Here is a 72089-nt window from a genome sequence, read left to right as displayed (position 1 = left end):
TACAATACTTTTATTCGATGCACCAACCACTTCTGAGTTCTGAATTCTGAATTTTTTGATTAGGCGTAATTGATCAGCTGGCCTGGCTATCATTCTTACAATTTAAATTAAAAAATAAAACCTGGCAAGTACTGAAGTACCAGCAAAACAATAAATGATGACTATAGATACCAGTGACAGAATGACAGTTGACCTGTCAAAAAAGGTTGATTTTGTGATCCAAGGAAGGTGCACGTATACATGCCTGGATGGTTGGATATTGTACATTGATTGTCATTGTTGTAATAACTGCGAATGATATCTATGCACGTGAGCCATCCGATTAAAATCAAGCTGCTTAGAGAATCGCATGTATCAGATAATGACATCTCCTAGAAATTGCCATCAGCCGATGTAGATTCTATGCTACAATAAATATTAGCTCTAATTCATGATTAAGTCATTGTAGAGTGTGGATACGGTACAATTAATGCATAGCGCTATGCTGATTCATATTATGAATTAATATTTTTATTTTCAAAATAAAAATAATTGTCTCAACCGTTCAATCTGATCTTCATAAAGATTTACTTGTAAATTGCAAAATAGTAAAAATAAATTTCAGAAATATAAAACTTAATCGAGAAATACATTTTTATATGGAGAACATATTGAATTGTTCAAATCAATTATCGTAACTTTAAAAATAAAACACATTGATCCGTACCATTCATGCTATGCATTGTACCGCCGCCCCACTCGTCATTGTAATTCTTATTATGTAATCTTCACTCTTCAGTATTACTTATACCCTGTAAATAAAACAGTGACAACTTTTGATTGGTGCTTGACTGCTTGGTGCACAGAAGCAGTAACAGCTAAGATCGGTGCTCGCCTATACTTGGTGCGCCTGGTGCATGTTAAACACCTAATCAACAGTTCAAAAGAAACTAGGTCAAAAGGTCAACACGGAAATAGACATGTCGGTAATAAACAGAGGACATGATTGTTTTTTTTTTTTAAAGTTTGGTAGTAGCTATCAAAATTGAATTAATAAATGTATTTATAACCACAGAGATTTACTATAAAATTACATTAGAATCTCAAAAAAAATTATCCCAGAAGACATAATTGTTAAGTACAACTATAGAGTGAGAAAAATGAAGGTTGGTCCATAAACAGCAAAAAATTATGAAAATTTTCATATTAATTAATCCCAGTAACTCAAGTAAAGTATTGTCAAAATTATAAAAAAAAATATATACACATAGACTGGGGCCTTTTTTTGGTGCAATTTTTAAAATGAATTTACAATCTCATTATTTCTATGTCAACAGTGAGTGTATGATATATATCGAGCATTCGAGCATGATGCTTTAATTTGGAATTTCAATTGTAATTTTCATTTTTCTTTAAAGGAGATGAGGACTGAACCTTATAAATAATATGCGCAACCAACAGGCTAGTTGTGCATATATAATCTGTATAACTTAATCAGTCTGCGAGATATTGATCTAATTAGATTTCAAACTTTTTGGGTTCAAAATTTAATGCTCGTTTGAGGAGTGAGCTGAGAGACTTCAATTCTCACATTATACTAAAAAAAAAAAAAAAAAATCTAAATTAAGGGTCAAGCCACTTAATTGGATTGTTAACAATTTTGTGGCGACAAGAAGGTAGGGGTGCAAACGGATCGGATAGTGGTAAAACCGTATTTGTTTTTAATTTTCAGATACGGATACGGATCGGATATTAGATGGATACTTACGGATACGGATCGGATAGCGGATATCCGTAGATATACACATAAATATTTTCATAATTTATAATAAACTATATGGTATATATCTACTATTCGAATACGGATATCCGTATCCGTATCCGCACGGATATTCGGATATCGGATATCCGTATCTAATTTTCAGATATGGATGCGGATACGATCGAATAATATCCAACCCGTTTACATCCCTACAAAAAGGTCACTCGTAATATCCCAAATAAAAAAACCTTCACTTTGTGGCCTAAATTTGTTATGGATTAATGATTATACTTTTATTATCAGTACAGTGATGAAATTTAATCCGCCTTAAAGAGACCCACACGGTTATTGAGGTTAAGCATTAATTAAGCCATGCCAGTAGCAACTAATGCGAACGAATAATTAAGTCATAACAACTTTTTTTTTTGTCTGTTTTTTTCTTTTCAATTTGGTAACTCTAAAACGTGAGAAATATTTAGGCACGTGAACTCAAGTTTCATTATATTATATTAAACAAAATGGAATGTCTTTTATTGTCATCCTTCAAACCGTGTTCCAATCTCTGTCTTTTTATGACCATATTAAACAAATGCCATTTATGTCCTTCTGTCTTTTCCTATTTAGCAATATTCTCTCATCACTCTTAATTTTTTTTTTCTGATACTTTTTTACCATATTTTGTGTCTCATTAATTATATATAAACACCATCACACTATGCTAGTATGAAAATCCCTCAATGAAGTCAAAACACATATAACAATGTAAATTTAAACAAATATGTATGATATTAGATATAAATACAATGAAACTAATTGGAAGCACCTAGATATATAAGTTTAATTAGATACATGAAATTAGATCATAACCATTACTTAATCTAGTGGCAAAGACAATGCTCTCTGTGTAAGAGGTCGCAGGTTCGAAATCCAAAAGGGACAATTTCTTGTGTACGCAATAATTAGTAATTAATCTTGGTTATGAATGTATTCTAAATTATTCTTACAATTTATAGAACCCATCAATATTTAAATTATACATTATGTTCATAATTTTTATTTTGAATCCTTGTAAATGACCTATTTTATCTGCATTTCGTAAAAATAATATTTTTTTTCTAAATTAGTAAATAGCTTTCTACTTTATGAATAGTGCAATTATCTTCCAAAACGAAATGAAAGCAGGGAACTTATCATTTTTTTTTTTTAAGGAAAATATGGGTCTGACCCGTATTTTAGCAGGGCACTTATCTTAGAGAACTATTTTCTTTTTTTTTTAAAAGAAAAAATCTGTGTGCTTTCATGTAAACTTAATTTGGTGTTACATTTAATTCAATGCACGTTCTAATTAGGTCAAATACTAAAGACAATTAAGGGGAGCAGGCTAGGTCTGAACCTAATTTAAAACTTTAAACATGTTCCCCTAAATTAAGCCAAAAAATAAATGGTTGGAATGTTCACCAGATCTAATATTGGTCCAACGTGCATTGGACCCGAAATTGTCCGAGAGATGGACATTTGGTGGTTAATTGGCACATGCGGTTTTTTTTTTTTTGGAAATGTTCCTTTTGTGCCCTTTCTGTTTTGCAATTCAGATCAGATAATCGTATCTGACAATATCAAGTTAGATTCGAACCGTTCAATGTAAATTTATGCGAAAAGTGAGTTTCTTATATTTTAAATTGGTTTGAATTTTTTATTGCTCGACTGAAACATGATTCTATTTCCTATAGTACTGCTCCAACGAGCACTTGTTAATATAAAATTCTTCAACCATCTGATCTCTCTGTTTGTGTATTAGTTTCATCTTAACTGTTATGTTAACATGGCAGGTCGGGATTGGGAATGATCTGAAAAGCATCAGACCAAATTCGGAGAGCTATCTGATTAGCATTTAGATTCGTGCTGACAACTCTAAGTTTGTGCAAATTAAATTTGTATAATATCGGACCGAATTTTGTTCAGATGCCCATCGGATTATTGGCCCACTCCTTAATTGGCATGCTTAGTTAATGTATAAGTATGATTAAGCGACTGTATATATACTCATAATTTGATAATATATATTTTTTTTATAAAGAAAAGCACAGCGTTGATGACATTCACAAATCATCTTAAGGAAAAAGTACATCTTGACAAGGAGATTAGCCGTGCTATATAGCTATAACTAGCTATGATTGGACTATGAGATTCTTTCCTCGCGTAATTCTAGGAAAAAGATTTTTCAAATCATAAATATAGCCTCGTTGTATAAATCGTTTTGATCGACCCCAATTGCACAGATTCATGTCAATTCTTCTTGATTTGTGACATTCTCATTTTATTTTGTTACTTGAATACAGCACCTAAAAACTAGATCTAAGTAGATTGTAGCCTAAGCCCAGCGAATTTGATTTGTCAATGACGTCAATTTATTTCGTCTGCTACTGATCTCGGCTTGCGTTATATATAGGCGTTTAAATATTACAAAACATCCGCACAATATATATCTCACATTGCTTACAAGTTACAATTGATAAGAATAAATATTTTTTCATTTAAAAAATTCCGAACTGGCTACCAACTTTAAGCGGAAACCGAGAAAGAGTTTTTTACTTGAATTTCCTTTTTCAAAAATTTGACACCGATATATATATATATATATATTTTTTTTTTGTTCACATGCAATTATAAGGAATATATGAATGCATGTGATTGTAAGTGATATCTAGATATTACATTAACGTCGCTACCTATCAACTATTGAACTACTGCAGCTGTAAAAATGACAAAAAGTAGTTTGGGTGCTTAAAAAGAATCCTATGACACATGTGGTCAGATATTTATGAATAAACTATCTAAAATGATCTTTTTAATGACAACAGAAATAATTTGGAATCTTATTAAAAGAACTGATATTGATCTTGAAATGCAAGCGATCTCAATTTTTCTTTTCTTTTGGATATTACACCAGTTGAATTTCCACCAAATTCTACCTCTCTGCCGGTAATCAACATTACTATTCAGTGTTCACTATTGTATTGCCGCGCTACTTTTACTAAAATGAATTTTCTATGAAGTTTACGGCTATTATTCACCCTTCACATTAAACCAAACACTTTATATTTTGGTCAATAAAGGTACGATTAAAATTTGATGCCATCATGCCTTTCCTCCTAGGATTTCTGTAATTCAAATTGTACTTTAATTCCAAAGATAATATTGTACACATTAATTATATTGGAATATTCTTTAGTAGAGCTTGCAATTCACTGCTTTACCCCATAAGCAGTTGGCTTTTTCTTTAGCTATAACGAGTGCGACAAATTTTAACATTTTAAAATGATTACATAAATAATTATCAATCCATCAAGAATTAACTTTCAAAATGAAGAATAAGGTATCGCTATCTAAACCTGAAATTATATGTGCATAATATATAATTTGGAGATTCTCTATAGACAGCAGATAAATTGAAAATGCTGTTTTGCTGTTCTGTATGGTATCTTATTAGTGTTGTTAGGGGTGGCAAAAAACCTTGTAGCTCGTGGCTCGATTGTGCATGATTTGTACCTAACTCGCTCGCTAACAACTCGTTAGTTGCTGGATCGAGCTGTTAATGAGTTATATTGTTATTATCTCGGCTTAAAATTAACGAGTTCAAGCTGGAACCTAGCTTGCTCGCTAGCTAGCTCGGCCATGCATTAATTTGTAAATTTGTATGAATTTGTGTGCATTTTCTACTGTCTAGCTCGGTCCATCTCGATTCAGCTCGATTCAAAAAGTTTTTAGAATTCATTTTCTTCTTAAAACAAAATCTAGGCAGACCCAGTGAGCCAGCTTGGGCTGGCTTGTCACGATTTCAAGCTGAGGTTTTAGCTCGGATGCCCTAGGTTCAACTTGTTGGATTTATTGCCAACCTCGTTGGATTTAATGCCAACATTGAGCATATATGTAATCTAATTATGAATTGTTTACTGTCATATATGATTGTCAATTAAAGTGATCAAATAAGGTAATAGATAATTAATATATTAATTAGGATGTGGTCCATAAATGTGTAGAATAATTTAGGCAAAGATCAAATTATTAATGGACTGATTTAGAAATTTACATTCATAAAAGTACATTTTCAGAGGTCAGAAATATGCATTTATGGAGGATTGTGCTGTTTGCATGGATATCGATGCATTCGCACAACTTTTGATGCACAACACAAAATACCTTTTTCAATTTGGCATATAACCATAAAGGTTATTATATATAAGGATTGGTCCCCAAAACACAAGCTAACCAAGAAAAGCACAGAAACTGAACATATGTTTTTCTCTTAAGAAAAATACAGTTTCTGTGTACCTTATCTTCTTTTTCCACCATCAAAGAATAGAGAAGAGAAATCCATTAGAAAATAAGGAGATGATTTCTCAAGAGCCACACCTTACTATCTTGGAAGACTTATTCCTCGAACAGATGACAAAAGACGAAAATGACTTATTGCTATTGAAGACTTGTCTCGTGCTCACGGAGACGGCTTGCTCTACTATGACTTTGGTTATTCCATGGCAAACGATATGGAATCAGGTATTATGTTCCGCACTTATAATTTATGTTTTGGGTCTCTTTGGCATATGATGGTCCTTAGGTTAAGGTGGGGAACTATTTCTCCTTTCCCGAAGTGTAAGCGTTTGACTCCTAAATGAGATGTAATTATTTGATCTCTAGATAAGACATAATTGTTTGGCCTTTATGATTCTCCAACACAGCTCGCTCGGCTATAGCTCAGTCTAGAATTAACAAACTGAGTTAGGACCTAGCTCGAACCAAATCAGCTCATTGCCACTCCATTTTCATCATTCTTGTGCTGTGTTACATCTATTTGTATATAGTTAGGTTTAGTGACAATATGTAAGGTAACAATCTCTTTATCACTCCTAAATATACGCATCTTTTCATATATCACTGCCACGTATAGCTTGATATATAGATCTAAGAATCTCATGTGCGCCTTGCCTACTGTCATGTATCTTGTTATGTAATAGCTATGTGTTCTTAAAAATCTTTTAAAGCAACTTTTAAAACACTTTGGACCCCCCCTCTCTCGCAATTACACGGGTCAGTGCCAAAAGTCACTATAAATGCACCACCATCTTAGCCCTATATCTCTGTGCTCTATCCTCCACCTCTCTTTCTCTCTCTATATATCTCACAACCCTGCCCCAACTTTCATTGTACATGCATGTGCATGCTATTTCTTGACATGCAACCCATGGATCCTAGGAGAGAATATGAAGGCAAAAGAATCCATGACCCACTTTTCTTGAAAGAATACCCCCAAACAAGTGAGAATCTCAGCATGTCAGTACCATCCACCGCTACAAGAAGTAGCCCGAAACGATGCATCACAGTGCCGGGACCTATTGTAGTAGGAGCGGGACCATCAGGTCTGGCAGTTGCTGCTTGCTTGAAAGAAAAGGGCATCCCTAGCTTAATTCTCGAGCGATCAGATTGTATAGCTTCTCTATGGCAACATAAAACATACGATAGGCTTAGTCTCCATCTCCCGAAGAAATTTTGTGAACTCCCTCTCATGCCTTTCCCATTTGACTTCCCGCCTTATCCATCAAAAAAGCAGTTTATTCTGTACCTTGAGGCCTATGCAAAACAATTTGGTATAAATCCTTTGTTTAACCGATCAGTATCTAGTGCAGAGTATGAGAAAACCATAGGTCTGTGGAGAGTGCATACGATTGGGCCTAAAAATGAGGAAGTAGAATATATATGCCGGTGGTTAATTGTTGCAACTGGGGAGAATGCAGAGATAGTGACACCGGAGATCGAGGGGTTGACGGGCTTTTCTGGGCCGGTGGTGCATACAAGTATGTATAAGAGCGGTCAATATTTCGGAGGAAAGAGAGTTCTTGTGGTTGGAAGTGGCAACTCTGGCATGGAGGTTTGTTTAGACTTGTGCAATCACAATGCGCACCCACATATTGTCGTCAGAGATACGGTGCGTCCTTCTTACAAATTAAGTTTCAGTTCATTATATATCATTTAATTTATATTATTTTACTAAATAAAAGTCATGCTCAATTTAGTGTTAGTGTTAGTGTCAGCGTTTTGAACTTAGGTGGTCTCTTTTGCTACTTTTGGATGGTAATGAAAGCCTATTGACCAGCCTTTAGTGGTCTACACCGAAAGTCAGGGATTAAAAGAGTGACTAGGGTTTTACATGCATTCCCATCCTGTGAACATATATTAAATAAGCACAAATTAATAATGTTCATTCAATGACCAAGCAACATTCACGCCTAGAAAGAAAGATTCTGTGGAGATGGATTGAGAAAGTACTGGTCTAAATAATTTATTAAATACAAATGAACTAAATTTGTTTATTCCTGCACCTAAGATTTTAGAGCAATTGCTTGGTTTATTTTAAACCAAATTCAGAGGCTCAAAATTCATTTTCCACTAAGTCTCTAAAATTAAAATATTGTTCCTATTAATGATATTTACACTGGTGATTTTATAGGGGACCGATTTAAATTTCTATTTTAATAGGTATAGGTTAAATCCCATTCCTCTGTTTTTCTCCCTTTCATAACCAACCATCATGTATTTTCCTTTACCAGAGTTGTAACATTAGTTACCTTAAAAAGCCAGTGCAAAATAATTCACAGTAGTTCTATGCTTTGAATTTGAAATATACACATCAACTGTGGGGCCCAAACACCACAATTGAAGCACAGTCTATCATGTCATTAATTAATGTACATGAAGTTCCATAAGAACCTTGCTTTGTGCTAAGATATTGTACCTTTTTGTCACTCTTATTCAAAGTTTAATGCAAAGCATGATTATAAAATCATGAGAGGATATAAGAGAATAATTAGGCTTTGTTCCAACAAAAGATAGAAGCTGCCGCCGCACAAAAGTAGTGGCCTGTATTAACATGCAAAAAGCAAATCTTAGTTGGAGCATTATTTTGGGCCTAATTTCTGTACCAGTTTCAAAGAACATCTCTCTACCAATCATCAGCCCACATGTATCCTTATTTCTTTCCTATTTAATTTTCAAGTGCTTTTACGTCCTAACCCTTTCCGATTTAGTAACAGCCGGTAGAGACACAGAAAAAAGGTTGTAAAAAGTTGATGGCCTGAAAGAATCAATAAATTCCCATTTGGTATTGGATAACATTTCAAATGTTTACTTTAGTAATTACATATTCCAGCATGAAAGTAAATATTTTTTTAGGAAAATATTATGAACCTGACAAATATCTTTTCCTCCATCATGCATATAATATCTAATGAATAAACAAAATGGAAGACATTTTGCTGATTGGTACCATCTTACATATGCCAGGTACACGTACTTCCTAGGGAAATGCTAGGTCAATCTACCTTTGGGCTCTCTATGTGGCTTCTAAAATGGTTCCCCGTTAGGTGGGTCGATCGCTTTTTATTACTTATCTCATGGTTCATGCTCGGCAACACAGCCCGATTCGGGCTCAAGAGACCAAACATCGGGCCCCTTGAGCTCAAATCAGTAACTGGAAAGACTCCTGTTCTTGATGTAGGCACGCTATCAAGGATCAAATCAGGGGACATCAAGGTAGACAGTCTATTACCTATGAAATAATATGATTCTAAGTTCTAACTACATATATCGTACTTAATTTGCTTAAGTTAATTCTGAAATTGAGATGTTTGTTCTTCATAGGTTAAATTGGCTGTGTCTAAATTTGCGGGGAAAAGAGTGGAGTTTGTAGACGGGCAATCAGAGGAGTTTGATGCAGTCATTCTAGCAACTGGGTATAAAAGTAATGTACCCCTCTGGTTAAAGGTATGATAATGAAAAAAAAATGTATCATCTTATTTTATTTTTGTAAGAGCTCAATTGGAAGCCTGGTAGATTTGTGTACTTAAATTATACTTGAGAGAATTGAGTATTGTAGCTGAGTGGCTAAGGTACCCATTTTGCAGTATGTTCAGTATAGTTGATCTCTATGCATAAGTATCATATAACAATTTTGCAACCTCTGTTCTCGAAAATCAAATTATGTTGATAAATTCAAAGCATGAGATCTTAGACTTAATGCCTCATTTTCTGATTTTAAATGAATTTTTCCTTTAACTTTGCAGGAAACAGAAATGTTCTCAGAAACTGACGGGTTACCAAGGAAACCGTTTCCAAATGGATGGAAAGGTGAAATGGGACTTTATGCTGTAGGATTCACACGGCGGGGACTGATGGGTGCCTCCATGGATGCCACAAGGATTGCACAAGATATAGAAATATTATGGAAGAGAGCAGAGAGATATCAATATAACTACTGAAGCATCTTGCTTTAACAACGCGGGAATGACATATATTTAACTATAGCTTGCATTAGGAGAAGATAATGGGAATATGACTTATGTAGATGGTTTTGTATTTTTGTCAATTTTTTATTTTATCTTTGGCTTTGACTAATTAACCAATGACGTAAAGGAGTTGTTTTTCTTTAGGTCTAGAGTTGTAATGTGTTATAATATGGTAATGTATTAGCTAGGATAGATGTGAATTATATATGACAACTGAGTCCCCACTGTATCAGTGATTTCTCTTTACTTTACCTCAATTTCATGACCAATATATCATGTCTCCTCAAAGATTTGTTTGAAAGATCTTAAAATATTAATTCCTTGTTTGTTTGGTGACCAGAGCAGAGTAGTACCAGCATTCCTTTGTTTCCCCATCATTCTGTAATTATTATGGTTACATATTTTTTTTTCTTTTGGAGGTCAGTTCCATAATCCATAGTTCTCTAAGAAATATTTCTCCCAATAGTGAAATTCTTCTATTATCACTTGTCCTAGTCGAAGTAGTTGGATGAGTTGAGGACCACATATCTAGAGATATTCTCTACTCATATCTCCTAGGCTCCTAGCCTTGGTTGTATCAGATGCAGTAACTTGGGTTTTAACACTGATTTTTCATTAAAACCAATATAAACATGGACTGTTTCTAGAAATCAGTTAAAATTATTTTTGTTTTCAATTTTATTGGCATTCCTGCTTGGTTAGTGCCTTTTGTTTCTCTGGAACTGGTACAGGCAGGAATGTTTCGTCATAAATAAGCTTGAAGTGCATGTTATTCATGCGAAATATCTTGGCTATTTCTTAATGAGCTTCTTCAGCGAACCCCTTTCCCCTTATGGTTTCATAATTTATTCTCAGCATTAATCAAAGTCAAATAAAATGATCATTTATCAGCCAGTCATTTTAAGTATTGATCGGATTATTCAGCAGCCCTGAGATCCTGGATCTCGATACAGAGAAGCGCAAGTACAAGTCACAATATGTAATCCAGCCACAAGTTTCATCATAAGAGAAGCATCACGTAAAATCGCATGATCTGATGTCATTAACTCATTATACCATACGGTAGCATGATGTGTCAAGCAGTACCAAGTTGTTGTGATATTTGCAGACTTGCAATCTTTCTCTCTTCACTATTTTCTACATCGGAGGAGAGATTCCTTGTGCTTTCAATACAATTGCTTCTCTTATATAGGAAACGATTTATTCACCTCTCCTATAGCTTTCAAAATCCTTGTGACTATTTGTGTGGTATTGTTCTTCAACATCTTGTTTATTTCCCGGAAATTTTCTAACTGTAATCTATAATATACATCATGTATGTACTTAGAGAAGGAAATTAGTCACCCCATTATCAATTCTATCACGTCATATCATGTGATGTGACTGTCATCCGCTATCTTAGTCACATCACGTCACGTCCCGCAATTGACTCAGTCACATCACGTCTTGTCATGTGACACATTACGTGACTAAATTTTTATCATTATTTCTTAATTATAATTTATTTTGTAATAGTTTCTTAATTTTTTTTTTGGAATATTTTGTTATTATTTTCTTTGAACTAATTAAAAACAGTAATTAAACACAATCAGTCACCTTATGTATGGTCATGCCTGTGACTATTCACGTGACGTGACTGCCATCCACCATTTTAGTCACGTCACATTTTACCTTCACTATAGGTACTAATCATAACATAGCAGTATAATATAACAGTGAAGTAGTGAACAATTATGATATAAATACTTGAGAAGTGAGAAATGTTGTTCAGCTCTTTGTTACAGAAGACATAAATTCAAATTAAAGCAAATGGTAGAATCTGAGTGGAATCAGATATCTCACAAAAGTATATCCTTGGGGCCAGGCCACTTGCTGATCAGTTCCCTGTCTGGTATCAATGACCAAATAACAGGAACTGGCGATCAAATGACTAATAATTTAAAGTAGATTCTGTGGTCACGACACTTTCTTATCTACGACCGCACGATCAAAATCGATCAATAATAACAACAGTTGAAGTGCTTTAGTACTCCATGGGGCAATCATTCTCTCTTATTGGCCCTACATTGTGTCAAATCACCAAAATGATAAAATGCATTAAACCTTTTTTTTTATCATACTCTCTTTTGTTAGATCTGTGCGATAGGCTCCCTCTATGTTCATGCTCTAAACTGCAAAAGAAATCAGATCCTGTCAGAAACTACATGCACTTCTTTTTTTTTTTTTAAGTGAAGATGCTATCAGCAATTGAAATGTTAGCTTTAGTACTGTTCAATACATTTTCAGAAATTATACCTTACCATTTTGTTATTGCCTTAATTAGGATTGATACATGCTGAAAGGCATGTGCAATACTCTTTCATGGTTTCTGCTCCTTTAATACTTTAGCTGTATTTCAATAAATAAAAATCAATGAAATGTTCAGTAGTAACTTCTGAGAAAATGTGAAGAGTGGAAGGAAATGGGTCCTCTAGTAATAATTTGTGGCTGTTGGTTTGGCGACAGCGCAACGAGTCAACTTTCGAGGAAAGAGAATCACACCAGAGATGCTGGGGGACCGCATATGTCCAGAAGTGACATTGTGGAGAAGACATTGCTAGAATGTGGGATAGTTATGACGATTAGGGTTGACCTCATGACAATTGATGTAACTAGAGATGGATGTAAACTGATGCAAACGTGGTTCATCACAACCACAAACTTAGCAGCTCTGCTAAGCTTTTGAAAAAAAAAAATCTGATTTATTTTTTTTATGTCTGTGTTGTCCTTTATTTTCTTTTATGGACACTTCACTCAAGATAACTGAGATCATTCATAATTTCTTTGATTTGATGCATTACATGTTTTTTTTTATGGTTGATGCATTACATGTTTATTTGAAGTGTTTGTTTAGTTGCTAAGTGCCACTTAATTAGTACACAGATGTTTGGGTAAGGATATTAACAGTGCTGGTTTGGCTTCATGCAGTGCACATGTTATATGATTTTCCATTTTGACTCTATTGCTCGTGCGCAACATGAAGACACACTGGCACTGTTTATATCTTACCCAGATTTTCACAGGAAATAATTAAGAGAGTTAATACAAACTTTTCCTTTTCTGTCTTTGGCTCTTTCCATTGGTCCATGGCCATTACTGAATTTGGTCCCTTGAATTCCGACAGCCAGTGCCCAACACGTGGCCAAGAATTAAAAAATTGACTGTTTGAGTTTTTGACTGTTTGAATTTGGTCAAATTGAGTGGACCAATGAATTAACAATTTTGCACTTAAATAAGTAACATGAATTTTCTGAACTCCACAAACTAAAACACTGAAAATCGGTAGGAAAACATATTCTACCAAATTACATTTTGTTTTACCAGAACGAACAGTTACTTAAGTTCTTTATATTAGCTTTTTCCAATAAAAAAAAAAAACAATGCTTATATTAGCTTTTTGTTCTATGTTTGTGTGTGTATCAGCTTTTTATGATTATTTGATGATTTACTAGTTAATTACTACTACCCAAAATGAACCAGGCAGTGAAATCTCCCAACTGATGCCCCACAAATCCTGGTTCACCCCACATGAGAGAAAAGTTATTGCTTTTGCTTTACCTTGGGCACATGCATTCGCTTTACCACTGCAGCTTCTGTTATGTGAATCACCTGTAACTACTCTTTTTCACCGTTACCATACAAATATTTGATGAGAATAGTAATGAATCTAATAAAGTGGACACCAGGTCATGTACTATTATTCTACACATGTAAAATTTCTTTTGGTCTTGCTCAAGCATCAAATGATATTTTGACTGACAGTCTGACACATGATGTGATAGCCAATGTTTCGGGACAGCTAGTGCATGCACTCTGGCACAAGTGGTCTGACAATAAGGCATTGGTAGGCATTTCCCAAATTCCTTGGAGGGCAATGCCTTAGGTCTTTTCTCTAGGACATTGTAAGGTTTTAGTCCTTTTCTGGAAAATCCTTTTACTCTTCCTTTTTCATTATTAGCGGACAGTAGTGAATTTGGAGACCCCACACTGAAGAGACCATGTGAGAATATTCCTTTTGAATCTACTTCTCTCCTTCAATGCTTCAAATCATTGCTTGTTCTGGGGTTATTTCATGGACCACAACAAGGTGATCAAATATCACAAACATCACTTTATTATCAAAATCAAGCCTGAAAAAGTGTTTCAGTTTTTTACTGTAGTGTTTCTTTTTTTGATAAGGACTTCCGTAAGTGTGTCTTTCTACAGAGAGACGAGATCTATCACCATCTTTTTTATTTATTTATTAATGATTTTAACTCTAGATAGTTATAAGAGATATCGGTGAGGTTTTAGATGCGCATCATGATTTGATGGTTCAAATTGTAAATTTACAATACTCTCAAGTGATTTCAGGGGTGTCTATGGGATATAGTAGTGGAGTATATCATTAATGTAGAATGTCTTTTTTTTGTGTGAAAATATTGACAGCGGCTATTAATGTAGAATGTCACTTAACCAAATGAGATTTAACCTGAGTGCAAAACTTTTACTTACAACCCCAAAAAAGATAGGGTTGCATGATTTGATGAAGCAATCATTTTGGGAGATCGACTAACAAAGCTTGAAGTAGGAACAGGACCTAATAAAGCAAACATTTTAGAAAAAGATCTAATAAATGGATATTGTTGGAAGCGTTTCATCTCATCCTTAACACTTTGCTTCACAAATAATTGCATGGCAGAAAGGGATGGGAAGTAAAGGGATGAGAGACACAAGAGAGAGGGAACAAAATCGCTAAGTTTATACATGCAGCTCACCTCCGGTCTCTTCCACTCCCCTCCGCTTCTCCCAAAATTTTCCATTCTGAAACTAGTAACCGGTGTCGATCAGACGCGGTCATGTTCTTACTTTCCTCCCCTCTCATTTCTTTTTTAATAAAGACTTGTGGAAGAGACCGGTTACAATAATTTGTGGGCTTGATCTATGGCCCAGTTAGAAACAAAAATAAGATACAGTAATTTACAAAGGTTTTACACCAATACATGTAGCCTACCTACGTAGAGATATTTAGGCCTAACAAATCCAGTGCAATTTTTCTAATAATTTCCACGGATACGTTGTTTTGTTCTGGCCTTGTAGCGAGTCCCTTTTGGTTTTGCTCGAAATTACAAGAGGAAATAAGAAGCCTCAAATAGCAAGAGGGGATTGGAAACTACATAATGCAAACAAACCAATGAGCAGGGCCGGAGCCCAATGACTAACCATAGTAAACAAACTTCTTAATTATGCTTATTTTTTCATTTCTCCAAAGATGATTATTCACATTTGATATTGTTAAAATCTACTCTCTTTTTTTTTCTATTTTACCCTTATTCTTTCTCTTGGTCTCTTTTATTAGGTCCTAATGAGTAACCATAGCAATACCAACGGATATACTGTGGTCAACAAAGCAAAAAAACAAAAAATTCATAAATATATATTGAATTCATTATTCCCTAAAACAAGAGAATGGTAAAAATTCAAAAAATTTAGAATATGAATCTGGTCTGCATTGCTTTGCTTCGAAAAGCATTGGTCCAACCCAACATTCTTATTCTTCTCAAAATAGAAAGAAACTTGTTGAATTGTTGATTCAGCAAAACATAACCAAGCGCAGAAAGTATCAACTCATTCATCGGTTGCATATAAATTGTCTTATATTGGAATGAAAGTCCGAGATCAATCGGAGGAGTTTCCACCTCCAAAACAGGAACTCCTTTTAAATGTATATCAGATGATTCACTTAAATGGGAATGTATTAGCTAGTGTCAAGTATTTCCGTAGAGGCTACCCTCTATTTGAAATTTTGGAATAGAAAATAAAGCTGAAGCATCCAAAAAATATAGTTATGTCATTCGTATATATAAAAGTTCTTATACCGTGTACAGATCCAGGTTCAGTATGGATATGATCTATGTTGGATGGATATGGGTACGGGTATCGTATCGGATACGATACGGATACAACGATACGGCAATTTTCAAAAATCAATGATACGATACGTCTATTATATATATATATATATATAGAGGTAGGCTAATATACAATCAATTGTTCCCGAGGTCCCGTACAACCAAGTCATTTTCTGATTTTTAAAGTCCAAATGATCGATCCAAATCATTCATCTTGTTCTCCATATTAATATGTGCTTGGAGACAAAATTTTACATTTTTCTGAATTTTTTTACTATTTATTAAGCCACTTTGAAAACCGCTGATCCAATGGTTGCTTAACAAAACAATAAAACCAGAAGCTACCGTTGGATCAGCAATTTTCAAAGTGGCTTAATAAATAGTAAACAAATTCAGAAAAATGTAAAATTTGGTCTCCAAGCACATATTAATATGGAGAACAAGATGAACGGTTTGGATCGATCATTTGGACATTAAAAATTGGAAAATGACTTGGTTGTACGGGACCTCAGGAACAATCGATTGTATATTAGCCTACCTCTATATATATATATATATATAATTTTTTATAATCTGTATATTACATTTAACTAATCATAAAAAATATAATTAAAAAGATGAATATATTATAAAAACTGAATCAAGCTATAAAATACTAAAGGCTTAATATAAGAGTAGATATTAATATACGCCACGTAGGCCGATACGCCAGCTAGTGTATCGGATACATATCGTGGTCGTATCAGGTGCATATCAGTATCCGATACGTATCTGACACGGGTACGGACTCCAATTAGGAGTATCCAAGTAACATAGGATATGATCCTCCTTGTAAGATAAAGTAAAAAAACAATAATAATAAAAAGCTCGATCAATGATCAGTTGATCACCACCGAAGTGATCTGCAACCAAAAAGGAGTAAAATAGGCATGCCTGGCCATCATTGTCAAGAATTCATAATAATGGGATAATTGGGAATTTGAGTCTCTGGTTTTAACACAATTAAATTTAAGTGAAGAAAGGAAATACAGGATGAATATAATTGGAAATATAAAATCGGTTTTGGGTATTTTCAGTGCTCCGATTATTAAATTTTGGTTTCATTTGTCTCAAGTTCGAATCAATCTGATCTTGAACAATTTAGATTTGTCTTGTCTGGGATCATTGTTTATTTAGATTCGAGTTGTTTCAAATTTGAGGTTGCATCACCCAAAGTTAGTATGTTTCAATATGATGTCAATTTATCTAATTAAGACGGGTTGGATGTTTAAAATTACATCATGATACAATAATTGGAAAAATAGGTAAGTGTTTCTTTCATATTGGTTAAGGGCTATATTATTTAAGACTTGAGTTGTTTCAAATTACATCATGATAAAATAATTGGAGAAATGGGTATTTGTTTCTTTCAAATTGGTTACGGTCATAGGCCTTAGGTCAGTAATGTAGAAAATACAGGTTTCATGCGAGAACAAATTTTAAAAAATTAACTTAAAGAAATGTATATAAATATATTTATTTGACTAACAATGAATCTTATTTAGTAATTTAACTTGTTTAAATTTTATATCTCAAATCTTGATCTCTAAACTAAGAAGTAAGAACTTGAGATGTAGAGTTGATGTCTCCAAACAAGAAAATCTCCACTAGTATCCACTAAGGATTCAAAAAGAGAATTCAAGTTTTCCTTGCTAGAGGTACTACTTAAATTCAAACCCTTAAATCAGTGACTTTACTTTTTCTTCAAGCTAACTATTAGATGAGATTGATAGAGTTTTTTTCTCACCACATGAGAGCTAGAATGGAAGAGAGAGAGATGGTGGCCGCCTCAATTGTCTTAGATGATATGGTTTTATACTCAAAAGTTAGGGTTCCCTTTATGAGTGATACTTTTGGGCTAATGGACCAATAGACAAACTTATTGACTTAATCAATATGTCAAGTGGTCCTAATATTTGTTTATTTACTTTTTTTCATTTATTTATCAATTATCCACAAATAAATTATAATTGGACCAATGAATTTAATTTCCTCACGTTATGTTGAGATACAAATTTATATGTCATGTCTCACATGTACATAAATTTATTTAGATTTAAGGTTGTCATTTCCATGATATTTATTTTATAATCATATGATGATACTAAAATAATTTTCTCCAATTAAATTTCTTTTGGTGTAACCCAATAAAATTTATATCACATTGGCAAGAATTAAAACTATTTTTAATTTCATAAATCATAGTGGTATATAGCAATATACATTATGATTACCAAGATGACATAGATGATATGTCCACTACAGTACCATGATCCTAAAGCAATACTTGCTTGTCTGTGTCAATTCACATGTCACATAATATCATGAATAAATTCAAAGTAGGAGAATGCCATCCTTGTAAATTTATTATTTTCTTGATTTCAAGTAATCAGTAAATAATAATTAATTTCTTAATCATAATTGCATGCATACTTTATTACTCCATCAAGGGGCCCACATATATCATTACTCATATATATAATATGAGGGACACTGGTATTCTTAATAAGCATATTTTCTTGTGTAGAGAAAATATTTTCTCCACATATATCATTTAGAATTTTTTTTTACTGAATTTAACTCATTTAGCTCATATAAGTCATTAAGAGTAATATTTCAGTATATCATATTTTATGAAAGAAAAAAACAGTAATTAGTTTTGATAATCCTATAAAGTTAGAGAGAATACTGTGTTCTTTTTAATTGTAACTTATAAATTTAGTAAACAATTTTAACTATTAAATATGAAATATAGTAAATTACTTTGAGTGAGGCTATGGTAATTATATGCATATTAGGATCGACCCGTGTTATGAATTAATTTTTGTTTTTATATCTGAAAAAGTATTTCGAGATCAAATTTTATACTTTTAAAAAAAAATACTATTTTTTAGATCATTAGAAAATCATTACTTTTGGATGGTTCATAATTTTTAAATCAATTGATTTTTTTTCTACCTATTAAAAAAAAAGAAATTCTAAAATAAATAAAATTAGAACTCCAAATACCTTTTCATTTGGAGATCATATATACTTTAAAAATGAAGATATGAATTCATCAATCCATAAAATGCATATTACCATAGCCTCACACAATTACTTTTATATCTTTATCATTTGATTTAAAAAAAATATTGATAGCATATAATTTAAAATATATTCTTCTTGTGGATTTCTATTTTAGAAAACAGGACTTTTTTCTTGTTGGATCGTCGACATTTGAAAGAACATATAATTAATGAAACTTTGCAAAAAAAGCAAGCACAAGTTATACTGATGGCCACAGACAAAGCACCACAACAAAAACGGTACCTTCTTTACCCCTACCAAACAACCACCCGCTTGAATTGTGTCCCTTGTATGAGAACCACAAGTAAATTAGAAACTAATATATCAGACACCGAACTCTTATTTTGAAATTATTTTGTTAATTTCTAATTCAAGTTACGTAGATATCATGAATTGAGTCGTCAAATTAATTATTGGATTCATTACAAATGCAAAACACGGAGAGGTTGTAGAATCGAAACCTAAATGGAAGATTTCTTATAGATATTAAATAGTTGGATGCATGACTTGATCTCCAACATTTACTCAAAAAATACAAAACATAACTTTTACCAACAATTTATGAGAAAATATAATTTACATAATCATTGGTTTTGATTTTTTTTTTTTCTTAATTCTCTCATAGAACTTTCCAAATGTATGTACACAAACAGTTGGAGAGTTATTAATTAGGCAACCATATGCGTCAAATTCTGTTTAATAACTCAACTAATAACTAACCATATATCTGTGAAAACTCACTATCAGGAATAAATTGTGCTGTTTCATGATTTGATTTCATAGCTAGGATACGTCTAAAATAATATGTATATATATAACATATAATGCACCACATGTTAGTTTTACAAAAAGATTGCATTAAATGTAACGTTCGTATCTGTATTCATGTAGCAGGCTAGAAGTATATAGTATGAAATGTTCAAATCTGCTAGCTAGGTGCTATGTGCCTCTGTCACAATCTTAACCAGGCCACATTATTCACATTATATTAAGTGTTATTTGAACTACTTGAGGACTATTTTCTTCATTTGCTATCAGAAAATTCAATTAGGCAAGAGACATGCAATCAGAAAATTAAGCATAGTATTATCAAGAATATGCATCGTTTTCCGCACTATTGATATTTCGAGAGATTTTTTAAAATTAAGTTAGCATGCATGGATCTTAGAGCAAACTAATGAATCAGCTTAAGGCGATTTTAATTCGTAGTATGTAGTACTTCGGAGAAGGTATATATATAGTTAGACATCTTCTTAGAAAATAATTGCGTAGAAGAAAAATGATGTTTAAATAGGACAATTTTTTTTTCCAAAGAGAAGCATATATGGTCATTAATTTGTCACCAGTCTTGATTCCCAACTACGTACCTAACATTTAATTTATTGTTTCAGATGCATTAATGTACACTGTCAATCTGCCATGCATGATGGGAAAGCCGAATGCGTAATGCGTTTGGTATTATGCATATTCTTCATACACAGATCGATCCCTTCTCGTATATATTAATTATAGTGAATGTTATAACCGGAAACCGATTTTTTTTTGTCACGTTTCTGCTCACATATTTGCACCGTACTATTTTAGAATTATCATAAAATATTCAAAATTTGAGTTAATTTATAAAAATTCAGATCGTTCAGATTTTAAAAATACGAATAATCTTAAAACAATTCATTCTCTATTAAAATTGTCTCTCATGCATCTAGATTGACATCGTACAAAATTTTGACACCGATTTGTGTGATAATCTGAGAAGATCAATTATCTCATAGTAGTATACGCACTCACTATTTTAGATAAGAATCGGATCTACATTTACAATTGAATCTAGGAGGCTACTACTTTGCAGTGCAGCGTTTAAAGCATGCACATTCTATTTAATGGGTAGCCTTTTTTTCATTATGTTTCTCTACAATATTGAGAATCAACTATTGTGACTTGGACAGTTTGTAACAATAGATGAGGAAAAGAGGACATTACTTTTCTTATTTGATTGTTCCATGCACCATACAAATTAAAATTTGATTGTGGTTTTCTTTTACAATATAGACATGGATTGTTAATCATAATAACTTCATTTTTGAAGGCATAACAATGGAGGATATTTGGTTTCTAAATGCTCCTATACCATTAAAAGATAACCAATTAATTGAACTTGTTAGAGGTGTTGTTTTATGGTGTCTTTGGCTTGAACGAAACAAGCTTTGTTTTCAACAATCCACTATGCCTACTATCCATGCTGTAGGTTCAAGGATTATATCCTTAACTACTTTTTGGTGTAAGATTTTAAATAATGGATCAATGCTTAAATTGTCATTAATCATTCCATTGGACACTAATGAAATGCCTTCTCAGGTCATTAATGTTATAGGAACACAGGTACCACACTTCAAGGGGAGGATTCAGCGGTAGAGGCACCAATTATGGATTTAGAGGTAGACGGTTCAACCCATATGCTTGGTTAGGGTTCCTTGATGAATTGCTTGCTTGACATATTTTATGTTGATTACTCTAGTGTAGGTTTCAAGTGGCTTTGTCTTGGGTTTGTGTTTTCAATGGCTTTATTTTGTGCATTAGCTTATGTGGCTTTGTTTTATTTTGTTGATTCTAATATTATTGTTTTGTTGATTGTGTTGTTGTTACTGGTAAGTATCAGTTTTTGTAATTGCTTCTCTCTCCAGATTTTTGGAGTTAGAAGCATAACACTATTTTGATTTCTAATGAAATCGGTGAACAACTACTTTTTCAAAAAAAAAAAAAATTGAACAAAAGTTATGTCTTGCTATTTATGAAAGGAAAACATTAATTTGAGTGATATAATTTATTATTCATATAGTAGACCTCTTTGTATTGTTCATACAAGAATCTTAATTGAGTTCAATTACATTTTATTTACTTTTTTTGTTTTTTTCCCTTTTTGGCGTTATAGGAAGGGATGGGATCAAACTTTCAAACTAAGTGAGACAATTATATAAAATTTTCATATTGAAAATGAAAGTTAATTTTACAGTACCATAACATTTTATTCTATATCGTATAGAAAATCATACATAAATATAAAAAGTCTACAAATAAAATAAAAATCAATTAACCTCATTTCTTCTGTTTAAATGCGCCTTTAGTTATATGAGAGTTCATTTATTTCTATCCCTGCCTGTTGGGAAGGCTATGCGCCCAACTCGTATAATGGTAAACTTATATAGAACATAACATAGTAATATTTTTTGTATTTTTTTCAATAAATTAATTAATTAATTAAACGATTTCCGAATTTTCCGTAACTTTACAAATTATTCACAAATAGTTCACTAAATTTATTTTCTTTCTTAAAAATACCAACTTTTAAATATTTATATACAGTATATGACAATAAATTATTTTAAAATCATATCTTATTTAAATTACGAATTTTATATCTCATCAAATAATTATCTCGGTTGTAATTATGGACCAAAAGGCCACAAAAATGACCACAGAACATCAGTCAGCAGTTGGAGACAAATAGACAGCCGTACACGTGTACTGAAAAACGTCCACGTCATCTTGTGTATGGTGCCAATACCCCACAAGGGCCACAACTGCATTGGTGAGCAGCTGGCAGTTGAGTTTCCTTTATTAATAGCACATCTTCCCTCCATTTGTTGTAAACTGAACGATTCCGGTTTTGTTTCCGAACATCTTCTGTTGGAAGCAGTGCTGTAAAACAGCGTCCGTTTAGACCGATTAATCGGCTGATTAGTTGTTGACGGTAATCAAACCGTTAGCGATTTTTTTGACTAATTGACTAATTATTTTCGATTATTCTCGATTAATCGTTTGGTGGTATACCCTGTCCGTCCGACGACGCATACCGTTATTTACAACACTGGTTGGAAGAGGGTATCTGTATCCTCCCAGGTACCTAACTCAAGCAAATTGAAACGGCTGGTCCAGATTTTTTTCTCAGCTGGTGCTTACTCGAGAATAGTGCAGCAGGCAGTATTATTTGTGTTTTGAGATTCGTGCCAAGTTAAAAAAAATTGATCCTGGACTGTCCATTTCTATTGTCCTCAGTCAAATAACAAGAGGGGATGTGAATTCGTTGGAAGATGAGATCAAGCGATAATTTATAATCCATACTGTAGTTTCTTTTAACACAAGTTTTACCCCAACACCATTGTTGATAGTCAATTTTATTCAATCGTAATTAATCTATAGTATGTTTGGATGTGTCAAGAATAGAGACTATTTAGAATAGCGGCTATTTCGAATAGTAATGTGCATTCAAACAACATTTTTACTATTTGAAATAGTTAGAGTAACTGCTATTTTTTATTCCTTATAAATGTTGGAATAACTACTATTAGAAAATGGAGAGGGAAAAATATTTTTTTAATCAGATTTTCGTCCACACACTCCCGAAATGACAAAATTGACACTATTTTATGTTATCTCCACGTTGTAACAATTCGTTTTGACCCCACTTGTCTATATTTTCTCTTAATTAACACCTTATTAACACTATTATTTATCGGTTACAACTATTAACTATTCCAAATGTACAATCCAAACAACATTTTTACTAATCCAAATAGCACCATTTTTTTTTTAAACCTTAACAGTAGCTATCAAGTATAATTTTTATTAATTAAAACGTAAAATGCATCCATCGTTCTACATCCAAAACATCATCCAAACTACATCAACATCTAAAAAAATATCAACATCTAACAAAACAAACAACTAAAATAACAAAAAAAAACAAATCATATCTTTTAGTGGTATACACCAATAACCTTCAGTATTGGTTGGCTAGCGATCAAAGGAAAAAAGACATCTCTCTTCTTCTTTTTCTTTTTCTTTTTCTTTTTCTTTTTCTTTTTCTTTTTGAGTTGCGGGCGGAGAATGCAAGGTGCCGCGGTGGTAGAAGTGCAAAGAGAGAGGAGAGCCGACGACTAAGGCTATTGTCGTCAACTGTCCTTAGTTCTCCCAACAATGGTGAAGGAAGAGAAGGTGCCGATAGACAAGAGATGTGACAACTAGAGTTATAATCGTCAACTTTCTCTTCTCTCGACGGATAGGTGCTGTGGTAGGGGGTAGGAACGAGTAGCGCTTGCTGGTGGCTAGGATTTTTTGAAGAGAAAGCCGGGTGGATGAGAGTGGAAGAGGGCGGAGGAGGGAATGGAAAAGACAGAGAAGAAGAGGAGGAAGAGGCGAGGACGGGACTGAGGAGGCTTGCTAGCGGAGAGATGAGAGGAAGGAGATGGATGGGGCTGAGGAGGCTTACGGTGCGAGATGGAAGAAAGGAGATAGCGGAGACGGCTAGGGTTTTCTTTTTTCTTATGGCAGAGGCCAAATAGCATCATTTTCACACTAATTTAAAAATCACTATTTTTTCTCTATTCTTATTTATTATTTTCAAATTTCACTATTCTAGCTCTCATCTAAACGTTTGGATGCACTAGAGAATAGCTACTGTTGAGAATAGTAGGTTAAGAATAGTTAAAATAGCTACTATTTAAGAATAGCGCTAACTCAAAGCTATTCGGAATGTTGTTTGGATTGAACATTTAGAATAGCGAGAACAGCGATTGAACATTTGAGAGAGTAGTTTGTTATTCCATGTTTTTATAGGAATAGCGAGAACAGCGAGAACAGCGCTATTCTCGTTGTTCCTGAGTATGTTTGGATGGATCAGAATAGCACTGTTTTTGCTGCTCCCGCTATTCTCACTATTCTCGCTACATCCAAACATAATTGAAAGAGTAGGAGTTGATCGAATTCGGATCACCCCAGGTATAACCAGGTATAACTGACTCAAGCAAATTACAAACGGACGGTCTATATTCTTTCTTTTAACGCGACACGAATTAGAAAACGGACTCCTATAGTTTCTATAGGCACCGGATTGACTACTTTAGTCTGATTAAGATTAATCTGAGCCGTTCGTTTGTAATTTACTTGAGTCACGTACTGGAAGGATACAGAGATCTCCTGTACAACTAGCCCCTGATAGTAGGAGTTGATCTCCGGTACTATTTCATTATTTCCTCCAATTCAATTTGGCTCGGGTCGAAATATTAAACTGGATTCGATGACTCGATCTGAACAGGTCACTAATAGAACCAAGCCGAGCGGTATAGCTTCGGATCGGACAGAAAATTGACACCCCTCAATAACATCTCCAAATTTAGATGTAAATCTGTACGATAATATTATTTCATGAAATCAACAAGTTTAAATAACTAAAAAGAGTGATATCAAGAGATGCCGGTAAATTTTATTTTAAAAAAGGGTGACTCTAATTTATATCTAGAGTTACATATATATACAGCAATTAATGGAGGGGATGTGAAATCATTATTTAAGATGGTCATCTATCTAGGTGTTCAACAAAAAAGTCGTGATAATTACATGAAGGCATCTCCCCTTATATAAACCCATATCACTACTCCTCTGCCTTACTGAGAATTTGTGCTCTGTTTATTCTCTCAATACTTCTTAATTTTTCAGATACCTCAATTCTGCTTATGGATAGTTTCTTACCCCTCCTTTGCTCTCTCCTGGTATGTACTTGTATAAAAGCAATATATGTAGGATTTTGTTTTTCTAGATATTATAAAAAAATCAAATCTTCAGAAAAGAGATTGTTTGTTTTTTTTCTTCAAAAAAAGTAGATAGAACTGCACCATTACCAGTCTACCACTAAGGACAGGCTAATGCAATCGACCCATTTCATATGGTTCATCAACTTTTGAGCAAATATGTGGTCAAAATGGGATTTAAGGTCTGAAAAATACTGGAATCTCATCATTGGTGTTATTCCAGAATCTGCATCCGGTGGAACCACACCATTGGTGTGGTTTATATATTTTTCGAAGAAAAAAAAATATTCAATTCCGGATCTGAATTTCTAATTTATAAAAGAAAAACTCTTGCCAATATATGGCTCACATATTTAATTTAATAGAAAGGATGTTTGCCATTTGCCCAACAATTATCTTTTCTGAAGTTTATTTGAGTTTGTGTTATTTGTAGATTGGAGTTGTAACAAGCAATGCAGCGTTACTGCCTGCTCAGGTTTACTGGCACACTGTTTTACCCAATACTAATATGCCCACTGCCATCAGTGATCTTTTAAGCTCCGGTCAACTCTCTCTCTCTCTATCTTTATTTAAAACATTGGCAGAATTTGCCAAGTTGATCTCTCTCTCTCTCTCTGTCTTGAAAAATTATCTCTATTCCTTTAACCCACACTGCTATAAGAAAAATTAAATAAGAAAGCTATATAATGCAATTGTTTTTAGTATCATAGTGTTTATCAAATTTAATAGAGATATTATATAAGAGGCACAAATCCTTAAATAGATGTTAGCAGGGGCAGACCTCTATTATTGGAAAGGTAGCTAAGTAACCCTATGATTTTAAAATTTTAATTATATATATTGAAATTTAATTAAATTTTTTTTTTTCAGAACTTTCTATATAGTGCAGCCCCTCTCAATAATAGTCAAAGATTTACTTATAGTCTAGTTGTTAGAGCTTTGTCTGGTAGATAAGAAGTCTTCAGTCCAAATTTCACTCACCACATTATGCATTTTAATTTTCAGTCACCTCTATCAAAGTTTTCTAATTATGCCCATTGGATGTTAGTCTTTTTCCATCATTATTTCTGCTCGGATACCATAATAGTTTTAGAAAAGAGAAAAATAGTAGAAATCAACAAAATAAATCTTATATTGATCTTGAGTATTGACTACAATTATATTTGAGTCTATTTATAAGTTTCATTGTGATATATTTCTAAACATTTCTTACTAATCATCACCTACTTTCTACCCTATATTTCTAATTATCTCCTACGATATACACCCGCTAATATCTCTATTAAAATATTACATTGTAACAAACATACACAAATATACCCTGCATATAGGTGAACTTAAGAGTTTACTCCAAAAAAAAAAATGTTCTTCAGCTAACCTTCAAAACAAAAAAAAAAATCTTAATATCATGTTCAAAACATTGCTGCCAAAATGCCATATATATTAGTACTTGATTTCCTGACTGGATTAATGTCGGTATATATATACATAGAAACCAAACTTGCTAAATTTTTAGTATTTATTGAATAAAGCATTGGTAGATAACAATACCAAATAACATACAGTATGGATAAATTAATCTGTCCTTTATTGAATCCTTAACAGAAAAACTAAAACCATAAACAAAGTTTTTGCCTTACTAAAATATTGAATCTTATATATTCTGATTGAAAACCCATTCCATAAACAGACACCGTCATGGATTCCAAGACCGGTACCTATGTGTACGTAGGTAAAGGAGGTGTCGGCGTGAATGCTGGCACAGGCAAACCTGGAGCTACCACAGTAGGAGTCGGTAAGGGTGGGGTCCACGTTGTTGCCGGAAAGGGAACACCTGGCAGCACAACTGTGGGTGCAGGCCAGGGTCAGGTCGATGTGGGGGATGGCAATGGGAAACCGGGAAGGACATCCGTCCATGTGGGCCCCGGTGGAGTCTCTGTAAATGTAAAACCAAAGTATGGAAAACCCCATGCCAGTCCCTTTTTGTACAATTACGCTGCCACCGAGGAGCAATTGTTCGATAATAGTCAGATTAATTTCTTTTTCTTAGAACAAGATCTGCATCCTGGTTCCAAATTAAACACGCAATTTGAGAAAAGAAATGCCGCTGCTAAGTTTTTACCGAGAAGTGAGGCTGAGTCTATCCCGTTTTCTTCGAAGAAATTACCGGAGGTAGTTAGCCGGTTCTCGGTTCAGCCTGGTTCTGATAAGGAGGAAGCAATGAAGGAGACTCTGAGAGAGTGTGAGGATCCAGCGTTGAAGGGGGAGAAGAAGATGTGTGCCACTTCTCTTGAATCAATGGTTGATTTCAGCGTTGCCAATCTCGGCACAAAAAATGTCCAAGCGGTAAGCTCAGTTCTGACAGCTTGCTTTAAAATATTGAAGCAAATTCAACATTGCTTGGTCGAACACACAAGGGCAAAAATATTCAGTGATGAAAAATCAATCCTTGTAATGTTAATAATATATATTGTTCTTCTGATAGGTTTCAACAACAGTTCATTCTAAGGATGAGACACCAAGGCAAGAGTACACAATTGTCGCTTCAGGGGTGAAAAACTTGGCACAAGATGAGCTTGTAGCATGCCATCAGCAAACATATGCTTATGCTGTGTTTTACTGCCACCTGGCAAAATCAACCAAGGGTTACATGGTGAAGATGACAGGTAAAGATGGGACGGTGGTCAATGCTGTGGCGGTATGCCATGCCGACACATCAGCATGGAACCCGAAGCACATTGCATTTAAGCTGCTGAATGTGAAACCTGGTACTGTACCAGTGTGCCATCTCTTGCCCCAAGATCATGTTGTATTTAGTCGCAATAACTAATTAAGAGCACAAATAGCTATACAGTATATACACTGCACTGCTATATTTGTATGGGTGTACTTTAGTTTTGTGCCTGCTGTATGAATATGTTACATTTCTGGTTTGAATACAGTTGGATGTATGTGAGCTTGATGTACGGAGACAGTATAACATATGTGTGTTTGTAAGATGATATCTGTCAGCATAATTTCCCAAAATGATCCGTTGTGAATAAATTCCTTTAGAAATGATAAGATGCAGATACAAAATCCACGTTTTGATACAATACTAGATAAACAAATTAAGCATTTTAGGCTGATGTACTAATGTTAGCATTTCAATCAATAACTAAAGCGTAAAATATGTTATTTCATGTCACAAGCAGTCTAATATAATCTACATATAAAAATTTTACTATTTTTGTGATTTTTGTAAAGATAGACTGAACCTTTGAAGGGTTACTTTGGTACATTCATCATCAGACAAACCACACGCCCAATACGAGCCATACGTGTATCAATTTTGTAATTCTTGATTACGGTTATAACTTATAAATATAAGAAATTTATGAAAGCTAGACAACCTAATCCTCTAGACGACAGTTTGACTTAATCCTCGGTTCAAGAAAATACAGGTTCCTTCTTAAAGGCAGGTGCATGTTCATTCTATTATACACATTAATTGATAGCCATTTAGAACTTTTTTAACAAATATAACTTATGTTAAAATTGAAGTATAATAAGGAGTTGGTTCGAACAAATTTCTCTCTACATACAGAATCATACTTCTATACAGGGGTGGACCCAGGATTTTAGTCAAGGAGAGGCAAAAAAATATCAAATCGGATTTAAATAACTTATCAGATTTAAACCTGTTAACTAATTGAGTACTCGATAAAAAAAAAAATAATATTTTGATTTATATTTTCCAATACCATGGCTTATAATTTATAATCTTATAACTTATAATTAAAAGAAATAAAAAAGGGATATATACTGTTAATTTAAAATTTAAAATACCATGAATTAACATAATCCGAAATTGAGAATTTAAGGTACTGTGAAGCATAGAATCAATTTATTTGAGAAATTTCGCTGCTGCGGATCTGATTGAATGAGCTGGCGGACCCATTAGTGCAGCAGGCCCTGTTGATGGCGGACCCGACAGAGTAAACAACTGGATCGGAGGCAACATAATTTGAACTACTTGAGGACTATTTTCTTCATTTGCTATCAGAAAATACAATTAAGCAAAAGACATGCAATTAGGGGTGGCAACGAATCGAACCGAACAGAACTTACTCTAGGTTTGAGTTTGGTTTGAATTAATTTCGAACCGAACTTAGTTTGATTCGTTTCGAACTGAACCCGTTTCGAACCGAACCCATTTCGAACTACACATTTTTTGAATCGAACCCGAATCGAATCACGAACTAAATTATTTTTTAGCAGCCCTAGTTATACCGGTAGTTTATACATTAATTTTTTCTCGCGGGACAAAATTCACATGGCTTCCTTTTACCGGTATGAACTATGAAATGAGTGTTTTTAAGTTGAAAAATTGTTCATGAACAAATACATCAGAGACTACTTTCCTCGTATGAACTATGAGAGACGACCGAAGAGAGAGGAGAGACAGTCATCTAGTCCAGAGAGAGTGACAGCCGGAGAGACAACCAGTCGGCTAGATTTTAGAGCTAGAGGGAGAGTGAGTTAGGGAGAGATGGAGAGAGAACTAGGTTATTGAGATTTGAGAGCGAGAGAGTGTCGGCTAAGTTAAATTATGGCTCTCTATCTTGAATTTTAATTTCATCAAGTAAATGGACGGCCGATGTTATTATGAGATTCGAACCATAAAAGTAACCGAACCCATTTCGATCGAACCAGGCTAGGTTTGAGTTTGGTTTGAATTAATTTTGAACCGAACCTGGTTGGATTCGTTTCAATTCGAACCCATTTCAAATCGAATTAAACTCGAATCAAACCCGAATCGAATCACGAACTACGAATTTTTTTGCCAGCCCTACATGCAATCAGAAAATTAAGCATAGTATTATCAAGAATATGCATCGTTTTCCGCGCTATTGATATTTCGAGAGATTCTTTAAAATTAAGTTAGCATGCATGGATCTTAGAGCAAACTAATGAATCAGCTTAAGGCGATTTTAATTCGTAGTATGTAGTACTTCGGAGAAGGTATATATATAGTTAGATATCTTCTTAGAAAATAGGGTTAATTATAATTGCGTAGAAGAAAAATGATGTTTAAATAGAACAATTTTTTTTTTCCCAAGGGGAAGCATGTATGGTCATTAATTTGTCACCAGTCTTGATTCCCAACTAGTGGTTTGATTATACCCACCCGGTCAAACTCGGACCGCTGAACCCATACCCATTACCCGCCCTGCCCATGTCCGTGTCCAGGTATGCACGGATACATGGGTACGGGTATAAGAAGGAATGAACCCGTGCCCGCCATATCCGTGCTCTTGGTGCTCGTGCCCGTGTACCCGTAAAACCGTGCCTATGATACCCTTTTTTAAAAAAAAAAAAATTCAAAATTTAAACCAAATTCCCCCCCCCCCCCCCCCCCCCCAACCAACGGTTCCCTACCTAGATCTGGACCCCTACTCTACTCGGCCCCAATATGAATTGACCCCCGATTTGACCATTTTTTTCAGTTTTTTTTTTTAATTCAAATTTCAATTTTCAATCCCTCCAAACAAAACTCTATAAATAAACTCTCATCCCTCACAAATTTTCACATCTCTATCTCAATATTTTCATCTCTCATTCTCTCAATCTCAATCTCAATATTTTCATTATTCTCCAATTTTAATTTTATTATTAAGAAAAATATAGTTGTTAATTTAATTCATTTTACAAATACGCAAATGCAAATGGAATTACGAAAGTATTCTCGAAGATTTTCCCGTGAGATTAAATATTACATTTATTTCATGTTACATTAAATTTTGTTAGATTAAATTTTGCGAGATTAAATTTTGCTAGATTAAATTTTATTAGATTGAAATATTGAATGTTAGATTTATTTTTGTAGAGTAATTTAAATTGAATGTTAGATTTAGTTTATGCTAGATTCATTGAATGTTAAGTAATTAGATTTGTTAGATTTATTTTATGTTAGATTTGTTAAGTAATTAGATTTGTTAGATTTATTTTATGTTAGATTTGTTAGTGTTAGATTTAATTAGTTTATATTAGATTTGTTAGATGTGAAGTAATTTTATTTGTTTTGAATAGGTTAGATTTTATTTTTGAAATTCGGATTTATTTTTAATAGGTTAAAAAAATAGATTAGATTTATTTTTTTGAATATGTGAAGTAATTAGATTTGTTTTGAATATGTTAGATTTTATTTTTCAAATTCGGATTTATTTTTAATAGGTTAAAAAAATAGGTTATATTTATTTTTTTGAATATGTGAAGTAATTATATTTATTTTGAATAGGTTAGATTTATTTTTTAACATGTTAAATTTATTTTTAATAGGTTAGATTTATTTTTAAAAAATATTAGATTTATTTTTTTAAAACAGAAATAAAAACAGAAAAAATATGATGTTTCGGCCTTTGCAGAGAAGCTGTATTTTCTACAAAGGCCGAAATAGCATATTTTTTCTGTTTTTAATTTCTGTTTTAATTTATGTTTTTTAAATTCTGATTTATTTTTCATAGGTTGAAAAATAGATTAGATTTATTTTTTGAATATGTTAAGTAATTATATTTATTTTTAAATGTTAGATTCATTTTTAAATAGGTTAGATTTTAATTATAATGTTAGATTTATTTTTGGATATGGTAGATTTATGTTAGATTTTTTTTTCATATGTTAATTTTATCCGAATTCATATGTAATATGTTAGATTTATGTTAAGTAATTAGATTTATTTTTGAATAGGTTAGATTTTATTTTTTTAATTCGGTTTTATTTTTAATAGGTTAAATTAATAGGTTAGATTTTTTTTTTTAATATGTTAAGTAATTTACATTTATTGTTTTGAATAGGTTTAAAAAATGACATCTCATTGCCAATCGGTGCAAGAAGACATTGCGAGATTGTTGGCCGATATTTTTGGGCCCGATATGTCACCACCTAATTATCCACAAAATTATCAAAGAAGAGACCAAATGCTACAAACAAATTATCAACAACCCCCCAAATGAGCGCACCGTATTATACTTCAAACGATCCAAACATATACATTCCACAAGAAACACATCAACCGACACCATCGTATGCATATGGAGGCGTAGGCACTTCTTATGTATCATCGAGTCAATTCAGTCTCCTATAGAACCTACTCCTTCAACAAGTGTCCCTGAAATTCAAGAAGAAGATGTCCATTCTTCGATAAGTGTCCCCCCTAGCAGGAAAGAAGACTAAACGACCTCCTCTCGAATACAATCAGTCGTGGATGAAATATTATAAGGAGACCAAAGATGTTGATGGCACTTTGCTATATCTAGAATGTAAGGTAAAAAATTGCAAGAAAAATAAAAAAAAAGTGGTATGACTAGCTGAAATGCACTAAAGAAAGGGTGAGCTTTCAAGTGAAAATATTAAACCGAGACAAATTCAAACCCTTATGAACCCGGATGGTACCAGAACCAACCCAAAATATGATGAATCAAAAATGCTTAGTGAATTGACCCGGTACATTACCCACAAAGGAAAACCAATAAGTCTGGATTGTTGCATGAGTTTTGCCCGGTTGGTCGTTTGAGGGTGTGATCAACCAATGTACAAGAGGATCCATCATAGAAAAATGGTTAACAAAATAAAAAAAACAGTTTACCATTACCAAAAATGACCTACGAGCTACATTTGCATATCAAAACAATAAGGTCTCAATTACATCTGATATATGGACTGCCGGTAAACATGGGCTCGGGTACTCTTGTATTACTGGGCATTGGATCGATGATAACTGGGTATTACAGAAAAGGGTATTAAGTTTTTGAGTGTTGGATTCCCCGAACACTACAAATATAATTTTCAAATCAATTATTGAGGTTTTAGAAGAATATAACCTTAAGATGGACATGGATAACAAGATTTTTTTTCTATATCTTTCGATAATGCTAGCAACAACATTGCTTCCATTGATATTTTTAAACGGTCACTAAACCCGATCATGAATGGTGCAATATTTCACTAAAAATGTGCTTGCCATATACTTAACATTGTTGTCAAGGCGGGCCTCAAAACAAAAGCCGTAAACCTATTGATAATTAAATTTAAGGATGCTCTCAACCGCATTGCTTCAAATCAAGAAAGAAAACAACGGTTTGAGTTTTTGTATATCCACTATGGATTCAGCAAGTTGAAAGTACCTTGGGATATAGATACCCGTTGGAACTCAACCTATAGGGTGTTGAACCGATGCCTTCCTTACAAAGCTGTCATAGGGGAGTTTTTGAGAAGCTCCACCCTCGAGGGAATGCAATTTGAACCCACCCTCGTAGAATGGTAGCAACTAGAAAGGCTTAGTAAATTTCTAAGAACTTTTTTTACAACAACCGTCGAACCATCCTACTCCTACTCACCGACTCCATTTGAGTTGCTCAAACATCTCTATAACATATCCAAGGTGTATCTTGAATTGGAACAAGCTGAAACCCACAATAAATCTCTCACACCGATCGTAGATGTTATGAAACTAAAATTTCTAAAATATTGGGAAGATGTACCCCTCATGTCCATTATCGCAAGCTGTCTTAACCCGGCATACAAGAAGTATTCCACGGTCAAAGTACTTGAAAAGTACAAAGAGAATCTACATTTAGACAAAACCGGGGTGGAGACATACTTGAATTTGAAATTCGATGAGATGTTTACCATATACAACTCAAGAATAGGTGACAATCAAAACCCGTCTTCGTCCCGTGCCGCCGCTAAATATACATGTATTTTCAATCTTTATTATTTATAATATCTACATTATTTGTCCACTAATTTTTTTTATTTTTTAATAGTTTCATTTCTAGGAGCACTAGCAGTGGTGGATTGTTAGCAGATTTTCAGTCAGAGAGCGAACTGTACACATCCACAAACGAGTTATTGAGTTATTTTGCGATGCGCAACGAAAATGAACAAGTTGACATCATGGCGTGGTGGAGGAGGAATCAAAGGGCCTATCCAACGCTAGCAATGATGGCCTACGACGTATTTGCCGTGCCCGTGTCAACCGTCCTTTCCGAAAGTTGTTTTAGTTCGGCGAACAGGATCCTATCCGATAAACGTAGTAAGTTAGGTGCAAATGTTTTTGAGAGACTTGTGTGCTTGAAAAATTGGATTGATGCTAATGAGCTCAAGCAACATCGAGATGAAGCATGATCATCCGAAGTCGACACTGAAGAAAGCGGTACCGAGCCGCGGCCAGAGGCTAATTCGGATTCAGACGGTGCGAAAGAGAGCGAACAATAGTATATGAATCCAAACTTCTAGATAGGTAGTGTCGGTATAAATTTATAACCTCTTTTAATCTTTATAGTTATTTTTTTAATTATTAATTTCTAAACATTTCAATTAGTTTTTAAATTATTTATTTTAAAGAAGAATTACTAACAAAAAAAAAGTTAGAACTCCGCCTATGTTATTTTACATAGCCGGTCCCAAGTCCGAAATAAAGGAGGAGGGTAACTTTTATTTTTTAATCTATTGTTTTAAAATAATTCATAATTATTTTTAAAGTAATTGATTTAAGAAATTGTTTATTTATATTTTATTGTTTTAAAGTAATTGATTTAAGATATTTTTTATTTATATTTTATTTAACCTATTCAAAATTAAAAAATATATTATCAATTTAAAATGAACGTTTAGAAAATATATTATCAATTTAAAATGTAAACTAAAAATTTCGAGATATAAATAAATTATGGAACTATATAATTAGAATGAGAATTTGAAATAAAATAAAATGACTCGTGTAAAGAAATAAATAAATAGATTTGTACTTAGCCGAATAAATATACAAATTTTTCGCACGAATAATTTTTATATGAGGAGGGTTCAAATGCACCCAAATTTTTGTGCACCCAAATGCACCTTATCCTTTTTCTCTATTTTCAAAGTCCGAATAGTCAATCCGAACCGTTAGATGCGATCTATATATTAAGATGTGCTTGGAGACCAAATTTTACATTTTTTGGAATTTTTTTACTATTTATTAAGCCACTTTGAAAAATCGCTGATCCAATGGTCCAGAAAATGTAAAATCAGCGATTTTCAAAGTGGCTTAATAAATAGTAAAACAATTCCAAAAAATGTAAAATTTGGTCTCCAAGCACATCTTAATATATAGATCGCATCTAATGGTTCGGATTGACTATTCGGACTTTGAAAACGGAGAAAAAGGATTTGAAAGATAGGGTGCATTTGGGTGCACAAAAATTTGGGTGCATTTGAACCCTCCTCTTTTTATATATAAGTTACAAATTTTATTTATTTATATACACTATTTGATATTAAACTATTCAGATTTTTAAAGTCGAATTATAAACACGTAATAATATTCATACGACACTGTAAAAAAACAGAAACAAAAAAACAGCAACAAAAAACAGAAACAAAAAAACAGAAACACAAAGCAGAAAAAAAACTGGACCGGACCGCCCCCCATACCTGGACCGCCCTGCCCCCGAATCTGTGACAGGCACGGATATAAAACGGATAGGGCAGGGTTTTTAAAAAAAAAAAAACCGTGATGCCCGGTCCGTTGTACCCGTCACCCGCCACAGATTTTGCCCGGCCCGGCCCGGCCCGCCCTACCCGTTAGCACAACACTATTCCCAACTACCTTACATTTAATTTATTTGATTAATTTATTATTTCAGATGCATTAATGTACACTGTCAATCCGCCATGATGGGAAAGCCGAATGCGTAATCAGCTTAGCCGCCTAGACACTTGTGGATTTTTTTTTTTTATTATTATTATTATTCGACTTATGGATTCATTTGGATGCGTTTGGCATTATGCATATTCTTCATACACAGATCCCTTCTCGTATATATTAATTATAGTGAATGTTATAACCGGAAACAGATTTTTTTTTGTCACGTTTCTGCTCACATATTTGCACCGTACTATTTTAGAATTATCATAAAATATTCAAAATTTGAGTTAATTTATAAAAATTCAGATCGTTCAGATTTTAAAAATACGAATAATCTTAAAACAATTCATTCTCTATTAAAATTGTCTCTCATGCATCTAGATTGACATCGTACAAAATTTTGACACCGATTTTTGTGATAATCTGAGAAGATCAATTATCTCATAGTAGTATACGCACTCACTATTTTAGATAAGAATCGGATCTACATTTACAATTGAATCTAGGAGGCTACTACTTTGCAGTGCAGCGTTTAAAGCATGCACATTCTATTTAATGGGGAGCCTTTTTCATTATGATTCTCTACAATTGAGAATCAACTATTGTGACTTGGACAATTTGTAACAATAGATGAGGAAAAGAGGACATTATTTTTCTCATTTGATTGTTCCATGCACCATACAAATTAAAATTTGATTGTGGTTTATCAATTGAACAAAAGTTATGTCTTGCTATTTATGAAAGGAAAACATTTGAGTGATATAATTTATTATTCATACAGTAGACCTCTTTGTATTGTTCATGCAAGAATCTTAATTGAGTTTAATTACATTTTATTTTCTTTTTTTCTTTTTTGGCGTCATAGAAAGAGATGGGGTCAGACTTTCAAACTATGTGAGACAATCATATATAATTTTTATATTGAAAATGAGAGTCAATTTTACAATACCATAACATTTTATTCTATATCATATAAAAATTTATACATAAATACAAAAAGTCTATTTTCTTCAAAAAAAAAAAAAAATACAAAAAATCTAAAAATAAAATAAAAATCAATTAACCTCATTTCTTCTGTTTAAATGCGCCTTTAGTTATATGAGAGTTCATTTATTTCTCATCTCCCTGCCTGTTGGGAAGGCTATGCGCCCAACTCGTATAATGGGACATCAGTCAGCAGTTGGAGACAAATAGACAGTCGTACACGTGTACTGAAAAACGTCCACGTCATATTGATTTATGGTGCCAAATGCCAATACCCCACAAGGGCCACAACTGCATTGGTGAGCAGCTGGCAGTTGAGTTTCCTTTATTAATAGCATATCTTCCCTCCATTTGTTGTAAACTAAACGATTCCGGTTTTGTTTCTGAACATCTAGCAGTGTTGTAAAAAAACGTCAATTTATATCAATTTTTTTTTTTTTTTTTGAGAGAATCAACAGAGGTCAAGCCTCCGTTTTTCATTAACCAAAGCTGGTTACATTTTTTTGGGTTTCTGAGTAGAAACCCGGTTTACAAAAATGAAAGCAAATAAAACATAAAACATAAAATTTGAAGCATAAAAGTAATGATAACTACCCAAATTTTTAAACCTAAATTATACTAAGTTTACTTGAATTGTATTTCTCCCTAACTATTATTTCTATCTTGATTTTCCGTTGTAGAAGCCCGCCACTGTGTTCTGATCTCTTGTATCAGAATCTCCTTTTGTTTGATCTTTTCCCTGAATATACGATTACACCTTTCCCTCCATATAACAAAGTGTGCTATGAGTGTGAGTTCTCTCAATTTCATGTCCGTACCAGCGCTTGTCATGATGTTGAGTCTGTCCCGTACCGGAATTGGTATTTGCTCTTCTCTCATAACCCCTGTGTATATCTCTTCACTTATCCGACATTCATTAAATAAATGCTGAGTTGTCTCGTCTTGCTGCCTACACATATAACATATTCCCACTATGTGAAACCCTCTTATTCTCAAATTTTCTGCCGTCAATATCCTGTTATGTAATACTAACCACCCAAATACCTTAATCCTTGGCGGCACCCGAATTTCCCATACCTTGTGTATCTGTGATTGTATCGTAGGTGTATTCTCCATTGTTTGATATGCCCTTTGCACTGTGAATATCCCATCCACATGCATCTTCCATTTTGCATCGTCTATGTTTCTTCTGTTTTGAATAAAACCCAGTACCATTCTTATCTTTTCCCTGATCAATTCTTGTAACTGTTCAATCGCCTTTTCTGATAAAACCGATCTAAACAATGAGTATATATTTCTTTCCTGAAAGAACTCCTGTAGCGTGATGCTTTTGTCTAAGACAAATGTGTATAGGACTTCTAACCTGTATTTGAGTGTTCCCAGACCCCAGTCTTGATCCCAAAACTTGACTGTATCACCTCTGCCTCCTAACCTCAACATAAAGCAATCACAGAATTTAATCACCTTTTTGAGATTAGCCTTGAAAAAGTATGAGTTGTGTGCCCCTCCCTGCTGCGTTCCATATATTGCGTTGAATAAATCTTTCCACAGCTTAACCTCATTGCTTTGCCATTGCCAATACCATTTAGCTAGCAATGCATGATTAAAACTCGACAAGTTTTTAATCCCCAGCCCTCCCATTTTTTTCGGTGTACATACCAACTTCCAATTCGCTAAGTGTATTTTTCTTTCATTTTGTGCCGCTCCCTTCCACAAGAAATTCCTTCTTGTCATATCTATTGCATCTAACACCCAAACCGGCAAATTGAACACCGACATATAGTATATCGGTATTGATGATAATACCGAGTTTATAAGCACTATTCTTCCTGCCTGTGTGAGTAGTTTTCCCGCCCATCCCCCTAATCTCTTATTGATGTTTGTTATCAAAGGCACGTATGCCTCTTTTAACAGTCTTGAATCCGAGAGCGGCAAACCCAAATATTTAAACGGGAATTTGGCTTCCTTACACCCCAATATACCCGCCAATTCTCTGACTTGGTTTCGTTCCGTTGCCGTTGCTACAATTTCAGATTTTTCTAAATTTATCTTGAGACCCGATATGGCACCAAATGCTAATAACACCGTCTTCAGTACCTGTATTTGTTGCTTTTCTGGCTTGATAAAGAATAAGGCATCATCCGCATACAACAGAGACGGGTGCATCCCTTGCACCGGCATTCTGATTGCCCCCATGTTCATCAGTTTTTGGAGCCACCTTGGTACAAAATCTATAGCAATGATAAAAAGCAAGGGTGAGATTGGGTCACCCTGCCTTACCCCTCTTCTTAGCTCTATTTTCCTCCCCACTAATCCATTTATGATTATCTGTGAGGCCCCTTGCAGTACCAATCGACTGATTAGTTGTTGGCAATTTTCGACTAATTAACTGATTATTTTCTATTATAGATAATTATTTCCGATTATTCTCGATTAATCATTTGGTGGTATACTCTGTTCGTCCAACGACCGCATACTGTTATTTACAACACAGGTTGAAAGAGGATCTGTATCCTCCCAGGTACCAGACTCAAGCAAATTGAAACGGCTGGTCCAGATTTTTTTCTCAGCCGGTGCTTATTCGGGAATAGTGCAGCAGGCAGTATGATTTGTGTTTTGAGATTCGTGCCAAGTTAAAAAAATGATCCTGGACCGTCCATTTCTATTGTCCTCAGTCAAATAACAAGAGGGGATGTAAATTCGTTGGATGATGAGACAAGCGATGAATTTATATTCCATATCGTAGTTTCTTTTAACACTAGTAAGTTTTATCCCAACAGTTGATAGTCAATTTTATTCAATCGTAATTGATCTAGCTATGGTATGTTTGGATGTATCAAGAATAGAGCTATTTTATTATAGCGGCTATTCGGAATAGTAATATGCATTCAAACAATATTTTTGCTATTTATAATAGTTAGAATAGTTGTTATTCTCTATTCCTTGTAAATATTAGAATAGCTACTATTCAAAAATAAAGAGGGGAAAATGATTTTTTTCTCGGATTTTTGTCCACACATTTTCGAAAAGACAAATTTGATACTAATTTATGTTATCTCCATGTTATAACAATTCGTTTAAGACCTCACTTGCTTATATTTTCTCTTAATTAGCACCTTATTAACACTATTATTATCAGTTACAATTATTCATTATTCCAAATGTACAATCAAAACAATATTTTTATTAATTCGAATAGTATAATTTTCACACTAATCTATAAATCACTACTATTTCTCTATTCTTATTTATTATTTTCAAATTTCGCTATTCTAACTCTTATCCAAACGTACCATTTAAGAGAAGTTGATCAAATTCGGATCACCCCAGTATAACCAGGTATAGCTGACTCAAGCAAATTACAGACGGACGGTCTATATTATTTCTTTTACTCGACACGAATTTCAAAACGGACTCCTATAGTTTCTATAGGCACCGGATTGACTACTTTAGTCTGATTAAGATTAATCTGAGCCGTTCGTTTGTAATTTACTTGAGTCACGTACTGGAAGGATACAGAGATCTCCTGTACAACTTGCCCCTGATAGTAGAAGTTGATCTCCGGTACTATTTTATTATTATATCCTCGATCCAATTTGGCTCGAGTCGAAATATTTGATGACTCGATCTGAACAAGTCACTTATTGAACCAAGCCGAGCGGTATAACTTGATTACTTTTTTTATTAATTTATTTATGCAACTTAATCTTAATTAATATATATTTAATATTAATTAGTATTAAATCTAAAACCAAATCCAATAAAACATAACGAAATAAGTCAGGTCTAGTCCAACCGAACCCGACTCAATCCGAGTACGGTGAAAAATTCTAGACCTGTACTTGAACCATTTAACCATAGGGCAGCTTCGGATCGGACTGAAAATTGACACCCCTAGTCTATAACATCTCCAAATTTAGAAATAAATCTGTATGATAATATTATTTCATAAAATCAACAAGTTTAAATAACTAAAAAGAGTGATATCAAGAGATGCCGGTAAATTTTATTTTAAAAAAAGGTGACTCTAATTTATATCTAGAGTTACATATATAATATACAGCAATGGAGGGGATGTGAAATCATTATTTAAGATGGTCATCTATCTAGGTGTTCAACAAAAAAGTCGTGATAATCACATGAAGGCATCTCCCCTTACATAAACCCATATCACTACTACTCTGCATTCTTAGAGTCTGTGCTCTTGTTTATAAGCAATATATATAGGATTTTGTTTTTCTAGATATTATAAAATAAAATATTTGGAAAAGAGATTGTTTGTTTTTTTCTTCAAAAATATAGATGGAACTGCACCATTACCAGTCTACCACTAAGGACAGTCTACCAATCTCACCATTTTATATGGTTCATCAATTTTTGAGCAAATATGTGGTCAAGATGGGAATTAAAGTATGAAAAATACTGAAATCTCACCATTGGTGTTATTCCAGAATCTGCATCCGGTGGAACTCTACCATTGGTGCGGTTTTATCTATTTTTTAAAGAAGAAAAAAAACATTCAATTCCGGATCTGAATTTCTAATTTATAAAAGAAAAACTCTTGCCAATATATGGCTCACATATTTAATTAATAGAAAGGATGTTTACCACTTGCCAAACAATTATCTTTTCTGAAGTTTATTTGGGTTTGTGTTATTTGTAGATTAGAGTTGTAGCAAGCAATGCAGCGTTACTGCCTGCTCAGGTTTACTGGCACACTGTTTTACCCAATACTCATATGCCCACTGCTATCAGTGATCTTTTAAGCTCCGGTCAACTCTCGATCTCTCTATCTTTATTTGAAACATTGGCAGAATCTGCCAAGTTGCTCCCTCTCTTTTGAAAAATTATCTCTACCCCTGCAACCCACACTGCTATAAGAAAAAATAAATAAGGAAGCTAAATAATGCAATTGTTGTTAGTATCGTAGTATTTATCAAATCTAATAGAGATATATATAGGAGGCACAAATCCTTAAATAGATGTTAGTCTTTTTTCATCATTATTCCTGCTCGGATACCATAATAGTTTTAGAAAAGAGAAAATGAGTAGAAATTAACAAAATAAATCTTGTATTGATCTTGAGTTATTGATTACAATTATATTTGAGTCTATTTATAAGTTTCATTAATTATGATATATTTTTAAACAATTCTAACTAATCATCTCCTACTTTCTACCCTATATTTCTAATTATCTCCTACGATATACACTCGCTAATATCTCTATTAAAATATTACATTGTAACAAACATACACAAATATACCCTGCATATAGGTGAACTTAAGAGTTTACTCCAAAAAAAAAAATGTTCTTCAGCTAACCTTCAAAACAAAAAAAATATCTTAATATCATGTTCAAAACATTGCTGCCAAAATGCCATATATATTAGTACTTGATTTCCTGACTGGATTAATGTCGGTATATATATACATAGAAACCACACTTGCTAAATTTTTAGTATTTATTGAATAAAGCATTGGTAGATAACAATACCAAATAACATACAGTATGGATAAATTAATCTGTCCTTTATTGAATCCTTAACAGAAAAACTAAAACCATAAACAAAGTTTTTGCCTTACTAAAATATTGAATCTTATATATTCTGATTGAAAACCCATTCCATAAACAGACACCGTCATGGATTCCAAGACCGGTACCTATGTGTACATAGGTAAAGGAGGTGTCGGCATGAATGCTGGCACAGGCAAACCTGGAGCTACCATAGTAGGAGTCGGTAAGGGTGGGGTCCACGTTGTTGCCAGAAAGGGAACACCTGGCAGCACAATTGTGGGTGTAGGCCAGGGTCAGGTTGATGTGGGGGATGGCAATGGGAAACCGGGAAGGACATCCGTCCATGTGGGCCCTGGTGGAGTCTCTGTAAATGTAAAACCAAAGTATGGACAATCCCATGTCAGTCCCTTTGTGTACCATTACGCTGCCACCGAGGAGCAATTGTTCGATAATCGTCAGATTAATTTCTTTTTCTTAGAACAAGATCTGCATCCTGGTTCCAAATTGAACACGCAATTTGAGAAAAGAAATACCGCTGCTAAGTTTTTACCGAGAAGTGAGGCTGAGTCGATCCCGTTTTCTTCAAAGAAATTACCGGAGATAGTTAGCCGGTTCTCAGTTCAGCCTGGTTCTGATAAGGAGGAAGCAATGAAGGAGACTCTGAGAGAGTGTGAGGATCCAGCGTTGAAGGGGGAGAAGAAGATGTGTGTCACTTCTCTTGAATCAATGGTTGATTTCAGCGTTGCCAATATCGGCACAAAAAATGTCCAAGCGGTAAGCTCAGTTCTGACAGCTTGCTTTAAAATATTGAAGCAAATTCAACATTGCTTGGTCGAACACACAAGGGCAAAAATATTCAGTGATGAAAAATCAATCCTTGTATTGTTAATAATATATATTGTTCTTCTGATAGGTTTCAACAACAGTTCATTCTAAGGATGAGACACCAAGGCAAGAGTACACAATTGTCGCTTCAGGGGTGAAAAACTTGGCACAAGATGAGCTTGTAGCATGCCATCAGCAAACATATGCTTATGCTGTGTTTTACTGCCACCTGGCAAAATCAACCAAGGGTTACACGGTGAAGATGACCGGTAAAGATGGGACGGTGGTCAATGCTGTGGCGGTATGCCATGCCGACACATCAGCATGGAACCCGAAGCACATTGCATTTAAGCTGCTGAATGTGAAACCTGGTACTGTACCAGTGTGCCATCTCTTGCCCCAAGATCATGTTGTATTTAGTCGCAATAACTAATTAAGAGCACAAATAGCTATACAGTATATATACTGCACTGCTATATTTGTATGGGTGTACTTTAGTTTTGTGCCTGCTGTATGAATATGTTACATTTCTGGTTTGAATACAGTTGGATGTATGTGAGCTTGATGTACGGAGACAGTATAATATATGTGTGTTTGTAAGATGATATCTGTCAGCATAATTTCCCAAAATGATCCGTTGTGAATAAATTCCTTTAGAAATGATAAGATGCAGATACAAAATCCACGTTTTGATACAATACTGGATAAACAAATTAAGCATTTTAGGCTGATGTACTAATGTTAGCATTTCAATCAATAACTAAAGCGTAAAATATGTTATTTCATGTCACAAGCAGTCTAATATAATCTACATACAAAAATTTTACTATTTTTGTGAATTTTGTAAAGATAGACTGAACCTTTGAAGGGTCTGGTACTCTGGTACATTCATCATCAGACAAACCACAAGCCCAATACGAGCCATTTTGTAATTCTTGATTACGGTTATAACTTATAACTTATAAATATAAGAAATTTATGAAAGCTAGACAACCTAATCCTCTAGACGACGGTTTGACTTAATCCTCGGTTCAAGAAAATACAGGTTCCTTCTTAAAGGCAGGTGCATGTTCATTCTATGAAAACGCAGACTACTAGGTCTGAGTTTCACCCTTAATGAATACTTAATTTACATTTATGCTATGTTTTGAATTATCTCCAATGCAAGCTAATTTTAGAATTTTGTTATTTTAAAATGTTACAAATAAAAAATTCGGATTTATCTGAGCCGGTAAGCTTAGTACACGTCAGCAAGCAGCTTCATCAAGTAAATTTTACTAGAGGTCAATTTTACCTTTTGGACCACTTAATTTTCATTGAATTATTTTTTCCAGTTTAAATACAAATAATACGCAAATAAAAAATTTCAAAAGTCGTATATTTATACCAAAGTATATATTTTCTCAAAAAATATATCATTAGACATTGTCGGCTCTGAATATTAGAGTAGCAAATCACAAGGATAACGCAAGGCCCGTGAAGAAATACAGCCCATAAAAAATAACCTTAACATGCTTTTTGGGCTCAGAAGTGTTAAATTATTTGAATGAACTTGAGCCTTAAGGTATTAGCTCAACAACCAATCTTTCAAGTTAAAATGGAGGCACAATTTCTTTTCAAATCAAATTGAGAATCGCATGTTCAGAATGGAATATTTTGCGAATAAGATGTTCGTCCGGCCTTCAAAAAGTTTTAGCACAGATCAAATGATTACGATTACGAATGAGTCTCCCAAAAGAGCCATGAAATTCCAACCTCGGCTAGTCGCCTTTATTTAAAATGTGTCGGGGTGTCTCGGTCTCTCGGACACTCCAGACGTTTCTTTCCTTTTTTTTTTCCTAATTGTACATTTGACGCAGAATTTCTGTTTAGTCTAGATATTCTACGATTTCCGTTCTGTAGTAAAACATGCAGCATGTACTGTTAAAATGGATTAAACCAAACTGAATCATTTTAACCAACTTATGGCGCTACAGAATATCACGCAGATCGTAGTGGCGACTTTTCGGAATAACTACTCCCACCTCCGTGCAATATCTATGTTGGAACGCAATATTAGTAAATAAACAGCTCGCACGATGATCACGAAATTGCGGAAATAAATCAGCTGAAATTCCAAGATCGGGAACTGTTTATCCTGAAATTTCTGCAATTCAAAATCTAGCCATTGAATTTTTTCGAGAATACATCTCGAAACAGCTGGTTTTTCCTTGCACGTCTCTCGAAACAATTCGACGGCTGGATTCGAATTTCAGGGATTTCAGGGTGAAACAGTACCGACCTCGGATTTCAGCAGATTCGGATCCCGAAATTGCGGCCTCGATTCGATTTTTTGTGCGAGCATGTGCAGTCCGCATGAAAAATTAGTAGTTTTTATGTGGCCAAAACATTAACTTCTATCGAAGAGAATGATTCATAATTTAAAAAGAAAAATAATTGTAAATGACAAAGAGGTGGAATGATAAGTTTGGAGGACAGTTAATTGATAGCATTTAACACATTAGTCTACAACGACACTCATGATTATTTAGAACTTTTTTAACAAATATAACTTTTGTTAAAATCAAGGTTCTAAATAGCGATTATAGCGGCATAGCGGGGAGACCAAAAAAAAAAGCTATTGCGAATAGCGTAGCTATAGCGGAAGCTATCACACATAGTGATTTTACATTTTCAAACTTTATATTCTATATTTCTACTAATTATCAATATAATCAATATTAGAGAATTGATGTAACAACTAAATAACAACTAATCTAAGTCTATACTTTTTATCAATTACGCAAATAAGAAGGAAATTTTTTTTCAAAAGTAACATTATTTAATAGTTTATATTTCATGGTATTACATATTATAATAGACAAAGAGCCATTAATTTTATAAGGTAAATGAAGTCAATATACATATTTAAACATTTTATAATTATAATAATAATCAAAATCAGCTTTCAATTGACACGAACGATAATAATTTTACAAATGAATACTATAAAAAGAGTAATCAAAATGAAGAATTAGCATTTGAATATTTCTCGATATAGAATGATAGAATAAATCACAAATAAAAATAGAAGCATATAGTTTGGTTTAGTATACTTATCGTAGAATACCATGTAGCATTAGAAATAAGAATAGAAGTACAGAAGTTCATATAAATTGCAAAAAAAAAATCATGTAGCATAGCGGTAGCTATAGCGGGTCTCATATAGCGGTAATAGCGGTCGTAGCTGAGTTAGCGCAATTTTATCTCATAGCTTAGCGTTTATGGTCCAGAAAAGCTATAGCGTAGCTATAGCGCCGCTATAGCGTAGCTATTTAGAACCCTGGTTAAAATTGAAGTATAACAAGAAGTTGCTTCGAGCAAATTTCTCTCTATGTACAAAATCATGCTTGTATATTCATCATGATCATTATCCATTTTCTCTAAGTAGAAAGGATCCATATTTTCTATAATCAAATAATATGAAGTTGCATGAAAAATTAATACAGAACTAATTTAGATATAAAGAAAAAAAAAACGTCTATAATTTATTCATATATATTTTTCAAAATGATAATGTAAGGAATATTTTATTCAATATCATATTTATGCTCCATTTAGAAAATTTTATATGGTAATATTAAACTATATGGGTAAGGAATATTTTATTTTTCAAAACCATTTCGGAAATGAGATTTATGGTATTGAATATATGATAGAGATGGTAATAAATATGCTTAGGAGTTGAATAAAAACTAGAGTAACACCATGTTTGGATGGAGAGTAGAGGAGGGGAGGGAATGGAATAGATAAAAAACTTTCCCTCCAATCGTGTTTGGTTGACAAAATTATGGTGGAGGTGAGGGGTACAGAAGGGGAAAGGGTTAACCTTGTGTAACTGTAATTAATATAATCGATTTACCTTCCAATTTGGAGTGTAACGGATGGAAAGAAATTGTGTAGCAAATATTTTCACAAAAAATGACACAAATGCCCTGTCTTTGTATATCTTATTTCTATATAATTATCATTCAACTTTTTTTCACCATAGACCTAGCTAGCAGCCACCGTAGCCATCCTAGTTGATTGGTCAGGTTAGTTTTTTTTTTTTAATTATAATATCGAACTTTTAGTATGATCCATAATATTGATTCGTGGTGGGTTGGGGAGGGGAAGTCAAAACCTAATAAATACGAAATACTATTGTTTATATGATAAATGTTTGGTCTTCCGTGAAATATGATCTGCAGAATTAATATTTGGCCTTGCTCTCTTTTTTTGTTGTTATCTGACCTTCTTTTATAATTGTTATTGTTGCACTACTTTAATATTTCAAGTTATTTTTTTTTTCTTTTGCAATTTGAAGCTTCTGTACTCAACACTTATACCAGAGAATGAAATTCAGTAAATAAGTTGGATATGGTTTCATTAAGAACAAATTTTTTGGTCATGAGAAGTTCAACATACATTTCTAGCAAGACCAGTTTTAGTTCGACAAACAATTGATGTGGTATCTATTCCCAGCTGTTAATTTTGCAGGGTTGAGCATTCACACAGAGGATGTATATGACATATGTATTTTTTTGGTACAACATTGTTCTTGACACACCAGGCCATGCGGTACATACCACAGAAACTTATATTTATATTCTTCTTTCTTTTTACACATTATTGTAAAGGGTATAATAGTCAAATATACTAAAAATATTTGATTAACCTTCTAAAATTTTAATTAACCAAACAAGAAACAAGATAAAAAGAAAAGTTAAATTTATTTTCCCTCATTAATCATCCAAACATAAAAAGGTTAAGTATATTAATCTTCCATTCTATTCCATTTCATTCTCTTCTATTTTTCACCTCCCCACCCTTCCTATACTCTCCATCCAAACAACCTGTAAATGGGAGAGAAGTAGAGGGAAGGGAAATATGGGGTCTACAGGGTTATTTTGTCAAAAAAATTATAGAGAAGGTATTTTGTTTGAACTTTTTCAAAAGTAGGTTAATTTATAAAATCCCAAACTATCGACTTTATTATATTTGGATAGTGAATCCGTACAATATGTATATATGAAGCCTCCAACTTCCAAGTTCGCACATGTATTAGGAGAGGTGGCGTTTGGAAATTTCTTAGTTCGCTAATTTTGCGAATTCATTTTCCTGTTCCCTAAATTAAGAAATTTACAAATATTGTGTGTATACAGTGAAGAACATATGAGAGAAGATGGTACGTGTGACAATTTAATTTTTAAAATAACTAAGTAAAAAGGTAAATAAATGAAAGGAGATTAAAGAAAAAATGTTAAATTTTTGTGTGAATATTGGATATTATGATATTTTAATAGAGATATTGATTATTTCAAAAGTTTGTATGAGCACACTAGAAATTATCTCTATTTTTTATATCTACGTATTAAATTACTATGACAAAAATTGACTTCGCATTGCATATGAATGACCGAGTATTTATTGTTCAGAAATTAAGAAAAAAATTAGTCATGCGATTAAGATTAGTATATAATTACTAGTATCATACCTGTGCGTTGTAACGGGGATATATTATAAGAAACAAATGTATCAATGAAAATAATAATTATCTAAAAATTAAGACACATGTTAATATAAAATTTATATGATTTTGTATTTTTAATTAACTTTAATCGTGATCTCTAATAACAATTTGATGATGTGATGATTCTTTATTTTTAAGTACCAATAATATCAAATAATAGCTCGATTCGAATCTAATATCAAATATCATACAACAATTCAATATCGACATATAATATGATATAAAAAATATAAATAAAAAGTGTTATCATGTGTATGTATAGGATAGATATATACACACATATTGTAAGAGAAATATATACTTACACACACGTTCCAATTTTGTATTATTCTTCTTCTTTGTTTCTAATTTAGAATACACACACACATTGATATATTATATATTGAAAATATACTTTAAATTGCCCACATCAAAATGTATAAAAACAAAGAAAGAGAAATAAGAAAATAAAAAATAATTAATTTCCATTATGATCCGTATAGAAACGAAAAAAAGGTAAGGAAACAAAAAAAATAAGAAAATGAAAGGTGGAGTCTTTTCAATTGAAGATGAGAAATATAGAAACAAAGAAATAAGGAAATGAATAAATATATCGCTAAATTTCAGAATTTGTTCAATTTTAATTGTAACATATCGTGTGGCAACACATGTGGTGAGTATGCTTTTAACTAAATTTGGACTTTTATACATAAAATAGATGCATTTAATCAAAAGAAGACAAATTATGTAATTGGAGGGTTGAGATCAAATCTGAAGTTTCATCTTTCAATCGTAGCCGTTGACGAATCGGACACCCAATGTGCTTAATAATAGAATGGAGATAAGTTAAGACTTCTTCAATTATAAAAAAAAAAAAAAGTTGATAAAATAATATGAGTGAGTCTATGGTACTATGCATATTACGATTTGGCACCGTGCTACGGCTCTATATTCGAGTTTTCAAATCCTAACGGTCGATCCGAACCGTTCATCTTGTTCTCCATATTAATATGTGTTTGGAGACCAAATTTTACATTTTTTGAAATTTTTTTACTATTTTTTTAAATTTATTGAAAATCACTGTTTTTGGATGGTCCAGAATTTTCAGATCAAGTGATTTTCTAAATATCTAAAAAAATAGTAAATTTTTTTTAAAAAATATAAAATTTGGTCTCCAAACACATATTAATATGGAGAACAAGATGAACAGTTTGGATCGACCGTTAAGATTTGAAAACTCGAATATAGAGCCGTAACACGGTGCCAAATCGTAATATGCATAGTACCATAGACTCACTCAAATAATATTGGTAAGAAACTTGAAAGTTCGGCCATTTTTATTAATAACCCAAAAAAAAAACGTTTTTACCAAAATAACCACAAAATCTGAGTTTTTTCAAATATAACCAAACCGCCAGGGATGCTGGCGGTCTGGTTTTTTTTTTTTTTTTTTTAGAGATCTAATTTTTTTATATTTTCATTTGTGAAGTTTTAGTTTTTTTTTTGCTTAGGGTATTTGCCAAAAATTTAATTAGAATGTTTAAATCATAAACGAAATTTTTATTAAAGAACTGGGAGTTTAAAATTAAAACAATTATAATATTAGTCTGAAATTTCGAAACAGTCAGACCTAATCGAATTAAAACAATTTATCATTTATCTCTGAATTAATTATTGAATATGCTAGATAATCGAATTAAAACAGCCAGGGATCTGGGCGGTCCACTATGGACCAGACCGCCAGTGATCCTGGCGGTCCAGTATGCTGGCATATAACCACTCTGTCTCTCTCTCTCCAGCACACAGTATCATTTATTAAACCACAGAGAAGAAAGAGAGAGCGATTTTGGCGATTTTGAAGCGATTTTAGGCGATTTAGATGCGATTGCTACAGGTATTTTATTTTTTATTTAATTATTTTCTGTTTAATTTTTAATTAATAATTATTATACCCACAGTCCGTAAATACTATAAATTAGTCTTTAATTAATATTGTAATTAACTTTTAAATTGCAAAAAATAATGAATCTATTATACTGTAATTCTTATGAATGTTTTTTTTTAAATGTAGTTTGTTAAGGACAAAATGCTGGTTGCACTGTACGTGGGCGGTAAGCTAACTAAGGGTGTAGATGGCGTGTATTACTCGAAAGATGCCTCATTCGGCTTGCAGGTTAATGAAAGAACCACATTTATTGAACTTAAGCAACTAGTATACGAAAAGACTGGTATAAACCCCAACCGGTATGACTTAGAATTGGCTACCCGAATTGACACACAACGGGCTGGGGCGGGTAGACCTTACTTTGTGAGTTTTCCTATAACAGATGAGGAGTTGTGGAAGGCTGTGTACCAACAATTTGAGTCTAGGGGGGTCGCGATGATAGACTTATATTCCAGGAGGGTTCCCCAGGCCGGGGCTAGACCTTTTAGTGCGGCTGGGGCTGGACCTTCTAGGGCTCCCCCTGTTGGACCTTCAGGTTATGACAATTCGGCTTATGACAGCCAGGGGTACCACCACTCCCCTCATGACAGCCAGGGGTACCACCACTCCCCTCATGACAACAAGGGGTACCACAGTCCCTGTTATGACAACCCGGGGTACCATAACTCCCATGAGTTTACTGAAGTTGTACCCCCACCACCACCACCCAGACAAGCACCCATAATCCCTACATTTCCAGCTATACCAGAGTCAGTACCGATACAGTTATCCGTTAATCGAAATGATACTAATATTGATGTTGATGCTATTGATGTCATACCGGAAAGAGAAATGGAAACTGGAGATGAATACCAAGGAATTTGGGAATCTGATGACTTATCAGATGGTGATGCAAATGTACCAGGTTTTTCCAGGGAAGAAAAATTCCCAATCAGGGGTCGGGGGAATAGGCATCCTGTCGCCACATTCAACGATACCACATCTTTTGAAGAGGCTGACATTAGTTTCTTTGGTCCTCGATGAGCATCAAGGCGGTGGCTATGGCCGTCAGACACAAATACATACATGTAATCCCAAAATATAACAGGTTGTGGAGAGGTCGTGAACTTGCGATTTGCAGAATATTCGGTAGTTGGAAGGATTCATACGACTATCTGGCACCATTGCTCCAGGCTATGGCAAGTACAAATCCCGGCACTGTATTTCAGCGGTGGCATGGCCCCATTTATGACAAGAATGGAGTACTAATAGAGGGAGTTCAACAATTCAAGGGCATAGCATGGGCTTTTGGTCCTTGTATCCAAGCTGTGCCATTCATCAGACCCGTTATCAGCATTGATGCATGCTTCATGTCTGGCCGTTACGAGGGGAGGCTATTGATAGCATGTGCATATGATGCTGAGAACCAGCTGTTGCCTTTGGCGTTTGCAATTGTTCAGAAAGAGGATGGTGAGAACTGGGGATACTTTATGCAGTTTTTAAGAAGACGGGTGGTTGGACCAACAAAGTTTTTCTCTGTAATATCAGACCAGCACAAAGGAATAAAATATGTTTTTGATCGTGAAGAATACGGTTGGTCAACACACACTGGTGAGTGTGTGCACAGGTTGTGTATGCAACACGTTGCGGAGAACCTTAGCAAGGCAACCGGACACGATACATGGGTCCTAGAAACATTCAGACGTAATTGCAAAAAAAAAAAGCCGAGAAGGGTGGAAGAGATGAGTAGAGAATTTGCAAAGGTATGTGTTTGTTAATTGTTTACATGTCTTATTGTACTTTGTGGACATATTTTTATTTTAATTGTTTACTTATATTATTTTATTTCCTTATTTATATGTAGTATATGCCGAAAGCAAATCTCTACTTAATGAAGGTGGGCAAAAATAATCCCAGAGATGTCCAAGAGCCACCAGCATACGAGAAAATATATCAAGCACGTGATGGAGGTTACCGTTGGGGAATTATGACCACCAACGGTTCTGAATCGCTGAATGCAGTCTTCAAGGAGAGCCGGACGTTGCCTGTGGCTGCAGTTGTAGAAGACACTTTCTACAAGTTAAATACCTGGTTTCAGGAACGGCGTGCTAAGGCCGCAAAATTAATAAGGATTAACCAGTCATTTTCAACAAGGGTGGAGGAGAAACTAAGAAAACACAGGAACAAAGGTGCAACTATGACCGTGATCCCGATGGGTAATGATGGTACAGAATTCGAAGTGCACAATCCAAATGAGTATGTTCCTTCCAGCCGTAGACCAGATGGCACTATGGAGTTTGTGAAGAGGGCTTTCAAGTACGTAGTGCAATTCCAAGAGGCAAGAGAGGTGACATGTACATGCCAAGGACCCCAACTAACACACATACCTTGTAGTCACGTGATGGCGGTATGCCGAGTGAGAAACTTCTGCGAGGATCACTATGTCGCTGACATGTATCGTACCGATTACCTTGCTTCTACTTGGGGTGGATCTTTCCATTCTTATCCCAACCAGCATGAGTGGCCTGCATATGTCGGTGATAGAATACTTCCTTCAGAAGGATGGATAAGGAAGGGGAGGAGGAGACACAAACGTGCTATAATGACCATGGACGAGATGGGTGGTAGGAGGCCATCGGGAAATCAGGCTCGCCGTTCCGTTTCTGACAGGCGCAGGGCAGATATGTAGCATTTTTCGGAATTAATTTATGATTTTATTATATTAATAACTGAATTCTGTTGTTATGTTCAAATGCCATAAACGAACACAATGAAAGAGAAAATGCGAGAGTTGTTGCTGAAGCAACTGGTAGACCACAACCACCTCTTGCGACCCAATCATCTAGTAGCCAAGGGTCTACAAGTACTGCCGCACCTGCAGCTGGCACCAGAAAATCTTCTCGTCTATTGGGTTTATTCCGACGTCGTGAAAGATGAACTTATTATTTTGCTTGGGTGAACTTATTCTGTTTGGTTTGAACTAAGTTATGAATATTGGTGAACTTCAGTTGTATAATTGAACTTTAATTGTATTCGTGAACTTTACTTGTTAGACTATGTTAGACTACTTTAGAACTACAGTTATATTATCTAGCATATTCAATAATTAATTCAGAGATAAATGATAAATTGTTTTAATTCGATTAGGTCTGACTGTTTCGAAATTTCAGACTAATATTATAATTGTTTTAATTTTAAACTCCCAGTTCTTTAATAAAAATTTTGTTTATGTTTTAAACATTCTAATTAATTTTTTGGCAAATACCCTAAGCAAAAAAAAAACTAAAACTTCACAAATGAACATATAAAAAAATTAGATCTCTAAAAAAAAAAAAAAAAAAAAAAACCAGACCGCCAGCATCCCTGGCGGTTTGGTTATATTTGAAAAAACTCAGATTTTGTGGTTATTTTGATAAAAACGTTTTTTTTTGGGTTATTAATAAAAATGGCCGTTGAAAGTTCCACTCAGATAATAACATCTACTCCGTGAATAATTCAAGTATTGTGAGTTGTAAGTTGTAACCAACTAACCATCCTCACCAGATCCGCTTTCAAATCAGCATTTGTCATGTGGCGACACCAACCATCCAAAGCTTTCTTAATCACTAACCAGTTCCCAGATTCCACAAGTCAATTCATATGAAATATTCAAGAGCTAGCAAGGGAAAAGGTACAAGTTTTCAAAATTAAGAGAAAAGGACCAAGAAAAATTATAATGAAATCAAGTGTACTCCTACAAAACTTGAAATGCTACCGACAACCATATATGTCGTCTCATGCTACAAGTGAGATATGCATTTATATATGCTACTTGTTCTTCTCAGAAAAAAATATATAGTAATCATCTCCCTTTTATCTCCATATTTACTAGGGAGAAAGCCATAAAAAGATAAGTTAATTACCTTATGGAAATAATTAAATAACAGTATATTTTCGGAGGAATGATCAAATGGCAATTAATATTGAAAAGTTTTGCTGATTTATTGTTTGGGACAATTTTGTCTAACATTTGTGAACCATGTATAAGATATCCAAATGTCTTCTATAGAATTTATATTTTTGTAGATATTTTGTCCATGATTTAGTTCTATTAGTCCAACGGTGAGTGATCAAGAAAGCTTTTTATTGACTATTTTACGTCATGTAGTTTTAAGATTCATATTTAATAAAATTTGATGAAATATCAAATAATATTCAAATTGAATGATTATTACAATATTCAAATTGAATGATCAACAAAGATTCCAAGAGGACTCATTCAAAGATACCGAAGGAAAATTATTATTACACTGACAAAAACAAATAAACTATAATATGCCATATTTTATAAGTTATAACCAATGGGCATATTTATAATAATAAAAACTAGCTATTATGAAAGTTTGCAAAAGATGGCAAAACGTGAACAATATTTATTTGAATTTGCTCATTACTATGCATGATTTTTTTTTATTTTCCAATTAGCCCTTTTGAATGTTAATATCTTGTCAAAACTAACCATATTTTTTTTTATTTAATATGATCTTAGCTGCACCATATGAAATTGATTAAAAAGCTAATGTAAGATCAATAATTTAATTATAAACCTCTTTAGAATAACAAAGCACATCGAATTTTTCCTACTTTCATTTTCCTGACTCATCCAACTGTGCTGATTTCTTTGTTCAGAATTCGGTTTAAAACTACCTTACTTAGGATTAGAGAATTCAAACGGTCAGTTCAGTTAAAAACAAATTAAAATAGTTAAACTAAAATTTTATTTGATTTTCAAAAGTCTCAACGAAACAACCAAATTAAATTATCAACTGCATAACGACCGAACATAAAAAATTGAACTACAATTGACCCGCAATACTCACTACCTATGATTTAATCTTTTGCGCGGGTCGAAAGTTGCACATTTCAAGCTATATAGACATAAAATTCTAATTTGTTTGATTGAACTAAAATAAGAGATATTAAATTTAAAAAAAATATCAAAATTAAATGAGGACTTCAATACTTCATCATTCCTCATATATTGTATTTTCATTTTTAAAGTCTAATATGTTGATCCGAACCACTCAATATGATATCCATACTAAAATATGTTTGAGGATGAAATTTTATAATTTTTAGATTTTTTTTACTATTTTTTTAGATAAGCAGAAAATTGATGAAAATTGATAAAAAATTACAAAATGATAAAATTTTATCCCCAAACATATTTTAGTATGGATATCATGTTGAGCGGTTCAGATTGACAGTTTGGACTTTGAAAACGAAATATACAATATGAAATAGGATGAGGTAAGAAAGACATGAGATATTGGAACCTCCTCAAATTCAATACATACACAAATATATTTAATAATATAGATAGAGGAGGGTTCAAATGCCTCCATTTTTTGTGCCTCCACCATGCCTCCATTTTTTAAAACTTTAATAACTCAAAATTTAAAACTTAAAAGTCAAAATAAAACTGTTGGATATTATCTACGTCATTTTATTTATGCACGTGTAAAATATTATGTCATTTCAATTTTATTTTGATTGTCATCAAGAGCTTGTAAAAAATGCATTAATATAGATGATTTCTAGACGTTGATTTTTGAACTTATTGATTCACATAAAAACAAAATTAAAATGTGATAGTTTTTTATGAGCACATAGAGAAAATAACATAGATCACATCTAACAGTTTTATTTTGACTTTTAAATTTTAAATTTTGAGTTATTAAAGTTTAAAAAAATAGAGACATGATGGAGGCACAAAAAATGGAGACATTTGAACCCTCTTCATATAGATATAAATATCAAAATATGCATCGGTTGAATTAAAATAAAAAAAAATAAACCAAATCAAATATTCAAAAAAATCAAAGTAATTCAAAGTTTCAACCGAACAAAATCATTTACACCGAAAAATCAAACCACTCAAAATTTAACGGTTCGGTTAAACACTATAAACCAGTCCAATAAACAGCCTCGAACATAAATCCCTCCTCTACATTTTAACCGTTTTATGTGCAAAATTGGTCCGAGTATCATGGGCCACGTGACATGCTGAGATTTTTGCAAAATTATATAGTATATACACAGAAAATCTCCAGAATTTTTTCTGAAAAAGAAAACGAAAGCAGCACGAGGGAGCCGAATTCATATCTCCTAAGGTACCTCACTCTTTAAGTCGGTTCGTTAGATCATATTAACACGAATATTAAAATATAGTCTATTGCAGATTTGGATCGGATTTGTCCGAATTATGATCTGACGGTCTTTATTCAAACTCAAACAGTGAGGTAATGCAGAGGATTCCACTCGGTGACAGCCAGGGAGAACGAAAGCTACTGAAACCCACCCCCTCTCATCACCTACCCCCTTCACCTTAAATTATTCCCCTCCACCTTCCCTTGCCCTCTGAGCTCTCTCATCGGCCATTCGTCAATCCCACTCTCTCTACCCACCACGCACTGACGCACCCACCCGCACACACTACCACCACTAACCATGCATATCATCAACAAAATAAAGGAATCCACCAAATCCGACGACAGCCATGTCATCTTCTCCTTCGAGTACTTCACCCCGAAATTCCCGAAATCAGCCACCGCCGAGGCGCGCGCTGAGATCGCCGATGCGTTCATTGCCAAGGTCGCTCGCATGGCGGCACACGGTGCCTCCTTCTGTGACATCACGTGGCGACCGACGAGTGCTGACGTCACTGTCGACCTCGCCGGGAGGATGCAAACTGAGATCGGTGTCGATACCATGATGCATCTTACGTGTCTCGGCATGACGCTCGACGGCATAAACCGTGCAATAGATGGCGCCAAGTCGCGTGGCGTTAGCAACATTCTAGCGCTTGGAGGAGATCCGCCGGTTGGTGCACCGGCTGCTGCAGCCGTGGAACCGGCCGGGGTGAATGGTAAAGGTGTGCCCGTTTGCGCGTTGGATCTGGTGGAGCATATTAGGTTGAGACATGGTGATTACTTCGGTCTTGGCGTTGCTGGATATCCAGGTTGGCATGAATTGAATTTATATTTTTTTATTTATTTTAGCTCAATTTGGTGCAATATCGTACATCAATAAGAAAGGGAGTTGAATTGTCTACATTGCAAAATTGGGGTAATTTGGATGTTTGCTTGCAAATTGGGTAGATATTGGGTGTTATTTGCAAAGAAGGAAAGAAAAAGGCTTCTTCTTCAGATGCAATAATTTCGATAATGACCTCACAGGAGAGAAAGGGGGGAAAAAGAAAGAGCTAAAGAGGTTATTCAAAGTACAGGTAGAAAAGGAAATTTTAGGAATAAGCTACCAGTCAAGCAATATACATTTTTCGTAATATACAACAAAGTCTCTGCCAATTTTTTTATTTAATTTTTACATCTCCATGTTGCTTTTCTTTAAATTTGGTTTGTCCAAGGAGATCTGATTATCTTATTGTATGAAAAAAAAAAATGAAACCCTTTTGTGAAATATTTGTTGCCTCTTTTGTATTCCATTAATAAATTACCTAATAGCAGCATTTGCAAAACTATTTTATTAGAGGCACACCCAAGCAAGATACTTGAAGGAAGCGATGTTGCCACTAAAGTAGGATATGAAGAAGACCTTGTGTACCTAAAGAAAAAGGTAGATGCCGGTTCTCACTTCATCGTGACACAATTGTTCTACGACATGTCTTTCTTTTTCAAATTTGTTGATGATTGCCGAAGAATTGGTATCCAATGCCCAATTGTGCCGGGAATACTCCCAATTGTCAGCTACAGGAGCTTTCAGACAATGACAAAAACATGCAGGTATAGATATAATATTTTCTGAACATAATTTTTTTTTAGTGTGTTTCTTACATTTGTGCCGGGAATACTCCAAGGACTGCTTGGTAATACCAGGAGTCGAGAAAGACAGCTTTTATTTTTTCAAAATGGAGAAGAATAAAGATAAAAAAATAAAATGAATAGGTGTATGATTTAATCATGTTCTTAAACAAACATGATGGTTTTTTAGTGTGTTGAACAAGTTCAGTTAGAGGTTGACCATCGGCCATTAGGCAACTTAAATACTAAATGAGTTGTGAAATTGATGCATGAAAATAGCAAAATGAAATAGTCATCTCAATAGGTTTACAACCCTTTAACTTGATGTAAAAATAAATTATGTTACATAAAAAAAAGGCAGAGCTAGATCATCATGGTTTATTAATTCGGTTAGGCTATTTTCATCTATACTGCCGAAAAGTTTCTGATATGCTTCAGTAACATTTAATTTGGCATCAAAGTGCACATTTCTTTTGTTAAATGTTCTTTCTAATTTATGCCAATTACAAGCTGACATGTCGAAAGTTCAAGGTAGCATTTTGACATCTCTGAATGATACTGACAGGACAAAGGTGCCAACAGAGATTAGGGAGACAGTGGAGAGGCTGAAATCGGACGAGGTTGCACTAGCAGCATACGGGATCCAGCTGGCAACAGAGATGTGTGCAGAGATCCTGCGACGTGGGATCAGGGAACTGCACTTTTACACAATGAACCGTGAGGAACCTACCCTTGCAGTATTACGGCGTCTCGGGTTAGTCAAAGGAGGTGAGAATGAGACCGTACCTAGAGTGTTGGCAGTGAAAGAGGAGGGAGAGGAGAAGAAATCTGTGGCTAATGGTGCTAAGAATTTGATACCTGCTTAGAAGAAGTGATTTTAGAGAAGGAAATCAGAAGAAATTGGCAGCTAACGGTGCCAAATATTTGATACTTGCCTACATGGTTAATTTTTTTTTTTTTTTTTTTTTGGGGGGGGGGGGGGGGAATAAGGTAGTAGGTATTGATTACTTAATCCCAAAAAGGTATTACATATTTGATCACACCAGTGCTCTTTGTCTGTTGTCTGTCTAATAATTCATTTTTAATCACAGTTTGTCTTGGTGTTGTATTCTTTTTAAATGCTATATTGATTTTGACACATTCATTTTATTAATAATTTATATGACGACTGCTTTTGTTTTTGTAAAAGTTTGGTAGGCAGTTAACCTGTCTTCATCAGTAACTAAGTACTCATTCAGCCAAAATTTAAACAAAATATATTCATTAGATGGTGAATCTGTAATTATCAATGAAAACATAAGTTCTGGGATGAAAGACAGATTTGGTAAAAGGAAAAAGCCCTTTAGTAATAAATACAAGTTGAAGCCGGCGTACCTTGTGTTACTGCCGCTCATTTGTTAAATGAAACTTTTATGAAGTCAATACCTTTGAATGATAGTTAATGGTGGTCGTGGACTGTTTCTGAAGAAATGACAGCAGTAATTAGAAATTAGATCACAAGTGTTCTTAGTGCAAGCTTTAACTCCAAAATTTGGGTCAAGATTGAATCATAATCTACGACAGGAAACCATCCATTAATTAGGTAAGAAAACTAACTAGATTCAAGTCTCTAAATTTTCTCAATTATAAGACATCGTGCAGTATCAATGTCAAGAAAGGGTTTTTGTATTAAAGCTCAATAACATATTTTAAGAATATGATGCTCAATAATTTCAATGGTAACAGTCTCTGAACTTCAAATAAAACAATACCGTTTATCACAATACAGATTATTGATACCTACCTATTTGATGTACAACACCATAAAACGCATCTAAATACTAAAATTGATAAAAGAATAAAACAAACAAGAGAATTTCTAACCGCAATCACCAAGTGTAAATGGGTCAAATCTTACTAGGCATAGTTACCTCGTATATGTTCATTTCTTTCAACAAACGCTCATAATTTATTTACTTAAGGTTGTATTTCATGTCTTGATCAAGTATGAATCTATGACCACGTCTCAATATTGAAGCGACCAGCTTTCTCAAGAGTCTTTAACCACCTTGCTGCTGATTCTCTTGTTACACCATTCTCCTTTGCAACAACTTCTTCTAATGCTTCAGTGACATCAGCCGGCATCTTGGTTGATGAACCCGCCAAATAAATGGCCGCACCCCCATCCAACAATCTCCACACCCTAGCACTCTCTTCTCTTATTTTGTGTTGCACGTATACCTTCCTTTCTTGCTCCCTCGAAAAAGCTACATAAAATCCACTGCCTTTTTTCTCTGACAAAACACCATCTGATGAGTGAGCCAGCCAGAAGTCCTTATAGAGGAAGTCAGTGTCACGGGTTCGGCACCCAAAAAAGAAGAGGATTGGGGCTGTTGGTTCAACTAGGTTCTGCATAGCACGCTCCTCAATGAAGGCCTTAAACGGTGCACAACCTGTTCCCGGCCCGATAAGGATCAGAGGAACCATTGGATGAGGTATTGGAAGGGTACCACGTTGGATCCAAGATGGAACAAGCACCTCTGTTAGAATTAAAAGTCATTGTCAAATTGTTGTTTTCCTATATGAAATCTGAGTCGAACATTTTATAAATTTTGCAAACTGGACTTGAAATTGCTGACATTTGAACCAGTAATAAAATAGATTGACTAAATAATAACAATTTCGTGACACGTTTCTTTCTTGTGAATTGATAATTATAAAGCACATTTCAGATATTTGACATGGAGATCATTTATGGAACAAAGAACTATCAGTGTGCTATAAAAAACTTCATATATGAGGGAACACAACAGAAAAAGAAAAGGGGACACATACTTACTCCCTCATTTTCTTCATAAAAATGAAAAAAGAACAAGAACAAAAATAGCTATCAATTTTCTTCATTTAGAAAAAAGTATGAAGAAGGTGGTGAAGATATTTTATTTTTGATGGGAATAAGGAAATTTGATTTTTAACCATGAACTAAAGACACTATAGACAATATTGTTAGTGTTATATAATAAACTACATGAGATTCCTAAACTTCTGGACAAGTTTATTTAACCATATCTGAATACGAAACTTTTTAGAAAGGGTTTTTGATGCCAATAGGATTGTATTTATGACATACTTTTTACAAATTTAGTTAATCCAAGTATTTCTCTGCAAATTTTCCTTTTTAATATAACAACAGAAAATTCTCAAGTGCGTTCCAACAAAAGATGAAAATACCAAAATTAGCCCTGAAGAATGATTAACTTGGATAGCTCTCAAGAACAAGGTTCTCTCTAACAAAATCCTCATATTTTTTTTCATTTAAAAAATACCCAAATTGTCCCTTCTTGATTATCTAATCCAGAGATGTGCCCAAGAGAGGGTTCTTCGGGTGTCTTTTGAAAAAACTGGGAAGGCCTTGGCAAAGAAGAAAGTTTTCACACTTTTTGAGTACATCTAATGCAGTAAAAGACCATTTTCCTATGTTACTTGGGAGCATCTATAATGTTTCGATATTTTCAGTAGTGCAATTTGTTGCCAATAAAGAAATGTCATTTCTTATAACTAATATACCTCCATCTTTTTTCGGGTCGAGACCAGCAAGCCAAGAAGAACAGAGCCCGTAACGGTTTCTCTTGAATGGAGTAACCGAGGAGACCACACTAACTGTTAAATGCACCTGATTTGGATGAGTCAAAGGAGATGAGGAGATGGAAAAGGATCTTTTCTTTAGAGGTGGTACCAGCTGTACCAACCACTCAAATGGCAGCTCCACTGAAGGGAAATCCTCTAGTATCTGAGGCACAAATCATTTATACAAGTAGCAATTGTCAAAGGCAGTGAATGAAATGTTTGGTATACAAAAAGTGGTTGCATTTCAATTTGTCAAGTCTAACAAATGAGTCAGTGTCAGTTTATTTATGGCACAGTTAACCAATGTAATAAAATACGGTCTATGCGATAAGAAAATGTGATCTATGCCGACCAGGCTTCTAAATAGCTAGCTATAGCGGCGCTATAGCTACGCTATAGCTTTTCCGGACCATAAACGCTAAGCTATGAGATAAAATTGCGCTAACTCAGCTACGACCGCTATAGCTATAATAGCTGACCGCTATTACCGCTATATGAGACCCGCTATAGCTACCGCTATGCTACATGGTTTTTTTTTTTGCAATTTATATGGACTTCTGTACTTCTATTCTTATTTCTAATGCTACATGGTCTTCTACGATAAGTATACTAAACCAAACTATATGCTTCTATTTTTATTTGTGATTTATTTTATCATTCTATATCGAGAAATATTCAAATACTAATTATTCATTTTGATTACTCTTTTTATAGTATTCGTTTGTAAAATTATTATCGTTCGTTTCAATTGAAAGCTGATTTTGATTATTATTATAATTATAAAATGTTTAAATATGTATATTGACTTCATTTACCTTATAAAATTAATTGCTCTTTGTCTATTATAATATGTAATACCATGAAGTATAAACTATTAAATAATGTTACTTTTTAGATTTTTTTTCATTCTTATTTGCGTAATTGATAAAAAGTATAGACTTAGATTAGTTGTCATTTAGTTGTTACATAAATTCTCTAATATTGATTATGTTGATAATTAGTAGAAATATATAATATAAAGTTTGAAAAGGGAAAATCGCTATGTGTGATAGCTTCCGCTATAGCTACGCTATTCGCAATAGCTTTTTTTTTTGGTCTCCCCGCTATGCCGCTATAATCGCTATTTAGAACCTTGATGCCGACACATATGCGTATTCAGTTGTAATCTGCATAGAAATTTGTATGCGGTCAATATATGCGGGTCTGCATATTCAGCAGCATATTATTACCGCATATTACTGCATACTTGTTTATATATGTATGAATTCTCATTTTAAAATCCGCATATATGTAGTATGCGGTGGCCTTCCGCATACCATATAGAAATCGCATTTAAAAACATTGGTTGAAACTGTTTCCAAAAACTCACCCAAGCTATTATGACTATTCAAATGTAAAGGGGATACCTCTAGTACAGTCCTGTGCTCCTTTTGGTTATATTGGTATAAATCATCTCTCCCCTCTGGAGAGGCAAAATACTGTAGCTTCTCCTTTTCATGTTCTGCTGATGCATAATAGCTCATCACCTAAAATATATGTTACTAAGGGTAAAGGAGGAATGTCACAACCTCAAAGAACTATTAGATGAAAACTCGTGAAGCTGTCTTTATATCTCTACAAGCAAATATATTACCCTATCCATGTGCAATAAGCTCCCTCCAAAACTCCAACTATACAACATATGCATCGTTTGAGACATTTCTTTGGTTTCACAAGGACATGGAATTTTTGTTTATGTATCTCATAGCAGAGTAACGGACATATTACTTTCTTTGCCCAGCTACTACTGGATGTGCGTGAAGGCCAATTAATCTTATGCATTACTCAATCACCATATATAGCAATTATATGGAAAAGATTCAACTTTAATGCTTGCCTCAAAGAAATACCGCCTTGGAGAGGCTGATGCAATGTCCATTGCTCTTGAAATGAAGGTGCGAAGTTGGATGGGATGATCGGACGACCCATTCACATATTCATCCAGTGAATCTTTCTCTCCTGACCAGGGTTCAATCTGAAAGATTTTGGTACAGCTGTTAATACAAATGCAAAACTAACATATAGGATTAGAGAAATGAAACCTTCGATGCTATTTCCCAGGGTTACCAGAACTCCAAAAATTTAATCTTGGATCGGTGCCAGTAATAAAGGGCATAACACAATTACAGATTCCTGCCTATTTATTTATTTGTTTGTTTGTTTGTTTATTTATTATCTAATTAAGTAGTTAGCTAACTCATTCTTTTGTGCATTTGCTTCTTGTGACTTTCCTATTTACAAGTACTTACTTTTCTGGTGTAAATTACATAATTGAGATTTAAGCACCATAATCATAAACAGCTAAATAAACATATAGGAAGCAATATATATGTCCAGACGCCGCTGAAAAAGGGATTGGCATTGCATACCGTGATATAAGAATCAGGATCTAGTTTACACCTTTTTATGAATGCATCAACAGATGCTGAGTTCTGACCCGGCAAAACATCTAGCACGTCTCCAACCTGATACTCAACAACCTGAATTTTCCACAAAAAAATAACTGACATAATAGGTACAATATGAATTTTTCTTACTAGTTTAAAATAAGGCATACATTATATTGACAACAAACATATTTGACAACCACAAAAACTGATACACAGCTTATCAAGATATATTAAATAAGAAATATGTTATATTGACAACCTTATAAATAATATATAGCTCATATAAATAAATAAAAATTGTACTGTATGATTTAGACAGGTTGCATAGGTGATAGGTGTAGTTTCCACACCTCAACTAGAGAGAGAAAGTTCATCCAGTCTCATCGGCCTGATAGGTTTATTTCTTCTTGTATTTTATCATTGACGTCATAAATGACTAGCATAGGTGCATTCCAAAAACCAATTGGTAATACTTCAAGCGATTTAGTTTATCAGCATTTGACCGGTAACCAAATGATATAAAAATTGCACCAAATTTAATGCATAGTCTTTCTAAATGATAAAGAATGTATCTAGGATTTTAATATTCTTTTTGTTTTGATATATATTGATGTTGGGTTGTCAAATAAAGTTAATTGTCAATATATCCCTTTCCACTAAATAACTAACAAACATACCGATGCCAAGGCTTCCAATACAAACTGGCGCACATTTCTTCCATCATCTCCCTTTGTCAATTGTTCATTCTCCACCTGTGTCCCAAATGCAAAATATCAGATCATGTAAGAATCTGGTAAATAATATACACGAACAATGACTTTGATCATCGTAAGCAAGTAGTTTAGTATGTCTCATAGAAAATAAGCGTAAATCGGGTAAATGATACATGTATCAAGTTAGCAAAATTTGGCTCATGTATATGAGATTTCGACCCAACATTGCAATTTTGGCTATATACAAGTACTAGCTTGAATTGGGAAACCTTTAAACAGAAAACTAGAAGCTTTTGCATTGGAATAAGAAATACAATTTGACACGTGAATTATACCATCTTTAATAAGTAATGCGGCTCTCCATGATCATGACCATGCAATGAAGGCGACATGGACCTAGCTCTCTCTATCATATTTTTCACATCCTTCAAATCTAATATAAAAATGTTTTAACTACATACTAGTAATCAAGAAAAATTAGACCCCAATAGATGCTCAAACTCAAATAAAGTTTAAAATAACAGTAAATTTTACCTGAGATTTGTGAATCATGTTGTGTCGCCTCAGTAGAAGCATGGTACACAATTTTGAATTTGGGATGCTCCAACTTTCTCATAGTAGGATGTAAGATTTCTGACATTTCTGGTAGAAGGGTGGGATTGATATGATTTAACGTCTTCCAGAGGGACATCAACCATGGGTCGAGAGCACCCTCATATCTGCAAATAAAAACATACACAAAAATGCTGTCAAAAAGTAAAAAGCTGTAATCAATTGACATCTCAAATTTGTAATTAATTTCACTAACATCAAGACAGCTAAAATTGAAACATAACATTTGGTAGATAACAATAACATATTTGTAATAAGTTCCTCTAAAATATTATATATAAACCCAAGTGAGGCTATGGTACTATGCATAGCGCATATTGGCCTGTACTATGGATCAATATTTTCATTTTCAACATAATCTTCATATGAAAATGTACTTGCAGACTAATTTTCATTTTCCCCTATTTTTTAGGTAGGTAGAAAATCGCTATATTGAATGGTCTAATTTTTTTTTGATAAAGTGATATTCTACCTATCCAAATAAATAGTAAAAAAAGTCTAAAAAATGTAAAATCTGATCTACAAGTAAATTTCCATACGGAGATCGTGTTGAACAGTTTAAATCGACTGTTTGGACTTTGAAAATAGAGATAGTGATCCATAGTACAGACCAATATGCGCTATGGTAAAAAGAAAAGCAAATTAAATAGATAAACTAAATATTACCCAGAAGGGTGCTGATCATCTCCCAAACCTTTTTCGATTACTGATCTAGCCCCAAGATCCTGAAGCCTTTTATCAAGCTTTTTTGCAGCAAACTGCATAATTTCAATACTTCTCACTAAGTTATTGACATGAATTAGTAAATTAAAAACATTGAAGCCCCCAAGTAAACCATGCTGATAATAATATTACCAATTTCTATCCAACCGATAAGGTCATAAATCCAATCTGTTATAGTTCGTACATAACAAGATAATAGTAGAACACACACACACACAAACACCCCCTTAAAAAAAAAATAATGACATGATATAAAAAAGTGTAAGATGAGAAAAATATATTGATATAATCAGAGAATTGTACATTGTATTTCTGGTAGCCAGAGTCACCCAAGCCGAACACAGCATAGTGAAGCTCTTCTAACCAACTACTGCCAAGGTTTCTTCTAAGTAGAAATCTCCAAAACACCTGAATACCAAATCAAATAATACATTATAAGATTGGTGCAAGCACGTTATTGCTAAAATAAACATGGAACAAGGAAAGAAGAAAGTGCACCTTCATACTATCAGGTGGGTCCCCTTGTCCTGTCGTTGATACAACAAAAACAACAGTACTCTCACTTGGCAAGGAATTCTGCATCAGAAATATAATTAACAAAATGTTTTAGAGATGAATCACAAATATGATTAAAGTACCACAATATCCATCCAGTTTCTGAAATGTATTACAACAAGAAATGTTCAGATGAGAATCATCGAGTAAACAAATTTTGTCAATGAGATATTCTTCATTATTTCTACTTGTATTAATTATTCAGAGGACAAAATTGGTACCAGTCTGGTACATGTACTAAATAATCTGAAAATTCTTAAAAATTTACTTGATCACCTTTAATTTGGAATAATAGCACTTTGATGGACAAACATCAAGCATGCACATCAGAGAAATTAATAGGTTTCAACCCTCAAAGTATCACACGTAGTGACATTTACAGAGAATAAATTGACTTGAAATCTTTACCAATAAAGGATCCCCAATAATTACTTACTTATTAGTGAGCAATCCAGTTTACTTCATATATTTGCAAGTACTGCAATAGTTGTTCTAATTAAGAGAGTAACTAAAGTTAATCAATACTAGGTGAGAAATTGATTAATGATTAGAAATTCAAGCCATGGCAATTAACACCACAATTACTAAAACAGGTACTATGCACTGTCCTACATTGTAATTCCTAGCTAACACTTGGCTTAATCACTGGTAAAAATCGTAAAATGGCACCCACTAAGTACCATCACTGCGTGAAATAGTCTCAAAACAAAGTCATGGCAGTGGATTGAACTCAAGTAACAAAAAAAAAGGTAAAAAAAATGAATAATTTAAGGAAACACAAACAATAGATGAGCTAGACCGGGTCAAAGTGATCCATGGAGAGGACCTCGACGGAGGGGCAACCACCATGCTCCGACTCACGGCCGACGCGCTCGGCGGCGTCCATGGCGTTTCCGGTCTGCGACGCGTACAGCACGAGCAGTCGCTTCTTCTTCCCCTCCATTGCTCGCGCCGAGACCGGAATCAACAGCCGGGCCCGCATGTCAGTGGCTATATATGGATTTTACTCGTTTTTTGTTCGGTTGGGCTTGAATTGATTATTGAATTGAGATGGCTGGTTTTATTGGGCTGGATTGGAGATAATGCAGCCCACTAAGTAAGAATTATTCTTTAGTCAGTGATATAATTTATACGCAAGCACATGGATTTTCCGAAACAAAGACTTGAAAATAATATAAAACCGAGGATATAAGCTGTTTCAATAGATTCGTATAAATTGATGGTAGAAAACAGGATTAATTAAAGAAGAAAAGTCAGATGCAATCTTTTAGTAGTATAAAGTGCAAATTCCAAAACAAATAAATAATATTTAGCGCACCGTATTAACTTAAATCAGACTCATCATTCACAGGCCAGGAGTTTTAAGTTCCTTTTTACATGCTCATAATGCAAATAAAAAACACTATAAGTTAATGACTATGGTTAACATAGTCCAAACAGACAGGATGATGGTGTAATATATATATTCCAATCAATGGAATGGGCTGAAACAGACTTTTTTTTTAAAAAAAACAAAAACAAAAATGTATGGTACTAATTTTTATTGGTAATCCTGATGATATATGATGATATTTGTGCCGTTTGCAAATGTGAAATTTCAATTCTCCCGCAGTCAGGTAAGTTGCACTACGCTAAAACACACGATGGCATAAAGAAATAAGATAAGAAGAATTCCAGCAGCATGCAGAGTCAAAATTGAGATATAAGCAGGTGGGAAGGTGCAACTAAGTTGCAATTTTGTAATTGTATTAAGACCATCCCCCCCTTCCCTTCATGACATTGAATTGCAACATTAAATAATTTATATATACATTCAAGAAAGAACCAAAATTCTTGGCGGATTGAGTTAATAATCAGATTTCTCTCTTGGAATTAAAAGCAAGAAGGAAAGAAAAAAAAACAAAAGGACACCTGATTTCTTAAAAGCCATCTCAAAGGACAACAATTAAATCTCAGTATATGGCTAAGAGACTAATAAAGTGTTAACATATAAGGTACCAGTGCTACCATATTCACTGGCCAAACATTTATATCTTAGGTCTGTGTAAACAAAAAAATTTGCATTGTTAATAACACGGTCATTTAATTCAATAGCAAGGTTTTAAATAGCAATTATTGCGTCATCGCAGAAAGGCTAAAAAAACAACTATAGCTAGCTATTTAGAGATCTGTTCAATAGGATTGAATTACTAAGTGGATTTGAATTATTAGCCCGAAATCCTTTGACAAAATTTCTGAGCCTCTCTTCTTCTCCTATATCGGACAACCAATTAACAAGCACATCCATAGTTGCAGCATTTGGTTGACACTGCTCTTGCAACATCTGATCCATAATCTCGAAAGCCTTCTCTGACATTTTCTCTTTTTGCAATCCCTTAAGCAATGCATTGTAGGTCACCACATTTGCATTTACACCCCTCTCTTTCATCTCATCCATTAACGAAATTGCCATCTTTACATCACCCGTCTTACACAAAGCATCTATCAGAGTATTGTATATTACAGTGTTAGCCTCACACCCTAATTTATTCATGGACCGAAAAATATTCAATGCCTCTGTAACTTCACCATTTTTGCACCAACCATGAATTAATGTGCCGTAAGTTAGCACCGAAGGCTGAATCTTGTTATCTTTCATTTTCTGCAACAACACTTCAACTGCTGAAAAATCTTGAATTTTACAAAATGCGGCCAGCAAAGTATTGTAAGTGCACAAGTCAGGTCTGAGACCAGTTTCAAGCATTTCATTGAGCACCTCACATGCCTTATCCAACCTTTTCTTTTTACAGAAACCATGAAATATTATGTTGTAACTTCTCAAATCGAGCTTATACCCAGCTTCCTTCATAGAACAGGCAATAGAACACACATCCTTCATACGACCTGCTTGGGTCAAACCTGATATCATAGTGAAATACGAAACCCTATCAGGCTTAAGCCCGTTATCGACCATCTCCTGGTGTAAATCCATGGCCTTTCTAACATTATTTGAATGGAGAAATGAACCGATTAGTGTACTATAAGTGACTTGATTAAATTTAACATCAGGCCATGCAGTTCTTTTATTTTTGAAGAAATCAAATGCTGTACCAACCTGGTCATTTCTACATAAGCCAGATATAATAGAATTTAACGTAAACACGTCAGGAGAAATTTTATCTGCCTCCATTTTATTCATCAAGTTCATAGCCATGCTTATGTTTCCAGTCTTGCAAAACCCATCAATTAGTGTATTGTATGTGATTCTGCCGGGCTTGCACAAGTAAAAAGTTTTCATCTTTTCAAACAAAGACAACCCTTCTTCAACTCTACCAATCTTACAGAGACCGTCTATTAGTGAATTAAATATGACCATATCTGGTTTCACATCAGCATCTGGTTTCGTCATTTCTTCGAGCACCTTGAGTGCACCATCCACCTGGTGTAACTTACACAGCCGGTTTATAACAATTCCATAAGTAAAGACATCACCGCGAATACCCATTTCTCTCATCTCACGAAGTAATTGATTCATGCTTGCAAAATCCTTCTCCCTCGCGAACCCGTTAAGAATCAAATTAAAAGCACGAGCATCAAAATCACCACCATTTTCTTTCACAGCTCGAATAAACTCAAGTGCATTAGAAGGGCCCACATGTCGGCAGAGGTTGGAGACTATAGAAGTGAATTGATTGGTGACAGTCGGGAAAGTTCCGTTCTTGGCAAGGTGTATCAAGAGTTGGGCTGAGTGGAGGGAGATATGGGGGGTTTGACGAGACAGAGTGGAGAAAATGAGGGAAAAAATGGTGGGGTCCGGATTGGGGTTGGAGAGGACGAGAGAGATGGCTTGGGCATGGTGTGTGGGGTCAGGCGAGGTGAGAAGAGAACGGAGAGAGGCGCAGGTTGTGGTGGCGGCCGCAGAGGTGGTGGTAGGAACAGAGGCATGCTGCGAAAAAATAGAGCTAAGAGAGGAGAAGGTGAGGCGGGGTTGTTGTAAAAGCTTAGGAGGTATTTTCATGGCGATTGATGTTGTTGAGGAAGGCACCAAGAATGGTCGAATGCGGCTGGAATTCGCATCCTCTGAGATATCTCAAACTTTGAGTGGATCAGTGCAAAATCTAGACCGTTTTAATCCGTTACGCACGAATCTCAAAGCACAATTATATTATGGTTTTACATGAGCGTCGTCTTAGAGAGACAATAGAGTAGTGGTTTGCTTTTACCCGAACGGGTATGACCCGTTTTACCCGACCCGTACCCGTTACCCGAGGTACCCGTACCCGTGCCCGGGTATAGGCGGGTAAACGGGTACACGGGTACGGGTTTGAGACGGACCGGACTCAATGATTCGGGAAAAAACCCGCCCAACCCGTACCCGTACCCGAAACCCGTCTACCCGCACCCGTTTTACCCGTACCCGCACCCGTTTACCCGACCTACTTTACCCTTTTACCCGTGTACCTTTACCCGTTTACCCGTTACCCGTTTACCCGTTTTTTTTAAATTCAAAATTATTTTG

At 34.1% G+C, this 72089-nt stretch overlaps 5 protein-coding genes across 8 annotated transcripts; 3 read left to right on the top strand and 2 right to left on the bottom strand.

Moving 5' to 3' along the window:
• Positions 1-6927: 6927 nt before the first annotated feature.
• LOC144546869 (indole-3-pyruvate monooxygenase YUCCA2-like) lies at positions 6928-10260 on the top strand. Its single transcript, XM_078295455.1, has 4 exons — positions 6928-7724; positions 9080-9328; positions 9437-9559; positions 9859-10260. The coding sequence occupies exons 1-4, from the start codon at positions 6954-6956 to the stop codon at positions 10051-10053; spliced, it is 1338 nt and encodes a 445-aa protein (XP_078151581.1). The 5' UTR covers positions 6928-6953; the 3' UTR covers positions 10054-10260.
• A 15288-nt stretch (positions 10261-25548) lies between these two features.
• LOC144546747 (BURP domain-containing protein 3-like) lies at positions 25549-44330 on the top strand. Of its 2 annotated transcripts, none has more exons than XM_078295292.1 (4): positions 25549-25663; positions 26136-26244; positions 27393-28048; positions 28188-28699. In XM_078295292.1, exons 1-4 carry the CDS (start codon positions 25628-25630, stop codon positions 28530-28532), a joined length of 1146 nt encoding a protein of 381 aa, XP_078151418.1. In that variant the 5' UTR covers positions 25549-25627; the 3' UTR covers positions 28533-28699. The 2 variants fall into 2 exon arrangements, with proteins under 2 accessions (XP_078151418.1, XP_078151419.1); XM_078295293.1 differs by lacking the exons at positions 26136-26244; positions 27393-28048; positions 28188-28699 and adding exons at positions 42022-42130; positions 42994-43649; positions 43789-44330 and having other exon boundaries at positions 25565-25663.
• A 13191-nt stretch (positions 44331-57521) lies between these two features.
• Positions 57522-60122, top strand: LOC144546837 (putative methylenetetrahydrofolate reductase (NADH)). Its single transcript, XM_078295407.1, has 3 exons — positions 57522-58154; positions 58683-58935; positions 59519-60122. Exons 1-3 carry the CDS (start codon positions 57644-57646, stop codon positions 59817-59819), a joined length of 1065 nt encoding a protein of 354 aa, XP_078151533.1. The 5' UTR covers positions 57522-57643; the 3' UTR covers positions 59820-60122.
• A 476-nt stretch (positions 60123-60598) lies between these two features.
• Positions 60599-68568, bottom strand: LOC144546751 (Flavodoxin family protein). Of its 3 annotated transcripts, XM_078295297.1 has the most exons (12): positions 68391-68568; positions 67535-67612; positions 67340-67444; positions 66980-67071; positions 66236-66420; positions 66037-66134; positions 65666-65740; positions 64968-65078; positions 64436-64573; positions 63966-64085; positions 62500-62722; positions 60599-61472 (listed from the first exon to the last, which is right to left on the bottom strand). In XM_078295297.1, exons 1-12 carry the CDS (start codon positions 68532-68534, stop codon positions 60946-60948), a joined length of 1896 nt encoding a protein of 631 aa, XP_078151423.1. In that variant the 5' UTR covers positions 68535-68568; the 3' UTR covers positions 60599-60945. The 3 variants fall into 3 exon arrangements, with proteins under 3 accessions (XP_078151423.1, XP_078151424.1, XP_078151425.1); XM_078295298.1 differs by lacking the exons at positions 65666-65740; positions 66037-66134; positions 66236-66420; ... (2 more) ...; positions 67535-67612; positions 68391-68568 and adding an exon at positions 65339-65443; XM_078295299.1 differs by lacking the exons at positions 63966-64085; positions 64436-64573; positions 64968-65078; ... (5 more) ...; positions 67535-67612; positions 68391-68568 and having other exon boundaries at positions 60727-61472; positions 62606-62722.
• A 975-nt stretch (positions 68569-69543) lies between these two features.
• LOC144547030 (uncharacterized) lies at positions 69544-71710 on the bottom strand. The gene has a single exon (XM_078295634.1). It carries the CDS (start codon positions 71586-71588, stop codon positions 69744-69746), a length of 1845 nt encoding a protein of 614 aa, XP_078151760.1. The 5' UTR covers positions 71589-71710; the 3' UTR covers positions 69544-69743.
• Positions 71711-72089: the final 379 nt, after the last annotated feature.

The sequence above is a fragment of the Carex rostrata genome, chromosome 30, assembly GCF_964058835.1.
Source record: "Carex rostrata chromosome 30, lpCarRost1.2, whole genome shotgun sequence".
Lineage (NCBI taxonomy): Eukaryota > Viridiplantae > Streptophyta > Magnoliopsida > Poales > Cyperaceae > Carex > Carex rostrata.
Note: the sequence above shows the minus strand (reverse complement) of the source record. Positions and strands in the feature narration are given on the sequence as shown.

Coding starts and splice junctions, on each gene's coding strand:
- LOC144546869 (XM_078295455.1), top strand. CDS start 6,954: ATGTGCATGCTATTTCTTGACATGCAACCCATGGATCCTAGGAGAGAA. Junction 7,725..9,079: donor ATATTGTCGTCAGAGATACG/GTGCGTCCTTCT, acceptor TACATATGCCAG/GTACACGTACTTCCTAGGGA. Junction 9,329..9,436: donor TCAAATCAGGGGACATCAAG/GTAGACAGTCTA, acceptor TGTTCTTCATAG/GTTAAATTGGCTGTGTCTAA.
- LOC144546747 (XM_078295293.1), top strand. CDS start 25,628: ATGGATAGTTTCTTACCCCTCCTTTGCTCTCTCCTG. Junction 25,664..42,021: donor CCCTCCTTTGCTCTCTCCTG/GTATGTACTTGT, acceptor TGTTATTTGTAG/ATTAGAGTTGTAGCAAGCAA. Junction 43,650..43,788: donor GCACAAAAAATGTCCAAGCG/GTAAGCTCAGTT, acceptor TTCTTCTGATAG/GTTTCAACAACAGTTCATTC.
- LOC144546837 (XM_078295407.1), top strand. CDS start 57,644: ATGCATATCATCAACAAAATAAAGGAATCCACCAAATCCGACGACAGC. Junction 58,155..58,682: donor TGGCGTTGCTGGATATCCAG/GTTGGCATGAAT, acceptor CTATTTTATTAG/AGGCACACCCAAGCAAGATA. Junction 58,936..59,518: donor ACAATGACAAAAACATGCAG/GTATAGATATAA, acceptor TGATACTGACAG/GACAAAGGTGCCAACAGAGA.
- LOC144546751 (XM_078295297.1), bottom strand. CDS start 68,534: ATGGAGGGGAAGAAGAAGCGACTGCTCGTGCTGTACGCGTCGCAGACC. Junction 65,079..65,665: donor TATTGGAAGCCTTGGCATCG/GTATGTTTGTTA, acceptor TGGAAAATTCAG/GTTGTTGAGTATCAGGTTGG. Junction 64,574..64,967: donor ATCCTGATTCTTATATCACG/GTATGCAATGCC, acceptor AAAATCTTTCAG/ATTGAACCCTGGTCAGGAGA.
- LOC144547030 (XM_078295634.1), bottom strand. CDS start 71,588: ATGAAAATACCTCCTAAGCTTTTACAACAACCCCGCCTCACCTTCTCC.